Source organism: Spinacia oleracea, chromosome 4 (genome assembly GCF_020520425.1).
Source record: "Spinacia oleracea cultivar Varoflay chromosome 4, BTI_SOV_V1, whole genome shotgun sequence".
Lineage (NCBI taxonomy): Eukaryota > Viridiplantae > Streptophyta > Magnoliopsida > Caryophyllales > Amaranthaceae > Spinacia > Spinacia oleracea.
The window spans coordinates 17,471,963-17,544,051 of record NC_079490.1 but is presented as its reverse complement, the minus strand read 5'-3'; the positions used below and the strand labels follow the sequence as shown (position 1 = coordinate 17,544,051).

At 37.9% G+C, this 72,089-nt stretch overlaps 3 protein-coding genes, 1 long non-coding RNA gene and 1 other non-coding gene across 5 annotated transcripts; 3 read left to right on the top strand and 2 right to left on the bottom strand.

The window, feature by feature from the left end:
• The first annotated feature begins 34,130 nt into the window (after positions 1–34,130).
• LOC110799978 (60S ribosomal protein L19-3) lies at positions 34,131–38,506 on the top strand. Its single transcript, XM_022005263.2, has 5 exons — positions 34,131–34,329; positions 36,724–36,846; positions 37,229–37,542; positions 38,078–38,136; positions 38,226–38,506. Exons 1-5 carry the CDS (start codon positions 34,218–34,220, stop codon positions 38,248–38,250), a joined length of 633 nt encoding a protein of 210 aa, XP_021860955.1. The 5' UTR covers positions 34,131–34,217; the 3' UTR covers positions 38,251–38,506.
• A 2,135-nt stretch (positions 38,507–40,641) lies between these two features.
• Positions 40,642–42,706, bottom strand: LOC130459250 (uncharacterized). Its single transcript, XR_008918517.1, has 2 exons — positions 41,734–42,706; positions 40,642–41,215 (listed from the first exon to the last, which is right to left on the bottom strand). It is a non-coding gene; the product is annotated as an uncharacterized lncRNA (long non-coding RNA).
• A 1,043-nt stretch (positions 42,707–43,749) lies between these two features.
• LOC110780069 (uncharacterized) lies at positions 43,750–46,815 on the top strand. Its single transcript, XM_021984502.2, has 8 exons — positions 43,750–44,226; positions 44,561–44,627; positions 44,720–44,759; positions 45,063–45,195; positions 45,355–45,426; positions 46,114–46,194; positions 46,363–46,424; positions 46,511–46,815. Exons 1-8 carry the CDS (start codon positions 43,945–43,947, stop codon positions 46,587–46,589), a joined length of 816 nt encoding a protein of 271 aa, XP_021840194.2. The 5' UTR covers positions 43,750–43,944; the 3' UTR covers positions 46,590–46,815.
• A 305-nt stretch (positions 46,816–47,120) lies between these two features.
• On the bottom strand, positions 47,121–47,276 carry LOC130460419 (U4 spliceosomal RNA). The gene has a single exon (XR_008920291.1). It is a non-coding gene; the product is annotated as a U4 spliceosomal RNA (small nuclear RNA).
• Positions 47,277–54,573: 7,297 nt separating this feature from the next.
• LOC110799975 (phospholipase D zeta 1) lies at positions 54,574–71,034 on the top strand. The gene is made up of 20 exons (XM_056826482.1): positions 54,574–54,952; positions 56,165–56,266; positions 56,483–56,598; positions 56,698–56,839; positions 57,424–57,588; positions 57,668–57,832; positions 58,710–58,949; positions 59,019–59,135; positions 59,747–59,886; positions 60,025–60,174; positions 60,545–60,701; positions 60,790–61,212; positions 62,338–62,448; positions 63,005–63,151; positions 63,240–63,437; positions 69,559–69,660; positions 69,781–69,912; positions 70,034–70,099; positions 70,326–70,387; positions 70,478–71,034. The coding sequence occupies exons 1-20, from the start codon at positions 54,707–54,709 to the stop codon at positions 70,725–70,727; spliced, it is 3,231 nt and encodes a 1,076-aa protein (XP_056682460.1). The 5' UTR covers positions 54,574–54,706; the 3' UTR covers positions 70,728–71,034.
• The last annotated feature ends 1,055 nt before the right edge of the window (positions 71,035–72,089 follow it).

Sequence of the window (72,089 nt, the reverse complement as noted above, 5' to 3'; positions counted from 1 at the left end):
AACTATTACTAGATTGATGTAAAGGATATCCAAGCAAGTGTATATTTTGGCATGGCACCTTTTAACTCAATTTTTAAGTTTGGAACTTAAGGCTCTTACTATGTTGGTTAGATTTTAAGTGAACTAAAATCCTTAATCATGCAACATAATCAAGCTTTTGATCTCATGCATTTTAAGACATATTTAAAGCAATAAATAACTTAAAACATGCATAAGATATTTGTGATCTAGTATGGCCCGACTTCATCTTGAAGCTTTGACTTCAAAGTCCGTCTTGAAAATCTCCGTGGGAGGCACCATTTTCTTCAAATAGGATAAGTTATAACTAATTACAACTATTTGATGGTACGCAGACCATATTTGAATTGAAAAACAACTTTGGTACTTTAGACCAATTACATTCAAATTAATGGTACGCAGACCATATTTTCTATCCTATTTGGGCCATACTAGTCACTTCATAACCTGCAAAACAGTACATATACAATATATACCATTCACCCATTCATTATCATGAATGGCCCACATAGCTGGTTAGTTAAACACATTATGCATCACGTAAACATTTGCAGCAATTAATCAAGGGCACCAATAATCTACCAATTATTCAGTCCTTATTAATTCTAATCGAGTTGTTTTAACCTTAAGGATTTGTAGACCTAATCAAGAGTTTATGACTAAAAGCACTCCCACTCAAACCAATAAATTCATATGCTTTACTAATTTTAAACATAAAATTGTATTTCTAGTCTAACCGGAAACATACAAATTTAATTAAAATTTAAAGCTCATATAAATTTATAATTGAATCCAAAAATTTAATTTTAATTTCAGTCACATTTAAATTAATTTATGATTTTAATTTTAGTAAAATAATTAGAATAAATGCCATTTATTATAATTATAATATTCAAAATTAAAATCCAAGAAATTAATTCAAATTATTAATTTTAAAATCAATTAAAATTACGTGAACTGAAATTTTCAAATTAAACATTCAAAACGATCTAATCGTAACGCAAACACCCTACGCGTTGCATGCCCATGGGCCGTACGCACACAGCCATTGCTGGCCATGTGCGCGCAGCCCATGCGCTCGTTGCATAGCTGCTGCTGTCCCATACGCAAGCCTCCGCACAGCGCCCACCGTACGCGAGCTATCGCTCGCAGCGCGCGCGCGTTACCGCGCTCGCTGGTGCGCGAGATCGCTCGCTGGTGCGCGCGAGCCATCGCTCGCTGGGGCGCTGCATCGCTCGCTGGCGCGCGAGATCGCGCGCTGGCGCGCGAGATCGCTCGCTGGTGCGCGCGAGCCATCGCTCGCTGGGGCGCTGCATCGCTCGCTGGCGCGCGAGATCGCGCGCTGGCGCGCGAGATCGCTCGCTGGTGCGCGCGAGTGATGCTGGGCGCAGCGCTCGTGGCACGCGAGCTTGCGCTCGCTGCGCACGAGGCTGCGCGCTGTTGTGCGAGGCAGCGCGCGCTGTGGCGCAGCTCGCTTGCTGCCCACACGCGACTGCCTTGGCTCGCCCCTCGCCCATGCCCATACGTTCATTGCTCGTGGCACACGACACAAGGCAGGGCTGCTGCCTTGTGCTCGTGCACTACGGCCTTGCTCATTGCATTCGTGCCGCACGGGCGACGAGCTCCCTTGCTCGTCGTCGCATGCCCGCATTATACAACACCCCTTAAGGGTAACACGAAGCGTCCATTGCTTCGTGCGTGCAAGTTATTTGAACGAATCGCATAAAATTTAAAATTTATATTTAAAATTAATGACAAATTAATAAATAATATTAATTTCATAATTTTAGGGCGAAAAAATCGAAAATTTATTATCCAATTGATTTCCGATTGATATGGATTCAAGTCTAGGTCATAAAAATTTAAAATTTATCGTAAATTTACAATTTTTATGGTGGTTTTTAATCATAGGTTTCTAATTAAATTACAATTAATTATGAAAATCAAATTAATTCTAAATTATTCTAATTTTCAACAAATTAATCATAATTACAAATTAGATTGCATAATTAACAAGACTAGGCATTCAAACTTGTTAAACATATGCAATAGGTCAATCAAAAATTCAAGATTTATCAACAAGAATCGCAAATATTTAATTTACGGATTTTTCATGAAATACCCCTGAATTTTGGCGAAATTCACCAAATGCCCCTCGACTTTCAGAAATTCATAAAATACCCCTGTTCCAAAACATAATACACCAAGTACCCTTATGACGTCATCAATCCTAATTAACCCATTTAACTCACCCATTAACCCATTTTTTCCCAATTAATCAACTAAACTCCTAATTAACCCATATTTTTCTTTTCTCTCTCCCCCACCTTTTCTTCCTGTTTCTTCCATGGATCTCCCACCTCTAACAGGATGGTCGACTTTCCAGCCGCCACCATCGCCGCCAAGCAACAATAACAACATCAGTAGCGACGGTGGAAGCAGGCCGGCGACTGATTTTCTTTGGTATTCGGCTGCACCACCAACTCATTTTCTCTCCTTCTGTTGCGACAAGTCCAACTCCATCAACCCCATGGTGAAATCTCGTTACAGAGAATGATGGAGTTGCCGAAGAAGATTGAAGGCGGCCATTGTTGACTACTTGCCGCACAAGCCACGACATTGTAAGTGGTTCAAATTCTACAACAAACACCAAAACAAAGTTCGTTTGATCGGGAAAACAACAAACACCAAAACACAGTTAGGGAAATCAAAGCAAAATTTTGTAAATCTGGAAAAAAATCGATCAAACAACCTTGTTCGTTTGATGTTCTTTGTTCTTCAATTTTCCTGTCAATTTTCTTGTCAATTTTCGTTCTTCAATACAAGAGAGGCTCAATTTGGGGGAGAATTTCAAGGGAGAAATAACCTTGTTCTGTTTGATATTCTTCGTTCTTCAATTTTCTCTGAATCTCTTCGAATTTCTCTTCAAATTTCTGTTTCAATTCTTCGAATTTTCTTCAAAATTCTTCAAATTTATCTTCGAATTTATCTTCGAATCTCTGGGCTTTGTTAAATTGATGAAATTTGTTAAATTCATTCAATTGATTTGACTTTTTTGTGTGATTAAATATGATGGAATTTGGTTTGGGTTCAATGAAAAAAAAGTAGTCATGATTTGCTGGTGAGATGATGGAAGGAGGAAGGAGGAAGGAGAGAGAGAAAAGAAAAGAAAAATGGGTGGGTTAGTGGGTTAATGGGTGGGTTAATTAGGTTTGTTAATGGGTGGGTTGATTATGGGTGTTAATTAGGGATTAGTTGAGTTAATTAGGCGTTAATTGGTGGATTATAGGTATGATGACGTCATTAAAGGTATTTGTTGTATTAAGTTTTGAAATAAGGGTATTTGGTACATTAAGTATTGAAATAGGGGTATTTTATGAATTTCTGAAAGTCGAGGGGCATTTGGTGAATTTCGCCAAAACTCGGGGGTATTTCATGAAAAATCCGTTTAATTTAACATCTTAAATTTACGAAATTTTGCATTCGAAAAACTAAAACCTTCGAAAAGTCATAGTTAGGCTTCGAATTTGAGAATTCTGGGTTCGGCAGAAAAATACTATTTTTGTCAAAATTTTAGAATGCCTTTTACATGCGGAATTGACACAAAAATCACTCAATTCGGATGAGTAATGAAGAAACTGCCGAAAAACTGCGTACGTATAATTAAATAAACGCAATTTGCAACTAATTAACAATTACGAAAATTAATCACCCCTTTTAATTCTTGCAAATTTGTAATATTTAACCATGTTCATGAAATTTAGATTATGAAAATAATAAGGGGCTCGTGATACCACTGTTAGGTTATGATACATATGACATTTACATAGATCATGCGGAAACAACCATTAACCCAGGAAACATATTATTTACACATAATCATATAGCATAATTAGATGCATACTCTTTGTTGCGTGCCTTCCCTAGCTGCGCCCGAACCGAACAAGAACAAGTCTTTTAGGACTCCAAGTGTCGTCCCTCCGTAGAAAGTCCACAGCACGTCCGGATCCGCCTTAAGATTGACCAACTAGAATCGCCCTTAAGGTACTCAGAAAATTCGGCACTTTTGGGGCAAGATGGGTGTTTGAATTTTCTCTCAAAAAACTCACTTTTGAATACTTTGAAACTTGTGTATAAATTATGACCCCTAGGCCTTTATTTATAGAGTTATGGAAAAGGAATCGTAATCCTAGTAGGATGCGAATTAATTGGAATTAGAATTCTACATGAATTCTACTTAATCAATTTATCCAATAGGAATAGACATTTAATCATACACTGACTCTTGCAGATTCAGGAATCTCGCATGAGCTCAAACTCACACACACACGGCAGCCACAAGGGCTGCCCACGCATGCGAGCAGCAGCCCACGCAGCGCGGCCCACGCATGCGTGGCCTTGTGCGCGCTGGGCTGTGGCGTGCGTGCTTGCTGGGCGATGGCCTGGCTTCGTGCTGGGCCTTCGTCCGGCAGGCCTCGTCCGATGCTAATTCGTACGATACGCTTCCGATTAAAATTCCATTTCCGGAATCTATTTCCGATACGAACAATATTCAATATTTCCGATTCCGGAATTAATTTCCGTTTCGAACAAATATTTAATATTTCCGTTTCCGGAATTATTTTCCGATTCCGGTAATATTTCTGATTCTGACAATATTTCCGTTTCCGGCAATATTTCCGATTCTGGTAATATTTCCATTTCCAACAATATTTTCCGATACGTACCATGTTTCCGTTTCCGGCAACATCTACGACTTGGATAATATTCATATTTCCGATACGATCCATATTTCCTTTTCCGGCAATATCATCGTTTCCGGAGTATTCATTTCTTGCCTGTGACGATCTTAGCTCCCACTGAAACCAAGATCCGTCGGTTCCGAATATTCATAGATGGAGTATTTAATGCCATTAAATACTTGATCCGTTTACGTACTATTTGTGTGACCCTACGGGTTCAGTCAAGAGTAAGCTGTGGATTAATATCATTAATTCCACTTGAACTGAAGCGGCCTCTAGCTAGGCATTCAGCTCACTTGATCTCACTGAATTATTAACTTGTTAATTAATACTGAACCGCATTTATTAGACTTAACATAGAATGCATACTTGGACCAAGGGCATTATTTCCTTCAGAAGACAAACCCAGACTGTGATCTGAAATCATATTTGTCAGTTTGGAAACTTGCGTCCGTATAGCCTTTAACAATTAATTCATCATCTCCACCATAAACCAGGAAGTCATCTTTGTGCCTTTTCAGGTACTTCAGAATATTCTTGGCAGCAGTCCAATGTGCCTCTCCTGGGTCTGACTGGTATCTGCTCGTAGCACTGAGTGCGTACGCAACATCCGGGCGTGTACATATCATAGCATACATTATTGAACCAATCAATGATGCATATGGAATCCCATTCATTCGTCTACGCTCATCAAGTGTTTTTGGGCACTGAGTCTTGCTTAAAGTCATTCCATGAGACATGGGTAGGTAGCCTTGCTTGGAGTCTGCCATCTTGAACCTATCAAGTACTTTATTCATATAAGTGCTTTGACTAAGTCCAATCATCTTTTTAGATCTATCTCTGTAGATCTTGATGCCCAATATGTATTGTGCTTCTCTTAGATCCTTCATCGAAAAACATTTCCCAAGCCAAATCTTGACAGAGTTCAGCATAGGAATATCATTTCCGATAAGTAATATGTCATCGACATATAATACTAGGAAAGCAATTTTGCTCCTACTGACCTTCTTGTATACACAAGATTCGTCTGCGTTCTTGATGAAACCAAAGTCACTGACTGCTTCATCAAAACGTATATTCCAGCTCCTGGATGCCTGCTTCAATCCTTAGATTGATTTCTTTAGCTTGCATACCTTTTTAGAATTCTTTGGATCCTCAAAACCCTCAGGCTGTGTCATAAACACAATTTCTGTTAAAACGCCGTTTAAGAAAGCGGTTTTGACATCCATCTGCCATATTTCGTAATCGTAATATGCAGTGATTGCTAACATTATCCGAATAGACTTTAGCATTGCAACTGGTGAAAAGGTTTCATCGTAATCCACACCGTGGACTTGCCTGTAACCTTTTGCAACCAATCTAGCTTTGAAAACTTCAAGTTTCCCATCCTTGTCCTTTTTCAGTTTGAAAACCCATTTGCTTCCAATGGCTTAGTAGCCATCCGGCAAATCGACCAAATCCCATACTTGGTTTTCTAACATGGAGTCTAATTCAGATTGCATGGCTTCTTGCCATTGCTTGGAGCTAGGGCTCGTCATAGCTTGTTTGTAAGTCGCAGGCTCATCACTTTCAAGTAATAGTGTTAGGTTATGATACATATGACAATACATAAATCATGCGGAAACAACCATTAAGCCAGGAATACATATTATTTACACATAATCATATAGCATAATTTAGATGCATACTCTTTGTTGCGTGCCTTCCCTAGCTGCGCCCGAACCGAACAAGAACAAGTCTTTAGGACTCCAAGTGTCGTCCCTCCGTAGATAGTCCACAGCACGTCCGGATCCGCCTTAAGATTGACCAACTAGAATCGCCCTTAAGGTACTAGAATTTTCGGCACTCTTAGGTAAGAAATATGGCTGAATTTTTCTCTCAAAACTCACTTTGAATACTTGAATTAATCTCTGAAAATATGTGACCCTAGGCACGTATTTATAGAGTTATGGAAAGGGAATTGGAATCCTAGTAGGACACGAATTAATTAAACTTAGAATCCTACAAGAACTCTAATTAATTAATTTATCCTTTTAGGAATAGGAATTTAATCATATACTAACTCTAATAGTTTTAGGAATCATGCATGAACACAAACTCACACACACGGCAGCCACGAGGGCCGCCCATGCGTGTGCGTGCGAGCAGCAGCCCACGCAGCGAGGCCATGGCCTTGGCGCGCGCTGGGCCTGCCTTGCGGTAGGCCTGGGCGCTACCTTGGCTGGGCGCGCGTTTGGCTTGCTGGGCGATGGCCCGACTTCGTGCTGGGCCTTCGTCCGGCAGGCCTCGTCCGATGCTAATTCGTACGATACGCTTCCGATTAAATTCCCGGTTCCGGAATTCATTTCCGATACGAACAATATTTAATATTTCCGATTCCGGAATCAATTTCCGTTTCGAACAAATATTTAATATTTCCGTTTCCGGAATTATTTTCCGATTCCGATAATACTTCCGATTCTGACAATATTTCCGTTTCCGGCAATATTTCCGATTCTGGCAATATTTCCATTTCCGATAATATTTTTCCGATACGTACCATGTTTCCGTTTCCGGCAACATCTACGACTTGGATAATATTTATATTTCCGATACGATCCATATTTCCGTTTCCGGCAATATCATCGTTTCCGGAGTATTCATTTCTTGCCTGTGACGATCTCAGCTCCCACCGAAACCAAGATCCGTCGATTCCGAATATCCATAGATGGAGTATCTAATGCCATTAAATACTTGATCCGTTTACGTACTATTTGTGTGACCCTACGGGTTCAGTCAAGAGTAAGCTGTGGATTAATATCATTAATTCCACTTGAACTGAAGCGGCCTCTAGCTAGGCATTCAGTTCACTTGATCTCACTGAATTATTAACTTGTTAATTAATACTGAACCGCATTTATTAGACTTAACATAGAATGCATACTTGGACCAAGGGCATTATTTCCTTCAGTCTCCCACTTGTCCTTAGGGACAAGTGTGCATTTCCTAATTCCTTTGTCGCTCGATGCTTGCTCTTGAACATAAGGTAAGAGTTGTCATCCTTATTATGTCCAGAGGTGTTCCTCGGTTTCAGAGTTCAACTGATCAAATAAACAGATAATCATAGCCTATGATTCATCCGAGCACGGCCATGCATTTCACAGTTTCTAGCTCTCCGAGTGGCCTTGTACAACTTTTAAGCATCTCATCCCGATTTATGGGAGGACAATCCCAATCTTGCGATCTTGAGATTAGACTTCGTTTGATAGGTGATTACCTGAGCGTTGCCTTTATAGCCTCCTTTTACGGTGCGACGGTTGGTCAACGTCAAAGCAACCAGTTCTCAAACAAGTAATCTCAAATCACTCAGGTATTGAGGATTTAGTGTCTAATAATTTAATGAAATTTACTTATGACAGATTTTCATCTCTTACAGTAAAGTTTCATAGGTCTTGTCCGATACTAGTCTTCCCAAAGTAAGTATCTATGCAAATGATTATGACATTGCCACGTCCACATAGTTCAAGAAACAGAACTACTAGTCATCTTGCATTCTAATCGTCTAACGTTTTCTATGCGTCCAATTTTATAGAAAACTCCGACTAGGGACCATTTTCAACCTTTGACATTCAAGTTCACTTGATAGACATTTCTTAGTCACAGGACTGGTCCTGACAGTCTATCTTGAATATATCGTCAAATTGAAGGGACTCATCATTTAATAAACCACAAATTAAATGGAAAAATGAATTCTTTTCATTTATTGTGAATGATTAACCAATAATGTTTTACAAAGATTTAAACTCTAAAACTTTAAAACATTAAATAGAGACATCAAAGTCATTCTCCAATATGCTTGATTCCCATAGCTGCAGTGTGCGAGTTGTGCTTCGCCTGCGGCAGAGGTTTAGTTATTGGATCTGATATGTTGTCATCAGTTCCAATTTTGCTTATCTCGACTTCTTTTCTTTCAACGAACTCTCGTAGAAGGTGAAATCTACGAAGTACATGCTTGACTCTCTGGTGGTGTCTAGGCTCTTTTGCCTGTGCAATAGCTCCGTTATTGTCACAATACAGGGCTATTGGTCCTTTAATGGAGGGGACTACACCAAGTTCACCTATGAACTTCCTTAGCCATATAGCTTCCTTTGCTGCTTCATGTGCAGCAATGTACTCCGCTTCAGTTGTAGAATCCGCAATGGTGCTTTGCTTAGCACTTTTCCAGCTTACTGCTCCTCCGTTGAGGCAGAAGACAAACCCAGACTGTGATCTGAAATCATCTTTGTCGGTTTGGAAACTTGCGTCCGTATAGCCTTTAACAATTAATTCATCATCTCCACCATAGACCAGGAAGTCATCTTTGTGCCTTTTCAGGTACTTCAGAATGTTCTTGGCAGCAGTCCAATGCGCCTCTCCTGGGTCTGACTGGTATCTGCTCGTAGCACTGAGTGCGTACGCAACATCCGGGCGTGTACATATCATAGCATACATTATTGAACCAATCAATGATGCATATGGAATCCCATTCATTCGTCTACGCTCATCAAGTGTTTTTGGGCACTGAGTCTTGCTTAGAGTCATTCCATGAGACATGGGTAGGTAGCCTCGCTTGGAGTCCGCCATCTTGAACCTATCAAGCACCTTATTGATATAAGTGCTTTGACTAAGTCCAATCATCCTTTTAGATCTATCTCTGTAAATCTTGATGCCCAATATGTATTGTGCTTCTCCTAGATCCTTCATCGAAAAACATTTCCCAAGCCAAATCTTGACAGAGTTCAACATAGGAATGTCATTTCCGATAAGTAATATGTCGTCGACATATAATACTAGGAAAGCAATTTTGCTCCCACTGACCTTCTTGTATACACAAGATTCGTCCGCGTTCTTGATGAAACCAAAGTCCTTGACTGCTTCATCAAAACGTATGTTCCAGCTCCTGGATGCCTGCTTCAATCCGTAGATTGATTTCTTTAGCTTGCATACCTTTTTAGCATTCTTTGGATCCTCAAAACCTTCAGGCTGTGTCATAAACACAGTTTCTGTTAAAACGCCGTTTAAGAAAGCAGTTTTGACATCCATCTGCCATATTTCGTAATCGTAATATGCAGCGATTGCTAACATTATCCGAATAGACTTTAGCATTGCAACTGGTGAAAAGGTTTCATCGTAATCCACACCGTGGACTTGCCTGTAACCTTTTGCAACCAATCTAGCTTTGAAAACTTCAAGTTTCCCATCCTTGTCCTTTTTCAGTTTGAAAACCCATTTGCTTCCAATGGCTTGGTAGCCATCTGGTAAATCGACCAAATCCCATACTTGGTTTTCAGACATGGAGTCTAATTCAGATTGCATGGCTTCTTGCCATTGCTTGGAGCTAGGGCTCGTCATAGCTTGTTTGTAAGTCGCAGGTTCATCACTTTCAAGTAATAGAACGTCATAGCTCTCGTTCGTCAAAATACCTAAGTACCTTTCCGGTTGAGATCTATATCTTTGCGATCTACGCGGGGTAACATTTCTAGATTGACCATGATTCTCACCAGATTCTTCTAAAGATCTCTGAGTTTCATCCTGAATGTCATCTTGAGCATTCTCTAGAGTTTGTTGTTCGACTCGAATTTCTTCGAGGTCTACTTTTCTCCCACTTGTCATTTTGGAAATGTGATCTTTCTCCAAAAAGACACCATCTCGAGCAACAAACACTTTGTTCTCAGATGTATTGTAGAAGTAATACCCCTTTGTTTCCTTTGGATAGCCCACAAGGATACATTTGTCAGATTTTGGATGAAGTTTGTCTGAAATTAATCGTTTGACGTATACTTCACATCCCCAAATCTTAAGAAAAGACACATTTGGAGGCTTTCCAAACCATAATTCGTATGGAGTCTTTTCGACAGCTTTAGACGGAGCTCTATTTATAGTGAGTGCAGCTGTATTTAGTGCATGTCCCCAAAATTCTAATGGAAGTTCGGCCTGACCCATCATTGACCTGACCATGTCTAGCAAGGTTCTGTTCCTCCGTTCCGACACACCGTTCCATTGTGGTGTTCCAGGAGGAGTCAATTCTGATAGAATTCCACATTCTTTCAGATGGTCATCAAATTCATAGCTCAGATATTCACCGCCTCTATCAAACCGCAGTGCCTTAATCTTCTTGCCTAATTGATTCTCTACTTCACTCTGAAATTCCTTGAATTTGTCAAAGGATTCAGACTTATGCTTCATTAGGTAGACATAACCATACCTACTGAAGTCATCAGTGAAAGTGATAAAGTAGCTGAAACCACCTCTAGCATTTGTACTCATTGGTCCACATACATCTGTATGGATTAATCCCAATAGTTCATTTGCTCTTTCTCCAACTTTAGAGAAAGGTTGCTTTGTCATTTTGCCAAGTAAACATGATTCGCATTTACCATAATCTTCTAAGTCAAATGGTTCTAGAATTCCTTCCTTTTGAAGTCTTTCTAAGCGTTTCAAGTTTATATGGCCTAATCGACAATGCCACAGATAGGTGAGATCTGAATCATCCTTTTTGGCCTTTTTGGTATTTATGTTATATACTTGTTTGTCGTGATCTAATAAATAAAGTCCATTGACTAATCTAGCAGATCCATAAAACATCTCTTTAAAATAAAACGAACAACTATTGTCTTTTATTAAAAAGGAAAATCCCTTAGCATCTAAGCAAGAAACTGAAATGATGTTTTTAGTAAGACTTGGAACATGGAAACATTCTTCCAGTTCCAAAACTAGCCCGGAGGGCAACGACAAATAGTAAGTTCCTACAGCTAATGCAGCAATCCGTGCTCCATTTCCCACTCGTAGGTCGACTTCACCCTTGCTTAACTTTCTACTTCTTCTTAGTCCCTGTGGATTGGAACATAAGTGTGAGCCACAACCTGTATCTAATACCCAAGAAGTTGAATTAGCAAGTATACAGTCTATAACGAAAATACCTGAAGATGGAACGACTGTTCCGTTCTTCTGATCTTCCTTTAGCTTCAAAATTTTAGAATGCCTTTTACATGCGGAATTGACACAAAAATCACTCGATTTGGATGAGTAACGAAGAAACTGCCGAAAAACTGCGTACGTATAATTAAATAAACGCAATTTGCAATTAATTAACAATTACGAAAATTAATCACCCCTTTTAATTCTTGCAAATTTGTAATATTTATGAAGGAAATAATGCCCTTGGTCCAAGTATGCATTCTATGTTAAGTCTAATAAATGCGGTTCAGTATTAATTGACAAGTTAATAATTCAGTGAGATCAAGTGAGCTGAATGCCTAGCTAGAGGCCGCTTCAGTTCAAGTGGAATTAATGATATTAATCCACAGCTTACTCTTGACTGAACCCGTAGGGTCACACAAATAGTACGTAAACGGATCAAGTATCTAATGGCATTAGATACTCTATCTATGAATATTCGGAACCGACGGATCTTGGTTTCAGTGTGAGCTAAGATCGTCACAGGCAAGAAGTGAATACTCCGGAAACGATGATATTGCCGGAAACGGAAATATGGATCGTATCGGAAATATAAATATTATCCAAGTCGTAGATGTTGCCGGAAACGGAAACATGGTACGTATCGGAAAATATTATCGGAAATGGAAATATTGCCAGAATCGGAAATATTGCCGGAAACGGAAATATTGTCAGAATCGGAAATATTACCGGAATCGGAAAATAATTCCGGAAACGGAAATATTAAATATTTGTTCGAAACGGAAATTGATTCCGGAATCGGAAATATTAAATATTGTTCGTATCGGAAATGAATTCCGGAATCGGAAATTTAGTCGGAAGCGCATCGTACGAATAAGCATCGGACGAGGCCTGCCGGACGAGGCCCAGCACGAAGCCAGGCCATCGCCCAGCAAGCCAAGCGCGCCGCACAAACAGCAAGGCCAGGCCCAGCAGGCTGCGCGCAGCGCGCAGCGCGCACAGCGCGCACAGCACGCGCAGCGCACAGCGCGCACAGCGCGCGCAGCGCGCAGCGCGCGCGGGCGCTGAGTGGGCTGCTGCTCGCGCGCACGCATGAGGCCCATCGTGGCTGTCGTGCGTGTGTGTGTGCAAGTGTTTGTGTTCGTGCACGTTTCCTAAAACATGCAGAGTTCGGTTAATGATTAAATTCCTAATTCTATTTGATAAATTAATTAAATTAGAGTTCTTGTAAGATTCTAGGTTTGATTAATTTGTATCTGAATAGGATTACGATTCCCTTTCCATACCGCTATAAATATGAGGCTAGGGCTCACAATTTATAACACAAGTTTCAAAGTATTCAAAGTGAGTTTTTGAGAGAAAAATTCAAACACACATCTTGCTCAAATTGCCGAAATTTTCTAGTACCTTAAGGGCGATTCTAGTTGGTCAATCTTAAGGCGGATCCGGACGTGCTGTGGACTATCTACGGAGGGACGACACTTGGAGTCCTAAAGACTTGTTCTTGTTCGGTTCGGGCGCAGCTAGGGAAGGCACGCAACAAAGAGTATGCATCTAATCTATGCTAAATGATTATGTGTAAATAATATGTTTTCCTGGGTTTATGGTTTTTTCCGCATGATTTATGAATTGTCATATGTATCATAACCTAACAGTGGTATCACGAGCCCCTTATTATTTTCATAATCTAAATTGCATGAACATGGTTAAATATTACAAATTTGCAAGAATTAAAAGGGGTGATTAATTTTCGTAATTGTTAATTAATTGCAAATTGCGTTTATTTAATTATACGTACGCAGTTTTTCGGCAGTTTCTTCGTTACTCATCCGAATTGAGTGATTTTTATGTCAATTCCGCATGTAAAAGGCATTCTAAAATTTTGACAAAAATAATATTTTTCTGCCGAACCCAGAATTCTCAAATTCGAAGCCTAACTATGACTTTTCGAAGGTTTTAGTTTTTCGAATGCAAAATTTCGTAAATTTAAGATGTTAAATTAAATATTTGCGATTCTTGTTGATAAATCTTGAATTTTTGATTGACCTACTGCATATGTTTAACAAGTTTGAATGCCTAGTCTTGTTAATTATGCAATCTAATTATTAATTATGATTAATTTGTTGAAAATTAGAATAATTTAGAATTAATTTGATTTTCATAATTAATTGTAATTTAATTAGAAACCTATGATTAAAAACCACCATAAAAATTGTAAATTTACGATAAATTTTAAATTTTTATGACCTAGACTTGAATCCATATCAATCGGAAATCAATTGGATAATAAATTTTCGATTTTTCGCCCTAAAATTATGAAATTAATATTATTTATTAATTTGTCATTAATTTTAAATATAAATTTTAAATTTTTTATGCGATTCGTTCATATAACTTGCACGCACGAAGCAATGGACGCTTCGTGTTACCCTTAAGGGGTGTTGTATAATGCGGGCATGCGACGACGAGCAAGGGAGCTCGTCGCCCGTGCGGCACGAATGCAATGAGCAAAGGCGTAGTGCACGAGCACAAGGCAGCAGCCCTGCCTTGTGTCGTATGCCACGAGCAATGAACGAATGGGCATAGGCGAAGGGCGAGCCAAGGCAGTCGCGTGTGGGCAGCAAGCGAGCTGCGCCACAACGCGCGCTGCCTCGCACAAGAGCGCGCAGCCTCGCGCGCAGCGAGCGCAAGCTCGCGTGCCACGAGCGCTGCGCCCAGCATTACTCGCGCGCACAGCGCGCGATGTCGCCCGCCCAGCGAGCGATGTCGCGCCCCAGCGAGCGATGGCTCGCGCGCACAGCGAGCGATGTCGCGCGCCCAGCGAGCGATGTCGCGCGCCCAGCGAGCGATGTCGCGCGCCCAGCGAGCGATGTCGCGCGCGCGCATAGCGAGCGATAGCTCGCGTGCGATGAGCGCTGGCGCGCGCAGCGAGCACCAATGCGTGCGGAGGCTTGCGATAGGGAAGCAGCAGCTATGCGACGAGCGCATGGGCTGCGCGCACATGGCCAGCAATGGCTGTGTGCGTACGGCCCATGGGCGTGCAACGCGTAGGGTGTTTGCGTTACGATTAGATCGTTTTGAATGTTTAATTTGAAAATTTCAGTTCACGTAATTTTATTTAATTTTAAAATTAATAATTTGAATTATTTTCTTGGATTTTAATTTTGAATATTATAATTATAATAAATGTTATTTATTCTAATTATTTTACTAAAATTAAAATCATGAGTTAATTTAAATACGACTGAAATTAAATTAAATTTTTGGATTCAATTATAAATTGATATGAGCTTTAAATTTTAATTAAATTTGTATGTTTCCGGTTAGACTAGAAATACATTTTTATGTTTAAAATTGGTAAAGCATATGAATTTATTGGTTTAAGTGGGAGCGCTTTTTAGTCATAAACTCTTGATTAGGTCTACAAATCCTTAAGGTTAAAACAACTTGATTAGAATTAATAAGGACTGAATAATTGGTAGATTATTGGTGCCCTTGATTAATTGCTGCAAATGTTTACGTGATGCATAATGTGTTTTACTAACCAGCTATGTGGGCCATTCATGATAATGAATGGGTGAATGGTATATATTGTATATGTACTGTTTTGCAGGTTATGAAGTGACTAGTATGGCCCAAATAGGATAGAAAATATGGTCTGCGTACCATTAATTTGAATGTAATTGGTCTAAAGTACCAAAGTTATTTTTCAATTCAAATATGGTCTGCGAACCATCAAATAGTTGTAATTAGTTATAGCTTATCCTATTTGAAGAAAATGGTGCCTCCCACGGAGATTTTCAAGACAGACTTTGAAGTCAAAGCTTCAAGATGAAGTCGGGCCATACTAGATCACAAATATCTTATGCATTGCTTTAAATATGTCTTAAAATGCATGAGATCAAAAGCTTGATTATGTTGCATGATTAAGGATTTTAGTTCACTTAAAATCTAACCAACATAGTAAGAGCCTTAAGTTCCAAACTAAAAAAAAAAAAATTGAGTTAAAAGGTGCCATGCCAAAATATACACTTGCTTGGATATCCTTTACATCAATCTAGTAATAGTTTTCGCTCAGCGAGGTGTTACTTATTGGTCCTAAAGGGGCAAGGTACACAAATAATTGTGAGTACATGTTAGTTTTGGTGAAACTCAACGATATAAGTAAGGAGTCCTTTTATGTCGTGGCAAATTCGATAGGTTTACCTAATAGGTTCTTAGACGTACCTATCAACCAAGAATAGTTTCTAGACTATTAGCAAAAGGCTTTTGCTTACCTAAGATGTTCTAGGATTAAGTCGACAAACTGTGCTTAGTTCTTCAATGATTTTAGGATCTTGGAATCATTTTATTCACACCTGCCGGAACACATAACTTGAATAAAATGCTTAATAAACATTGAATTATGCATGTATGCTAGAATTTAAGTTTATTAAGAGAAACTGTGAATGGTTATTTATTTGTTTATTCTTTTCAATTGTAGTTTTTAATATGGCAAACAACAATTCATTCAACATTCGATCAATTCTCGAAAAGGAGAAGTTGAACGGGAAAAACTTCCTTGACTGGCAAAGGAACTTGCAAATAGTTCTTATGCAGGAAGAAAAGGAGTATGTCCTAGATGAGGCGATGCCCGAAGCTCCAGGCGACGGGGTCACTCAGGCAGCCCTCAATCGTTGGATTGATGCCAACAAGGATGTGAAATGTCTAATGCTCGCCACCATGAGTGCGGATCTGCAGAAAACGTTCATCAACTCAGATGCTTTCACAATCATCAGTGAGTTGAAGAACACGTTCCAAGATCTGGCTCGAGTCGAAAGATTCGAGACTCATAGGCAAATTCTTGAGACCAAGCTTAAGAAAGGCGAGCCCGTAAGTCCACATGTTCTCAAAATGATTGGACTCATTGAGAATATGAGTCGGCTGGATCAGCAATTTTCTCAGGAAATGGCTATAGACACCATCCTCCATTCTCTTCATAGCGGGTATGATCAGTTCAAACTGAACTACAGTATGAATAGTCTGGACAAAACGCTCACTGAGCTTCACGGTATGCTGAAGACCGCTGAAAAGACGCTCAAAAGTGATAAGCAGGATGTGCTTATGGTGCGTGGGGGCAAGTTCAAGAAATCTGGAAAGAAGAGGAATGCTAAGAAAGGTGGCAACAAGGCCAGCCCAACTAAGCAAACTGGCACCAAATCTGCAAAGAGAAAGGTCAGTCAACCCACTTCTGAATCCGAATGCTTCTACTGCAAGAAGAAGGGGCATTGGAAGAGAGATTGCTTGAAGCTAAAGGAAGATCAGAAGAACGGAACAGTCGTTCCATCTTCAGGTATTTTCGTTATAGACTGTATACTTGCTAATTCAACTTCTTGGGTATTAGATACAGGTTGTGGCTCACACTTATGTTCCAATCCACAGGGACTAAGAAGAAGTAGAAAGTTAAGCAAGGGTGAAGTCGACCTACGAGTGGGAAAAGGAGCACGGATTGCTGCATTAGCTGTAGGAACTTACTATTTGTCGTTGCCCTCCGGGCTAGTTTTGGAACTGGAAGAATGTTTCCATGTTCCAAGTCTTACTAAAAACATCATTTCAGTTTCTTGCTTAGATGCTAAGGGATTTTCCTTTATAATAAAAGACAATAGTTGTTCGTTTTATTTTAAAGAGATGTTTTATGGATCTGCTAGATTAGTCAATGGACTTTATTTATTAGATCACGACAAACAAGTATATAACATAAATACCAAAAAGGCCAAAAAGGATGATTCAGATCTCACCTATCTGTGGCATTGTCGATTAGGCCATATAAACTTGAAACGCTTAGAAAGACTTCAAAGGGAAGGAATTCTAGAACCATTTGACTTAGAGGATTATGGTAAATGCGAATCATGTTTACTTGGCAAAATGACAAAGCAACCTTTCTCTAAAGTTGGAGAAAGAGCAAATGAACTATTGGGTTTAATCCATACAGATGTATGTGGACCAATGAGCACAAATGCTAGAGGTGGTTTCAGCTACTTTATCACTTTCACTGATGACTTCAGTAGGTATGGTTATGTCTACCTAATGAAGCATAAGTCTGAATCCTTTGACAAATTCAAGGAATTTCAGAGTGAAGTAGAGAATCAATTAGGCAAGAAGATCAAGGCACTACGGTCTGATAGAGGCGGTGAATATCTGAGCTATGAATTTGATGACCATCTGAAAGAATGTGGAATTCTATCAGAATTGACTCCTCCTGGAACACCACAATGGAACGGTGTGTCAGAACGGAGGAACAGAACCTTGCTAGACATGGTCAGGTCAATGATGGGTCAGGCCGAACTTCCATTAGAATTTTGGGGACATGCACTAAATACAGCTGCACTCACTATAAATAGAGCTCCGTCTAAAGCTGTCGAAAAGACTCCATACGAATTATGGTTTGGAAAGCCTCCAAATGTGTCTTTTCTTAAGATTTGGGGATGTGAAGTATACGTCAAACGATTAATTTCAGACAAACTTCATCCAAAATCTGACAAATGTATCCTTGTGGGCTATCCAAAGGAAACAAAGGGGTATTACTTCTACAATACATCTGAGAACAAAGTGTTTGTTGCTCGAGATGGTGTCATTTTGGAGAAGGATCACATTTCCAAAATGACAAGTGGGAGAAAAGTAGACCTCGAAGAAATTCGAGTCGAACAACAAACTCTAGAGAATGCTCAAGATGACATTCAGGATGAAACTCAGAGATCTTTAGAAGAATCTGGTGAGAATCATGGTCAATCTAGAAATGTTACCCCGCGTAGATCGCAAAGATATAGATCTCAACCGGAAAGATACTTAGGTATTTTGACGAACGAGAGCTATGACGTTCTATTACTTGAAAGTGATGAACCTGCGACTTACAAGCAAGCTATGACGATCCCTAGCTCCAAGCAATGGCAAGAAGCCATGCAATCTGAATTAGACTCCATGTCTGAAAACCAAGTATGGGATTTGGTCGATTTGCCAGATGGCTACCAAGCCATTGGAAGCAAATGGGTTTTCAAACTGAAAAAGGACAAGGATGGGAAACTTGAAGTTTTCAAAACTAGATTGGTTGCAAAAGGTTACAGGCAAGTCCACGGTGTGGATTACGATGAAACCTTTTCACCAGTTGCAATGCTAAAGTCTATTCGAATAATGTTAGCAATCGCTGCATATTACGATTACGAAATATGGCAGATGGATGTCAAAACTGCTTTCTTAAACGGCGTTTTAACAGAAACTGTGTTTATGACACAACCTGAAGGTTTTGAGGATCCAAAGAATGCTAAAAAGGTATGCAAGCTAAAGAAGTCAATCTACGGATTGAAGCAGGCATCCAGGAGCTGGAATATACGTTTTGATGAAGCAGTCAGTGACTTTGGTTTCATCAAGAACGCGGACGAATCTTGTGTATACAAGAGGGTCAGTGGGAGCAAAATTGCTTTCCTAGTATTATATGTCGACGACATATTGCTTATCGGAAATGACATTCCTATGTTGAACTCTGTCAAGATTTGGCTTGGGAAATGTTTTTCGATGAAGGATCTAGGAGAAGCACAATACATATTGGGCATCAAGATTTACAGAGATAGATCTAAAAGGATGATTGGACTTAGTCAAAGCACTTATATCAATAAGGTGCTTGATAGGTTCAAGATGGCGGACTCCAAGCGAGGCTACCTACCCATGTCTCATGGAATGACTCTAAGCAAGACTCAGTGCCCAAAAACACTTGATGAGCGTAGACGAATGAATGGGATTCCATATGCATCATTGATTGGTTCAATAATGTATGCTATGATATGTACACGCCCGGATGTTGCGTACGCACTCAGTGCTACGAGCAGATACCAGTCAGACCCAGGAGAGGCGCATTGGACTGCTGCCAAGAACATTCTGAAGTACCTGAAAAGGCACAAAGATGACTTCCTGGTCTATGGTGGAGATGATGAATTAATTGTTAAAGGCTATACGGACGCAAGTTTCCAAACCGACAAAGATGATTTCAGATCACAGTCTGGGTTTGTCTTCTGCCTCAACGGAGGAGCAGTAAGCTGGAAAAGTGCTAAGCAAAGCACCATTGCGGATTCTACAACTGAAGCGGAGTACATTGCTGCACATGAAGCAGCAAAGGAAGCTATATGGCTAAGGAAGTTCATAGGAGAACTTGGTGTAGTCCCCTCCATTAAAGGACCAATAGCCCTGTATTGTGATAATAACGGAGCTATTGCACAGGCAAAAGAGCCTAGACACCACCAGAGAGTCAAGCATGTACTTCGTAGATTTCACCTTCTACGAGAGTTCGTTGAAAGAAAAGAAGTCGAGATAAGCAAAATTGGAACTGATGACAACATATCAGATCCATTAACTAAACCTCTGCCGCAAGAGAAGCACAACTCGCACACTGCAGCTATGGGAATCAAGCATATTGGAGAATGGCTTTGATGTCTCTGTTTAATGTTTTAAAGTTTTAGAGTTTAAATCTTTGTAAAACATTATTGGTTAATCATTCACAATAAATGAAAAGAATTCATTTTTCCATTTAATTTGTGGTTTATTAAATGATGAGTCCCTTCAATTTGACAATATATATTCAAGATAGACTGTCAGGATCAGTCCTGTGACTAAGAAATGTCTATCAAGTGAACTTGAATGTCAAAGGTTGAAAATGGTCCCTAATCGGAGTTTTCTATAAAATTGGACGCATAGAAAACGTTAGACGATTAGAATGCAAGATGACTAGTAGTTCTGTTTCTTGAACTATGTGGACATGGCAATGTCATAATCATTTGCATAGATACTTACTTTGGGAAGACTAGTATCGGACAAGACCTATGAAACTTTACTGTAAGAGATGAAAGTCTGTCATAAGTAAATTTCATTAAATTATTAGACACTAAATCCTCAATACCTGAGTGATTTGAGATTACTTGTTTGAGAACTGGTTGCTTTGACGTTGACCAACCTTCGCACCGTAAAAGGAGGCTATAAAGGCAACGCTCAGGTAATCACCTATCAAACGAAGTCTAATCTCAAGATCGCAAGATTGGGATTGTCCTCCCATAAATCGGGATGAGATGCTTAAAAGTTGTACAAGGCCACTCGGAGAGCTAGAAACTGTGAAATGCATGGCCGTGCTCGGATGAATCATAGGCTATGATTATCTGTTTATTTGATCAGTTGAACTCTGAAACCGAGGAACACCTCTGGACATAATAAGGATGACAACTCTTACCTTATGTTCAAGAGCAAGCATCGAGAGACAAAGGAATTAGGAAATGCACACTTGTCCCTAAGGACAAGTGGGAGACTGAAGGAAATAATGCCCTTGGTCCAAGTATGCATTCTATGTTAAGTCTAATAAATGCGGTTCAGTATTAATTGACAAGTTAATAATTCAGTGAGATCAAGTGAGCTGAATGCCTAGCTAGAGGCCGCTTCAGTTCAAGTGGAATTAATGATATTAATCCACAGCTTACTCTTGACTGAACCCGTAGGGTCACACAAATAGTACGTAAACGGATCAAGTATCTAATGGCATTAGATACTCTATCTATGAATATTCGGAACCGACGGATCTTGGTTTCAGTGGGAGCTAAGATCGTCACAGGCAAGAAGTGAATACTCCGGAAACGATGATATTGCCGGAAACGGAAATATGGATCGTATCGGAAATATAAATATTATCCAAGTCGTAGATGTTGCCGGAAACGGAAACATGGTACGTATCGGAAAATATTATCGGAAATGGAAATATTGCCAGAATCGGAAATATTGCCGGAAACGGAAATATTGTCAGAATCGGAAATATTACCGGAATCGGAAAATAATTCCGGAAACGGAAATATTAAATATTTGTTCGAAACGGAAATTAATTCCGGAATCGGAAATATTAAATATTGTTCGTATCGGAAATGAATTCCGGAATCGGAAATTTAGTCGGAAGCGCATCGTACGAATAAGCATCGGACGAGGCCTGCCGGACGAGGCCCAGCACGAAGCCAGGCCATCGCCCAGCAAGCCAAGCGCGCCGCACAAACAGCAAGGCCAGGCCCAGCAGGCTGCGCGCAGCGCGCAGCGCGCACAGCGCGCACAGCACGCGCAGCGCACAGCGCGCACAGCGCGCGGGCGCTGAGTGGGCTGCTGCTCGCGCGCACGCATGAGGCCCATCGTGGCTGTCGTGCGTGTGTGTGTGCAAGTGTTTGTGTTCGTGCACGTTTCCTAAAACATGCAGAGTTCGGTTAATGATTAAATTCCTAATTCTATTTGATAAATTAATTAAATTAGAGTTCTTGTAAGATTCTAGGTTTGATTAATTTGTATCTGAATAGGATTACGATTCCCTTTCCATACCGCTATAAATATGAGGCTAGGGCTCACAATTTATAACACAAGTTTCAAAGTATTCAAAGTGAGTTTTTGAGAGAAAAATTCAAACACACATCTTGCTCAAATTGCCGAAATTTTCTAGTACCTTAAGGGCGATTCTAGTTGGTCAATCTTAAGGCGGATCCGGACGTGCTGTGGACTATCTACGGAGGGACGACACTTGGAGTCCTAAAGACTTGTTCTTGTTCGGTTCGGGCGCAGCTAGGGAAGGCACGCAACAAAGAGTATGCATCTAATCTATGCTAAATGATTATGTGTAAATAATATGTTTTCCTGGGTTTATGGTTTTTTCCGCATGATTTATGAATTGTCATATGTATCATAACCTAACAATTTAACCATGTTCATGCAATTTAGATTATGAAAATAATAAGGGGCTCGTGATACCACTGTTAGGTTATGATACATATGACAATACATAAATCATGCGGAAACAACCATTAAGCCAGGAATACATATTATTTACACATAATCATATAGCATAATTTAGATGCATACTCTTTGTTGCGTGCCTTCCCTAGCTGCGCCCGAACCGAACAAGAACAAGTCTTTAGGACTCCAAGTGTCGTCCCTCCGTAGATAGTCCACAGCACGTCCGGATCCGCCTTAAGATTGACCAACTAGAATCGCCCTTAAGGTACTAGAATTTTCGGCACTCTTAGGTAAGAAATATGGCTGAATTTTTCTCTCAAAACTCACTTTGAATACTTGAATTAATCTCTGAAAATATGTGACCCTAGGCACGTATTTATAGAGTTATGGAAAGGGAATTGGAATCCTAGTAGGACACGAATTAATTAAACTTAGAATCCTACAAGAACTCTAATTAATTAATTTATCCTTTTAGGAATAGGAATTTAATCATATACTAACTCTAATAGTTTTAGGAATCATGCATGAACACAAACTCACACATACACGACAGCCACGAGGGCCGCCCATGCGTGTGCGTGCGAGCAGCAGCCCACGCAGCGAGGCCATGGCCTTGGCGCGCGCTGGGCCTGCCTTGCGGTGGGCCTGGGCGCTGCCTTGGCTGGGCGCGCGTTTGGCTTGCTGAGCGATGGCCCGACTTCGTGCTGGGCCTTCGTCCGGCAGGCCTCGTCCGATGCTAATTCGTACGATACGCTTCCGATTAAATTCCCGGTTCCGGAATTCATTTCCGATACGAACAATATTTAATATTTCCGATTCCGGAATCAATTTCCGTTTCGAACAAATATTTAATATTTCCGTTTCCGGAATTATTTTCCGATTCCGATAATACTTCCGATTCTGACAATATTTCCGTTTCCGGCAATATTTCCATTTCCGATAATATTTTTCCGATACGTACCATGTTTCCGTTTCCGGCAACATCTACGACTTGGATAATATTTATATTTCTGATACGATCCATATTTCCGTTTCCGGCAATATCATCGTTTCCGGAGTATTCATTTCTTGCCTGTGACGATCTCAGCTCCCACTGAAACCAAGATCCGTCGATTCCGAATATCCATAGATGGAGTATCTAATGCCATTAAATACTTGATCCGTTTACGTACTATTTGTGTGACCCTACGGGTTCAGTCAAGAGTAAGTTGTGGATTAATATCATTAATTCCACTTGAACTGAAGCGGCCTCTAGCTAGGCATTCAGTTCACTTGATCTCACTGAATTATTAACTTGTTAATTAATACTGAACCGCATTTATTAGACTTAACATAGAATGCATACTTGGACCAAGGGCATTATTTCCTTCAAATAGAACGTCATAGCTCTCGTTCGTCAAGATACCTAAGTACCTTTCCGGTTGAGATCTATATCTCTGCGATCTACGCGGGGTTACATCTCTAGATTGACCATGATTCTCACTAGATACTTCTAAGGATCTCTGAGTTTCATCTTGAATGTCATCTTGAGCATTCTCTAGAGTTTGTTGTTCGACTCGAATTTCTTCGAGGTCTACTTTTCTCACACTTGTCATTTTGGAAATGTTATTCTTTTCCAAAAAGATACCATCTCGAGCAACAAACACTTTGTTCTCAGATGTATTGTAGAAGTAATACCCCCTTTGTTTCCTTTGGATATCCCACAAGGATACATTTGTCAGATTTTGGATGAAGTTTCTCTGAAATTAATCGTTTGACGTATACTTCACATCCCCAAATCTTAAGAAAAGACACATTTGGAGGCTTTCGAAACCATAACTCATATGGAGTCTTTTCAACAGCTTTAGACGGAGCTCTATTTATAGTGAGTGCAACTGTATTTAGTGCATGTCCCCAAAATTCTATTGGAAGTTCGGCCTGACCCATCATTGACCTAACCATGTCTAGCAAGGTTCTGTTCCTCCGTTCCGACACACCGTTCCATTGTGGTGTTCCAGGAGGAGTCAATTCTGATAGAATTCCACATTCTTTCAGATGGTCATCAAATTCATAGCTCAGATATTCACCGCCTCTATCAGACCGCAGTGCTTTAATCTTCTTGCCTAATTGATTCTCTACTTCACTCTGAAATTCCTTGAATTTGTCAAAGGATTCAGACTTATGCTTCATTAGGTAGACATAACCATATCTACTGAAGTAATCAGTGAAAGTGATAAAGTAGCTGAAACCACCCCTAGCATTTGTACTCATTGGTCCACATACATCTGTATGGATTAATCCCAATAGTTCAGTTGCTCTTTCTCCAACTTTAGAGAAAGGTAGCTTTGTCATTTTGCCAAGTAAACATGATTCGCACTTACCATAATCCTCTAAGTCAAATGGTTCTAGAATTCCTTCCTTTTGAAGTCTTTCCATGCGTTTCAAGTTAATATGGCCTAATCGACAATGCCACAGATAGGTGAGATCTGAATCATCCTTTTTGGCCTTTTTGGTATTTATGTTATAAACTTGTTTGTCGTGATCTAATAAATAAAGTCCATTGACTAATCTAGCAGATCCATAAAACATCTCTTTAAAATAAAACGAACAACTATTGTCTTTTATTAAAAAGGAAAATCCCTTAGCATCTAAGCAAGAAACAGAAATGATGTTTTTAGTAAGACTTGGAACATGGAAACACTCTTCCAGTTCCAAAACTAGCACAGAGGGCAACGACAAATAATAAGTTCCTACAGCTAATGTAGCAATCCGTGCTCCATTTCCCACTCGTAGGTCGACTTCACCCTTGATTAACTTTCTACTTCTTCTTAGTCCCTGTGGATTGGAACATAAGTGTGAGCCACAACCTGTATCTAATACCCAAGAAGTTGAATTAGCAAGTATACAGTCTATAACAAAAATACCTGAAGATGGAACGACTGTTCCGTTCTTCTGATCTTCCTTTAGCTTTGGACACTCTCTTTTGTAATGGCTTATTCCATCACAATAAAGACAGCTTGATGTGGACTTGTCCTGCTTTGATTTAGCATTGCCCTTGGACTTTCCACTTTTCTTGAACGGTCTCCCTTTAGCCTTGAGTAAATCTTTGGCTTCACTGTCCAATATTATCTCAGCCTTTCTGACAAGGTGAACAAATTCTGCAACTGTTTCTTCTCTTGGTTCACTTAGGTATAGTTGCTTGAAGCGACCAAACCCACTGTGCAGTGAATTGAACAAGATAGAGACTGCCATCCTTTCGCTTATTGGTGTTCCTAGCAGACTTAGGCGATCGAAATATGAAAGCATAAGATCCACATGGAACCTCAGTGGGACGCCTACCCTTTGTTTAGTGCGAAGGAGCTGAACATGTGTTTCTTGGACTTCCATCCTATAACACCTGTTGGGAGAACTAACCTTTAGATCAGGCATTGATTCAATCAAATCATGGACGTTCAGGTCCCTGTCCTCCGTGCTTCCACGACAGATATCCCTCGGATTCTTGATGAGCGTAAAAGGTTCATAAGCTACAAACCTTCTAGCCCATTCATCAGGGATATTGTTCAGCATGAGACTCATAACCTTTTTGAGATCCGCATCCCAGGTGGAAAATCTTTCAGGGGTCATGTCTCTGGCATAGTAGCTTGGCATGGGATGTAACAGTACATACTCAAGTCCATTGAGTCTGACTATTTCAACTAGCTTAACTTCCCATTCAAGAAAATTTGTTAGGTTCAGCTTGACCATAAGCTCAGAACCCATGATGATGTTTTGATAGTTGTTTGCCATAGTTAAAACTACAATTGAAAAGAATAAACAAATAAATAACCATTCACAGTTTCTCTTAATAAACTTTAAATTCTAGCATACATGCATAATTCAATGTTCATTAAGCATTTTATTCAAGTTATGTGCTGGCAGGTGTGAATAAAATGATTCCAAGACCCTAAAATCCATTGAAGAATTAAGCACATTATGTATTTAGACTCAATTCTAAAATCTTTTAGGTAAGCAAAAGCCTTTTGCTAATAGTCTAGAAACTACTCTTGGTTGATAGGTACGTCTAAGAACTTATTAGGTAAACCTATCGATTTTGCCACGACATAAAAGGACTCCTTACTTATATCGTTGAGTTTCACCAAAACTAACATGTACTCACAATTATTTGTGTACCTTACCCCTTTAGGACCAATAAGTAACACCTCGCTGAGCGAATACTATTACTAGATTGATGTAAAGGATATCCAAGCAAGTGTTTATTTTGGCATGGCACCTTTTAACTCAATTTTTAAGTTTGGAACTTGGCTCTTACTATGTTGGTTAGATTTTAAGTGAACTAAAATCCTTAATCATGCAACATAATTAAGCCACAATCTCATGCATAATTAAGACATATTTAAAGCAATAAATAACTTAAAGCATGCATAAGATAAATGTGATCTAGTATGGCCCGACTTCATCTTGAAGTTTCAACTTCAAAGTCCGTCTCGAAAATGGTAACTTCGTCTTGAATTTCACCGTGGGAGGCGCCATTTTCTTCAAATAGGATAAGCTATAACTAAACTAATTACAACTATTTGATGGTACGCAGACCATATTTGAATTGAAAAACAAATTTGGTACTTTAGACCAATTACATTCAAATTAATGGTACGCAGACCATATTTTCTATCCTATTTGGGCCATACTAGTCACTCCATAACCTGCAAAACAGTACATATACAATATATACCATTCACCCATTCATTATCATGAATGGCCCACATAGTTGGTTAGTAAAACACGTTATGCATCACATAAATATTTGCAGCAATTAATTAAGGGCACCAATAATCTACCAATTATTCAGTCCTTATTAATTCTAATCAAGTTGTTTTAACCTTAAAGGATTTGTAGACCTAATCAAGAGTTTATGACTAAAAATGCTCCCACTTAAACCAATAAATTCATATGCTTTACTAATTTTAAACATAAAAATGTATTTCTAGTCTAACCGGAAACATACAAATTTAATTAAAATTTAAAGCTCATACAAATTTATAATCGAATCCATTAATTTAATTTATTTCAGTTGAATTAAACGAATTTAAATTAATTCAAGATTTAATTTTAGTAAAATAATTAGTATAAATAAAATTTATAATAATTATAATATTCAAAATTAAAATCCAAGAAAACAATTTAAATTACGAATTTTAAAATTAATTAAAATCGTTCCCGAACTGAAAATTAAAAATTAAATTCAAAGCGCATCAATCGGGTCAAGACGAGGTACTTGGGCTTGCGCCCAAGGCCCATCGAGCTACGAGGCCCATGCCCCGTGAGAATTGATCGTCGCACATCCCTAGCACAGCCACACACTCCCACGCACAAGGCCACGCACACACGCACCCCTTGCGGGCTACGCTGCGCGCAGCATTGCTGCGTCGTGGCTGCTGCTTGTCTTGGCGCGCATGGTGCGTTGTGGCGCAGCGTTCTGTTGCCCACACGCATCGTGCAGTGCCTTGTGTGCCTCGCCCTCGCCCACTGTGCTACGTGCATGCCTAGGCGTTGAGCCTAGCGTGCCGCACACATCGTTGCTCGTTGCATTCGTACCGCACGGGCGACGAGCTCCCTTGCTCGTCGTCACGTGCCCGCACTATACAACACCCCTTAAGGGTAACACGTAGCTTCCATTGCTTTGTGCGTGCAACATTAATGAGCGTTTTTTAAAAAAAATTAAAATTTTTAATTCAAAATTAATGACAAATTAATAAAACATATTATTTCATAATTTTAGGGCGAAAAATCGAAAATGTATTAATCAATTAATTTCCAATTAACATGGATTCAAATCTAGGTCATAAAAATTAAAAATTTAACATAAATTAACAATTTTTATGGTGGATTTTAATCATGAATGCCTAATTAAATTATTAATTAATTATGAAAATCAAATTAATTCTAAATTATTCGAATTTCAACAAATTAATCATAATTACAAATTAGGTTGTATAATTAACAAGGATAGGCATTCAAACTTGTTAAACATATACTGTAGGTCAATCAAAAATTCAAGATTTATCAACAAGAATCGCAAATATTTAATTTAACATCTTAAATTTACAAACTTTTGCGTTCGAAAAACTAAAACCTCCGAAAAGTCATAGTTAGGCTTCGAATTTGGGAATTCTGGGTTCGGCCTAAAAATACTAATTTTGTCAAAAATTTAGAATGCCTTTTACATGCGGAATTGACACAAAAATCACTCGATTTGGATGAGTAACAAAGAAACTGCCGAAAAACTGCGTACATATAATTAAATAAACGCAATTTGCAATTAATTAACAATTACGAAAATTAATCACCCCTTTTAATTCTTTGCAAATTTGTAAAATTTAACCATGTTTATGCAATTTAGATTATGAAAATAATAAGAGGCTCGTGATACCACTGTGAGGTTATGATTCATATGACAAAACATAAATCATGCGGAAAAACCATAAAGCCAGGAAAGCATATTATTTACACATAATCATTTAGCATAGTTTAGATGCATACACTTTGTTGCGTGCCCTCCCTAGTTGCGCCCGAACCGAACAAGAACAAGTCTTTAGGACTCCAAGTGTCGTCCCTCCGTAGATAGTCCACAGCACGTCCGGATCCGCCTCAAGCTTAACCAACTAGAATCGCCCTTAAGGTAGCTTAGGAATTTCGGCTATTAGGTGCAAGTGTATGGCTGATTTTTCTTCAAAATCTTACCTTTAGAATACTTCAATTGTATCTATAAATTATGACCCTAGGTTCCTATTTATAGAGGTATGGAAAAGGAATTATAATCCTACTAGGATTTGGATTTATTAATTAGAATCCAACTTGAACTCTAAATAATAAATATAATCTTATTAGGATTAGGATTTAATCAATACACGAATTCCGATAGGATTAGGATTCGTTACGAACATGAGCATCGTAAGGCCACGAGCATCGCACCACCCGCGCAGGCCTTGCGGCCCACACGAGCAGCCGTTGCTCGCAGCCCAACAGCACGCCCAGCGTGCGCGCGCCAAGGCCTTGTTGGGCCTGGCCTTGCGCTGGGCCTGGCGAGGCGTGGCAGCTCCATGTTGGGCGCTCGGCTTGCTGGGCGCGGGCCTGGCTTCGTGCTGGGCCTTCATCTAGCAAGCCTTGTCCGATGCTAATTCGTACGATGCGCTTCCGATTAAATTCCCGGTTCCGGAATTCATTTCCGATACGAAGAATATTTAATATTTCCGATTCCGGAATTAATTTCCGTTTCGAACAAATACTTAATATTTCCGTTTCCGGAATTATTTTCCGATTCCGATAATATTTCCGATTCTGACAATATTTCCGTTTCCGGCAATATTTCCGATTCCGACAATATTTCCATTTCCGATAATATTTTCCGATACGTACCATGTTTCCGTTTCCGGCAACATCTACGACTTGGATAATATTTATATTTCCGATACGATCCATATTTCCGTTTCCGGCAATATCATCGTTTCCGGAGTATTCATTTCTTGCTTGTGACGATCTCAGCTCCCACTGAAACCAAGATCCGTCGATTCCGAATATCCATAGATAGAGTATTTAATGCCATTAAATACTTGATCCGTTTACGTACTATTTGTGTGACCCTACGGGTTCAGTCAAGAGTAAGCTGTGGATTAATATCATTAATTCCACTTGAACTGAAGCGGCCTCTAGCTAGGCATTCAGCTCACTTGATCTCACTGAATTATTAACTTGTTAATTAATACTGAACCGCATTTATTAGACTTAATATTATATGCATACTTGGACCAAGGGCATTATTTCCTTCAAAACAAGTCTAGCTTTGTGCCGTAGAAGTTCACCCTTATCATTTTCTTTATGAGAAAAAATCCACATACAATTCACAATATTCACCCCCGTAGGCCTAGGTACTAAGTCCCATGTCCTTATATTATTTAAAGCACTGTATTCATCTTGCATCGCCGCATTCCAATTTCGGTAAGTCAAGGCTAACTTGTGATTTTTAGGAATAGGTGAGCGAGTGAGAGTGGGGCCTACTGAATGCACGGTGAGGCCGTACTTAGGATTCGATTTAAAAATCCCGTGTTGACTTTGGGTGACTCGGGGTGATGGAGGCGGGGGACGAGTGGCCTGAAGTGGTGCAATACCACGCAAGGGGGGAAGGGTGTACCTTAATTGGGGTGATATTGGGCTATGAACTGACAGATGAAAGGGGATTGGTGTTATTCTTTGATGTTGGGCCACGTGAAAGGGAGGTGTTATATTTGGAATTTGGGCCTGGAATGGAGTGTGGGTTTGTGCAAGAGCTGGAGAGTGTGAGGGAATTGGATTAGAGTACGGAGCAGGTTGTACCGTAGAATCCCGCGGGTTGGGCGTGGCGGAGTGCTCAGGCCAACGGCCTAACCGCGGAGCAGACTGCCCATCAATTCGTGTTGCATAATTAATTGAACATGTTGTGGTGTTTTGCGGCCATAAAGGGTTAAGGAGTGGGATGGGCTCCGTGGACTGTACTGGGTGGGTTTGCAAAGGATTCTGCAGCTCGGGTTGGGTTGGAAGAGTATCACGGGTCCTATACTGTTGTAGTGGGCTCACAACTACACTGGAGTGCAAAGGAGGTATTGAGGTTTCCATAGGGGTTTGGTTTGGGACAGCTACACGGGGCCCGCTATATTGTTGCGGGCTCACAACCACACGAGTATTTTTCCTACATGTAGGAGGAGTGATGGGATCTAAAGATGAAGGTGCAATAGGTGGGCCTGGGACATGTGGATTGAGCCGCATAATACTATGCTTTAGGAGTGGTGAGTTATCATCATTTGTCAAAAAATTGTAACTTTTTAGACTATAATTACCTAAAGTACGGTATGTAAAATTAGTTTCGTCAAAAGTCACATGGCGAGAAATGATGAATTTATTAGTCGATAAGTCTAGGCACCTATAACCACAATGATTTGGAGGATAACCTAAAAATACACAAGGAGTGGATCTTGTGGCTAATTTATGAGGGGCCGTAGCCGCGAGATTAGGATAACAAAGACAACCTAAAACCCGAACATGATCATAGGAGGAGGTTTTATAAAAACAATGCCGGTGCAGGGGTTATGTGCTTAAGAGTTTTTGTAGGCAAAATATTTAGAAGATAAGTTGTAGTCTCTAAAGCATGATCCCAAGAAGATGGAGGAAGAGAGGCATGGAATAGTAATGTGAGTTTAATATTATTGATGGTGCAAATCATTCGTTCATCTTTACCATTTTGAGAAGATGTGTGTGGACAAGAGCACCTAAATATCATCCCATGTTTTGTTAGGTTATGATACATATGACAATACATAAATCATGCGGAAAAACCATAAAGCCAGGAAAGCATATTATTTACACATAATCATTTAGCATAATTTAGGAGCATACACTTTGTAGCGTGCCCTCCCTAGCTGCGCCCGAACCGAACAAGAACAAGTCTTTAGGACTCCAAGTGTCGTCCCTCCGTAGATAGTCCACAGTACGTCCGGATCCGCCTCAAGATTGACCAACTAGAATCGCCCTTAAGGTGCTAGGAATTTTCGGCTATTGTTATGCAAGTGTATGGCTGAATTTTCTTTCAAAAACTTACCCTTTGAATACTTCAATCGTACGTATAAATTATGACCCTAGGCCTTTATTTATAGAGGTTTGGAAAGGGAATTGGAATCCTAGTAGGATACGATTTAATTAAACTTAGAATCTTACAAGGACTCTAATTAAATAATCCTAACAGGAATAGGAATTTAATCACACACCAAATCCTAATAGATTTAGGAATTGTGCATGGACACAAGCACACACACGCACGGAGCCACGAGGGCGCCCGCACGCGTGCGCTCGGCCCACCCAGCCCACGCTGGGCAGTCTTGCCTTGGCGCGCTAGGCCTGCCTTGCGGTGGGCCTGGCGCTGCCTTGGGCTGGGCGTGCGCGCGTCCTTGCTTGCTGGGTGATGGCCTGGCTTTGTGCTGGGCCTTCGTCCGGCAGGCCTCGTCCGATGCTTATTCGTACGATACGCTTCCGATTAAATTCCCGGTTCCGGAATTCATTTCCGATACGAACAATATTTAATATTTCCGATTCCGGAATTACTTTCCGTTTCGAACAAATATTTAATATTTCCGTTTCCGGAATTATTTTCCGATTCCGATAATATTTCCGATTCTGACAATATTTCCGTTTCCGGTAATATTTCCGACTCCGACAATATTTCCATTTCCGATAATATTTTCCGATACGTACCATGTTTCCGTTTCCGGCAACATCTACGACTTGGATAATATTTATATTTCCGATACGATCCATATTTCCGTTTCCGGCAATATCATCGTTTCCGGAGTATTCATTTCTTGCTTGTGACGATCTCAGCTCCCACTAAAACCAAGATCCGTCGATTCCGAATATCCATAGATAGAGTATTTAATGCCATTAAATACTTGATCCGTTTACGTACTATTTGTGTGACCCTACGGGTTCAGTCAAGAGTAAGCTGTGGATTAATATTATTAATTCCACTTGAACTGAAGCGGCCTCTAGCTAGGCATTCAGCTCACTTGATCTCACTGAATTATTAACTTGTTAATTAATACTGAACCGTATTTATTAGACTTAACATTGACTGCATACTTGGACCAAGGGCATTATTTCCTTCATGTTTGACACAATTTAATTTAAACGGGTCATTATCAAACTCTCGATCGTGGACTTTGAAATGCTTTGTGGGTCGTTCGAATTGAGTGTGCGCATATGCTCTAAAATCAAACTACTCAGATAATAACATGTTTATATCAACAAAATCAATAAATATAGATTTGCCCCTTTATATATTCTTGTGAAATTTCACGTTGTGCGCATGTGAGACTGTGAGTGGTTTCATTAGAGTGAGATTTTGCCTTATCTCCTCCCTGCTCTCAAGCGTTGACTTACAAAGTTGGGTTGGTTGATCTAAGATAGATGCAAGTTAGTATTTTTCATCTTACCTTAAAAAAAAAAAAAGAACATTTGGGAGAAATATTTTTATCTCTTGATGTGAGAAATTCCTTCATATGTGTTTTTTTTTTTACTTTTTAATTGGTCTAGAAGTATTATACTATACGAGAATACCTAAGTTTGTTTGACCTTTTAATGGTATCTTACCTAAGAAATACATACACAGTAGTATATCTTACTAATGTGTTAAGTTTGTTTAAGTGTAAAAAAAAATCTATTTCTAGAAAGAGATCATTCTAAACTAAAAACACATAGTATTTTCATTTATACAAGCAACTAAATTCTTTGCATTAGCTTTGTTTTACAAAATTACAATATTCATAAGAAAAAAATTATTTTGTTGAAAATATTCATATAAACTATAACGTTGCATAAACACTAGTTGAAGTAAACCGAGCTCCTAAACACAACATTGTCTTCTACGTAGTACGTACATTGGACTCGTCCACCCGGATGCACCGTACCCGTAATAAATTGGAGGTCCATGTAGACTAAGGAGGAAGCTAGGGTGCCTAGATCCGTTTACATTCAGTATACTCCATATTTGAAACCCTTCATAATAAGTCCGAAAGCCCAGACTAAAAAACCGCAATGTAAAAAGGGCCCATTAATCCGACATCGACAATCCCTAGTTAGGGTTTCAGTGGGATTTGGCGTTAAAACATCAAAAACCTCCTCACTCTTAAAACTCTCAACCCTCGCCGCTTTCATCTCTTTTGCAGAAAGCTTCCGTCCGCAGTTGCAAAAATGGTGTCGCTCAAGCTGCAGAAGCGGCTCTCCGCTAGTGTCCTCAAATGTGGGAAGAAGAAGACTTGGCTTGACCCCAATGAAACCAATGAGATCTCCATGGCTAACTCGAGTAACTACCTTTTCCCTTTCTTCTCACTCTCTTCTTTCGATTCAAGCTTCTTTCATTTCTTCATGTTTTGGTTTACTGATTTATCGAGTAATTACAACATTTTAGAGATTTCTGTTAAATCCTAGAAATTTGTTAATCTATGTTGATAATGATGTTGAATGAGCATTTAGAGTGGATGCAATCGAATTAATTCGATTTAAGGTCGACCTAGTGAAATAATCTCACCTTTTTAGGGTTTCGAGGGTTTTATTTATTAATGGGAGTAGAATTAGGGTTTAACTATCGCACTTAGTTCTTCCTGGAATCAATGTTAGTGATTTCTAGGATTTTATCTGTGCGTAAATTGAATTTATCTGTCTTTATTTTACTGAGCATTTCTTTTTAGGATTTGCTCTTATTTTTGAAAGATAAGACATTCTGTATATTGCTTATGTTTTTCGCTGATTTGGTTGCTGAAGATGCATGTTTTCGGCATATTGTATTAGTTAGGAGAAGTTGATTTTTGTTTCTAATAATATAGGACCTGAAATTGGCTAAAACACTACTGGAAATTGTAAAGCCTTTCCTTTATTCTTAAATAAAGTTGTAAGATCAGCATTTTTATGATGCTGTAAGTTGATTGTATGTTTTGAAAACCCCTTATACATTAAGCTTAAATATATGTTATCTGTTACCAAAATACTCGTAATGTGCTAATACAAAACCTGCCTTTCCTTATTTTATTGAGATGCATGTTATTGAGTATTATTTTCTCGCACTTAAATATTCTTGAAATTGTTTTGAAAGTATGATTTCTGAGATATTGTTAGTGCATATAAGCTATCCTCTCTGCTTGAGCTATCTCTTTGGGCAATGGGGATTTGCTCCAATGATATTGGATTACATTGTATTATTGAATTCTAGGGAACCCATCTTTGCCTGCCCTTTATTATTTCTCCATTTATATTTTTGGTGACTGCCTCAATTCGCATTGGAGTGTCTGTTGGGGTTCCTTATAGTTTATCATATATATAGAATATAGTGAATATACAAAACCTGCTTGTTCTTCGTTTATTGAGATGCATGCTATTACATTCTCGCACTTAAATATTCTTGAAATTGTTTTGAAAGTATGATTTCTGAGATTTTTTTAGTGCATATAAGCTATCCTCTCTGCTTGAGTTATCTCTTTGGGCAATGGGGATTTGCTCCAATGATATTGGATTACATTTTTATTATTAAATATCAGGATAACCTTCTCTGCTTGCTTGCCCCTTTATGTTCTTCCCCATTCACATTTTTGAACTGCCTCAATTTGCAATGAAGTTTTAACTTTTTAATTCTTCTTGTCGTTTTGAAATCGTTGTTTTTGTGATGTTATAATATTTATCTATGTATTGTACTATAATCATGTCTTTTTTGGATGGGGGGAGGTGTCTTAGGTATCTTTTGTTATGTTTGCTATTATCTTCTCTGCACTTAGTTATTCTTGGAATCTTCTTAAAATCATGATTTCTGAGATGTTTTTGTGCATACAAAGATATCCTTTCTGCTTGAGCCTTCTCTTTGGGTAATGGATATGTGCTCCAATGTAATAGGATGACATTGTTTGTTTGTGAACGTTATGAGAAAATTCTTCTTTTGCCAGCCTTTCATTCGTCCCTTCAGTTCTATTGCTGGTTATTGCCTAAATCGCCAAAGGAGGATCTGTTGCCAGATATAGATTTTATTAGTTACCTCTTTCAGATGTTTGCAATCATCTTCTCTGCACTTAGTTATTCTTGGAATTGTCTTGAAATTATGATTTCTGAGATGTTTTAGTGCATATAGTGATTTATCCTTTCTGCTTGAGCCATCTCTTTGGGCAATGGATATGTGCTCCAATGTAAATGGATGACATTTTGCTCGGTAAGTCATGAGAATTGTCTTCTCTTGCCAGCCTTTTGTTTGTGCTGTCATTAATGCCTTAATCTTCTATGGAAGGTCTGTTGAGTGTCTTAAGTATGCTGGTATTGGTTGTATATAGCTATTATGCAGATGTATAGGATTGAATTTTGTCTGCTCGAGCATTCTCTACTCTTTTGGAAGTTATCCTTTTATATGTTGTCTTTTTAAAGATTAGTTTGTTTAATAGGCCTTTCTTGTGTCTTTCCCGGTTCAAGTTTCCTGTCAAACTTTGAAGTTATAAGCTATTGATGTACCCTTTATCACTGTAAGGTGAATATTAATGGTTGGATGGGACATTTTTAATATCTAATGTGTACTCTAGAGGTAATTTACATGACATTTGTGACTCTTACTAGGTATAATGTATTTGTATTTGTTTAAAGGTAGTTTTTCCAATGGAAAGTATTTTTGTCATATAGTTGTTGGTTGCTCAAAACTGATGACTAACTTGTATCTGATTCTTTTCAGGACAAAACATTAGAAAGCTTATCAAAGATGGATTTATCATTAAGAAGCCATCAAACATCCATTCCCGTTCCCGTGCTCGCCGCATGAATGAAGCAAAGAGAAAGGGGCGTCACTCTGGCTATGGTATGTGTTGATACAGTAGTTGTCATCTTCAAGACTATCATTGTGGTCCTTATCCTGATGCATATTTTCCAAAGATTTTATGCAAAATGCTTTTCATAAATAAGTATAATAAATTGATCGGTTGAGGTTTTACTGATATGAGTAGGTGATACTTCTGGCATGATGGTTAATAATTTAGTGCTTAATGCTACAATTTTACTTAAAAAGACAGAACTTCCGGCCTTTTCAGACTGTTAGATGGTTCTTGCCAATTAAATGTTTTATTTTTTGAAAAGTTGTATAAACCAGCCTGATCAAAATAGAATGTTGCACTAGTTTTCTGTCCTAGTTATATGCATAGGTTTTCTTTGACAATTATGTTATTCTTTGAAATTGATCACAGGTAAACGTAAGGGTACCAGGGAGGCTAGGTTGCCTACAAAAGTTCTCTGGATGAGGAGAATGCGTGTACTAAGGCGCTTGCTCCGTAAGTATAGGGAGTCCAAGAAAATTGACAAGCACATGTATCACGATATGTACATGAAGGTTAAGGGTAATGTCTTCAAGAACAAACGTGTTCTGATGGAGAACATCCACAAGTCAAAGGCTGAGAAGGCAAGAGAGAAGACCCTCTCTGATCAGTTTGAGGCTAGGCGTGCCAAGAACAAGGCTAGCAGGGAGAGAAAGATTGCAAGGAGGGATGAACGTCTTGCTCTGGTGAGACCTTCTTTGTCATAAACTAACTTGATTCCCCCTATCTTAAAAATGATCTCTTACATTATTGTCTGTATTCAATAGTATGTTCTGAATTTAAGGATTGCTTAGTGAAAATCATGTTAGTTCCTTATTTTTGAAGGGGGTGAGATCATTTGATGATTGTCTCTTAGATTTAGCTGAGTAAAATTTTTTGGGCTACAGTTTGTGGTAGCTGTAACGTAATTGATAATTTGTCATGTTGCCCACACACCAAAATACAAAGATACTGCAAGCAATCAAAATAACAAACATTGATATCCATGTGAAGATTTAACTTGTAAATTCCAGAAAACATGATGGGGCATTAAGTCACGTTTTATATCTGCCTGTTTGAAAAGGCGAATGGTTATCTAACAAGATGTTGCGGGAGGTATGAGTCAGTAGCAGTCCAACAACTTATTTAAATGGCTTTCAGAACTGTGTATTAATTCCTCCCTCGTAATGTATTTCTTGAAAATTTTCATTTCCTAAAATTGACATTTACTTCTTTATGCAGGGACCAGTAGAGAAAGCACCAGCTCCAGCACCAGTAGCAGCAGCTCCAAAGCCCGCAGAGTACGTAAACCTCAAACCTATTTTTGTCTTGCCGTCTGATATATAATTCAGTCTGTCTTATAAATTTCTGTAAATGATCAATCTTGCAGGCCAACTAAGAAATCCAAGAAGTGAAGCAGTGTTATTGAGTAGCTTTTAAGATTCTGTTTTCATTGGAGCAACTCTGTTAAGACTTGGTAAACTAGATTTGCAAATTTTTGTCTCTGAAGAAAGTTTTTTTTCCATTTTATTTGATTGCAAGACGAACCAATTCCGTTTGCCATGTTTGACTGCACAGTTTCGGTAAATTTGGTAATCTTTAGGAATTTACTTCAGGAAAATTTGTGTCTTACACTTATTGGTTATATATGAGTTTTAATGCTTAATGCCAGTATTGCATTTTCTAGTTGTCTGGTAACGGTAATGTGCCTGGTTGATCAAGCTGATTATTTCAGACAGTTAATTGATACCTGGTTGGTGCAAGTTAGCTGTTATGGCGCTATTCTGGTGCCAGTAAATTCTTGGAAAGTTAAACATCCATACTCCCTAGTCGTTTGCATTGTAGTTATCTTGGATAAGTTTTGTAGAGATTATAGTAATACATGTTCATTATATGAATATTCTGTCAAAATTTAGAACGTGTTTATGTGTTTCTGAATGTGCTAAATGAACTTGGGAGAAGATTAATTACAGTTGTTAAATATGCGAATGAAGAGCTTGTCCAATAGTACAACGTAAAACAAGAGATGATACCAAGTGAAGTAGCTTATTCTGTAAAACAAATGTGATAATACACAAGCACCGCCTCGCAGGATCTTTCATAGGATCATAGCTTATTTATCCATGATGATAATTCAGCTGCTTCAACTCCAAAGCTTGACCTGCATCAAACTTGTTATTATAGGGAAACTCATGACTTGAGCCAACCCCGATTCTTTTAAAGTGTTAGGGGTAAACTATCTGGACTCCTACATTCGGAAATTGGAATACTTTCCATTAAACTATCACAGTAACACGATAATACTTTGTATATACTATCTCTGTTTCAAAATAATATGGATATTTTGACTTTTGACATTATTCACAAATTTCAAGTTGTTTTGAAATAATAGGGACACTTTGACTTTTGATATTATTCTCAAATTTCAAGTTGACTATCATTTGTGATTTATGGGCAATGAAAAATATAGTTGTGGGGTTTTGGAATATTAATTTTTTTATAACTTCTATGAATATAGAATTAGAATTATTAATGTCCAAACATTTACATTGGCAAGCGTGAAAAGGTAAACTGTCTCCATTATTTCGAAACGGATAGAGTATATAATGTTATCATAATCTTTTCTAATTTTATCTAAATGTTGCAGCGATTGACACCTTGATTGTATTCAGTGGCGGTGCAGAAAATATGTGTTAAGGGTTCGAAAAATTAAAACATAAGTCATTTTTTGTGCAAACGTATGTTGGCAGATTTTATTGACTTTTATGTGCAAATAATAGGTTTTATACATACTGTAGTACATAAGATAAATATTTTTTAAAAAAAGTTTCAAAGAAAAGAATAAAACAAAATCTTTTTTTCTCTAGAGCATTAGATAATTTCAAAATTTGAAAGAAATTTAGTAATAGGAATATATAAAAATTTGTATTTATTAAAAGTTTTAAACTATTGCTACTTTGTGTAAGAAACAAAATATTAGTCCAACTAAAACAAGAAAGAAAAATATATCAAAGGTCCAAAATGCCTCTTGCTTGGACTCGAACCCGCGACGTGTAAGCAACAAAATGGAATTAGAGACCTCCCGCTTCGACCAATGTTCCAACCTACATATCTTGTCTAGTTGCAGCGCTGAAACGTATATAACTATTTAATAGTCTCAGAAACTATTTAACGCTTTTTTCCCAGGCCAGTACGGGTTCAGCTGAACCCGGTGAACCCGTACTGGTACCGCCACTGATTGTATTGGTCTACAACAATACAAATATTTATTTAAAGGCGGTGTACAATATATATTGTATACCGGAGTAAAACTTAAGATATAATGTTTGAAAGTTATCTCGTATACCGTAAAAATTATTGGTTTATTAGTGATGTACAATATTGTACTTCCTCCGTCTTTTAATACTCGCAACGTTTGGAATTTTGCCACTATTCATATAATCTACTTTGACTATTCTTAGTGCTTTTTATATAAGATAAAACATAGTCATGTGAGATCTTGTTAGATTCGTCTCAACGTGTATTTTCAAAATATTAACTTTTTATAATTTTTGCATAAAGAGAATTTAAGATATAAATGATCAAAGTTGTGCATTGGCATGCGTGAAACTAACAAACGTTGCGAGTATTAAAAGACGGAGGAAGTATATTAGAGTAAAATTTAAGTTTAAATGTTTAAAAGTTATCTCGGTATACAGTAAAAATTATGCATTTATTAGTGATTATTTTTTACGTTTTAAAAAAAAATGTCACATCAAATCACTAATAATGTGTACAATTAACTATATAACCCTTTAAAATGTGTGTCCATTAAAAGAAATTTATAATATAAAAATTCATCAAAACATGTTAAAAGTTACCGAATTGTGCGTAAAAATTATCCGATATGCAATAAATTTATAGTACACCTCGTACATGCAAGGAGGAAGTATTTACACATATCAGATATGTGTAACCCAACGCATATCAGACCCAAAAGAAAAGATAAATTAAAAAATAAAGTGATTTTGGGGGGAAAATGAAATTGAATAGTGAAAGACAAATGACATTTCTGCCAAGTTGGACCATGTGACGTGGAAAGAAGGTAGCTTCACCCCAAAACAAAATCTGCCTCCTTTCCCCCAAATCGTCTTCTTCTTCCCCAATTCACTTGTTCTTCTTCTTCCCCAATTCACCTTATCTGCATCAATTCTAACCTATTGATGAACAAAAACAAACAAATTTAAACCACAATAAAATTCGCTTCCGAAAATCTGCCTCCTTTCCCCCAAATCGTCTTCTTCGTCCCCAATTCACCTGTTCTTCTTCTTCTCCAATTCACCTTATCTTGTAAAACTGGACGGAATAATATTTTTGCGATGAGTTCGAGAGAAATAGATGCTGAAATTGGACGATTATCATGTTAAATATAGTTGCATTCCACAATTTAGATAGTGCCATTCCAATTAAGAAAGTACCATTTATACTTTATAAAGTACCATTTCAATGTATAAAGTACCATTTCTTTTTAAAAAAACTACCATTCATATTTACAAATTCAACGTCATTTTACCTGTGAATTAATTAAAATAATCGAATTTAACCAAAAATAATGGATTTAACCTGAATTAATTAACAAATTAGCATGGTTTTCACCTTCATTAAATAACAAATCATCATAGAATTTAAATGAATCTTGGACTTTCAGATTATTTAATTCCGGATTCTTTGGAATAATCAAATCCAAGACATTACAACACCAGAAATTATTTTACAAATTTGAAAAAAATGAACCCCCAATTAAACTACTACTATATTGACAATTTTGGTTTCTAGAACTTGAGATCCAAATAACTTAAAATAAAACAATTACAAATTATAAAAACTAAATAAATTATACATCAAATTCAATGACATACCTCAATTAAGCAAGATCCAAGTAAAACATCCAAAAACGAATCGAAATCGAGCAAGAACAACGACAAATTTTCACCAGAAAAATAGGGGATGAGAGGGAGGAGAGAGAACGGCGGAGAACACAAGGAAGGAAGGTGAGAGTTTATGCCACGCTGGAACATGTGTTTCCCACAAACAACTCCTTCATGGATCCAACTTACCACATCAGCATTTTCAAAATGCGAATGAAATGACAATATTACCCTCTGATATGTTTTTGTAATGCATGTCGGACAGCCGCTACGCCACCCTCTACATGCAAGACCTTTTGCTAAAGGACACTTATCCGAACCAGGTTCGTACAAATATAAAAATGTTCAAAATTTACAGTCTCGATAGATTAATGATTTTTTATCCCTCTGGAGCGGTAGAAACAGAGAGGTATTTATAGCCTCGGAAACAGTTTTGATTTTAATTTGTGGTTTTCAAAAGTGTGGAATTCATTTGGACTTGCTATGTGGTTATGTCCAAATTTGAGGATTAAGGAAGCCAACGGACTGGTTTTAGATTATAGGAGTAGGGAGGTGATTAAAACTCGTGTCTCTTCCTCCTACAAAGAGTGGTTTTTAGATTTTGGAAGAGAAGATGCCTCGGTTGTCATCAAAGAGGACTCGTTATCCTTTGTTGGTGGTCTTGGCTCTAAGGGTATTTCAGGCTTTAGGACGAGGGGATGAGTATATGTGTAGAAGAAAGGTTTGGTATTCATGTGTCTTGGTTGGTAGTTGGTCATTGAGGTTAACTATTGTTAACTATCAATTTAGGTTAGTAATGAGTTTCATTCTCATTGCTTTAGTGTTGCTCCCCATTCAAGGTCTCATAGCATGCTATACGAGTCATCTTTTGGTGGCTCTTGTTGTTTGTGAGCAAATCACCTTGCTCACTTGGTATGTCCAACCAAGTTGTGAATTTTTTATTCTCCCGCTTCTTTCTTTGTTTTCCAAGTTTCACAGGTTTTCAAGTGACCCTCTTAGTATTAACTACTCCAACTTAAACTTCATCTTCTATAAGGAAATCACCGCCAACAGTGGAAACGGGACACTGGTAATATATCTTTTAGTACGCTAGCACCTATTTGGTGTTGTGAGCAAATTCTTGTCAGCACACAAGGACCAACAGAAGAAGAATTTACTACCTTTATTACCTTGTTTTTAAGTTGGTGTAATAAGTTTAGCTTGCTTTAGTTTGTTGGTGTAATAAGTGAACTTTGTTTAAAGTAATGCAAATTGAGCTTATGTGTGTGGGTGTGGGGGGAGGGGACCCTTATGATGGATTTTGGTTGATTTTAAAAATTAATTTTTTTTAACCTTTCCGTTTTTGTATTGAAATAACGTGTAAAAAGGGTTAAAGAGTAAAAAATGTAGGGGTGTACGAGGTCCGGGTTGGTGCGATAATGGAGATAATGTCTTGTTGTTGAAAATGCAATCATTCTGCTATTTTCAAATGCTTTAAAGCGCGAAAATACACTTGTGGGCTTTGTTCTAATGTGATTTATAGTCAACCATTTTTTTGAATGTCGCACAAACATATAAAACAGTCAAGTCATGGTCTTAGTAACGTCTATTTTATTGTTTTAATTGCAATACTACATGATGATGTTGAGATTATATGGCGTTTAGAGATAATATAACTAATATGAATACTTTCAAAAAACTTGTTAACCGTCTTTACAAATTTTGCCTTCAAAGATCTAATTTGAAATCGGTAAAAGTTACATAATCATGAATAAATAGGGTTAGATTTAGTGATTGAAAGCTCTACTTTTCCCCTGTAAGGCTGTAACACATGAGGGGTTCGATTCTCATCTCTTGCAAGATGAATCCTCATATTTTGCCCTCTCCTTACAAGAGAAGTTTTGTCTTACCTTACAAAAAGTGAACGAGTACTAAATTTATGACAACCAAAAAGGCAAAACCCCACGTTAGCTACTCTTGTTGGAATCTGATTTTCATCACTTTGTTGATTTCGGCACCCATTTTGTGCTCGAACTGTGGATGCGCTATGATCATTTCCGCTCTTGGTACATATTCACATGACTAATTACCCCTTAGATTCTTAGAGCCTTATGAGCCTCATCTTTCTAACCAAAATCCCAACCTATCTCTCTCTCTCTCACTTCCTCTGACCTCAAAAACTCAACAACAAAAACTTCAAAAATTGCACAAATTCAAACAAAAATGGGCATAAGCAACACTCTATATCCCACAATGACAACCCTTCCAACCTTCTCCCACACAACATCTTCATCCAATCCTCAATCACTACCATTTCCAGTCACACTCACTTCCAAGCCATTTATAAATAATCATTCACAACTTTCTCTCTCTTCAATCTCTCTCTCAAGAAGGATTTTCCTTCCTTCAGTTTCAGGCATTTGGGATGCTTTAACTGGTGGCTCCAACTACAATCCCCGTGAAGCTGCTCTTGCCATTCGCCGCGGTATGCAGCTTTTTAGACAGGTATGTTGCATATACAGGAGCACGCACAGTTGTCCCACATTGAAGAAAAATATCCATTCGTATATATTCATTTATTCAGTTAATTTTAGTGAACAGTGGGATGTTAGTAGAATGTTGATTGATACTCTCTCCATTCTATATTAATTACTTTACATTAGTCAAATCTCATGTATTAATTACTATAGCATGGAAAGAGTATTGTTCTGCTACATTTTGATTTTTTTTTTTTTTTTTCCTTTCTTTTTTGGTTATTAATGTTTTAAATTTTTATTTTTTTTTCTTTCTATTTTGGTTATTAATGTTTTAAATTTATTGGTTATGTTGATTTGTGAAGGGTGATATTATTGGGTCTGTTGCTGAATTTGACAAGGCAGTTGAGCTTGATCCACGTCAAAAGGCATGTATGTCGTTCAATTGGAATTTAACTAGTTTTCTATCTGTAATTATATAAAAGATTTCTATTAATAACTTTGTCAATGTGGGAATCATTTAGATCTTTGGCAAAGAGGACTGTCTCTATACTATCTAGACAGGTATTACCTGCTTAACATAAATCCTTATTTTGTATACAGAAACGTGTTCTTCTAATATCAATATGATAGCTAAATGATGATTATGAAAAAATTCTGTTAGCGGTAAGCTTTGCGCTTGTGGAATATATGCATTAGTGTAACACACTAACACCATATAGTCATGTTATTTTCTTACTTACACTTAAACTTTAGGGGGTAAATTATGGCAATATAAAGAAAGAAATGCAGAATTAAATATGTAATATTAGTGCATTTGGTGTACTCTTGGGGTGACTTTTGAGGTATATTAAATGCTTTTGGTAGGTTTGAAGAAGGAGCGGAGCAATTCAGGCTAGATGTTGCTCAGAATCCAAATGACACAGAGGAGTCTATTTGGTGTTTCCTTTGTGAAGCTCTGCTTTATGGGGTTGACGAAGCTAGGAAACGATTTCTTGTGGTTAGTCTATGAACACTGCTGTTTTAATTTCCTTGATCAATGTAATCGTGTGTTTTCTTGATGCAAAACAGAAAGCATCCCCAATTATGTTTACTGTGTCTGTTTCCTAGAAAAGAGTAACAGATTTCTTAAAAACCTTGCTTTCGGGCATTTTCTCAGGTTGGTAGAGATCCAAGACCGGTGATGCGTCAAGCCTACGAAATGTTCAGAGATGGTGGTGATCCTCAAAAGGTGCTAACTACAGTTTACTTAATGTAGCTATTTCATCTTGATGTTTGCCAATAGCTAAGATTGTCCTGGAACATTAACATTATTGTTACTTGTCATATCATTACTAAAATAAGATCACTTGCTTACCCTAATATTAGGCTGCATTATGTTTCCCCCATCAAGCTGTTTGTGTAATTTCTTCTTGGTAACTGGTTATGTGAACATCGTCAGAACGGCTTGCTTGATATTCCTGCATGTCATCAGTTCATCACTCCGTAGAGCTAGATCGAAGGTAACTTCAGAGCTTGGAATTTCAGAGGTACAGACTTTCAGGAGTTGTGTAAGATCAGAAATTTGAAGGGAGAGCAAAAAAAGAATTGGAATGTATTCCAGTTAAGAACTTAAGATTTTAAATTGGCGATGTATACACTACTCTTAGAAAAGAAACATGGAAACTGAACTCATAAGTACCTGCTAGGACAGTTCATTAAAAAATCAGGGTGGTGCATAACTACAAATCTTTGTTTAGTCCCGAAAGACATTTCTAAAGTCCTTCAAGTCTGGTGCAATTATTAGAGATTAACAACTTATTTTGTTACTGTCTTGGTAATACTCAGGGTGGTGCTTTATTCAGATTGGTGGAAGATAGATATGTGATCGGATTGTGTTCTTGTCTAATACACTAATTGTTGGTTTCTTTCTTTAAAGCTGGCTGATACATTCTCAAGCAGTCGAGATGGTGAATACTTCTATGCATTTCTGTATGCTGGCCTCTATCACGAAGCACTGGTATCAAAATCCCTTTATACTCTTGTCATTCCTTCACAAAAACTCAGGACATTTTCAACTTTACGACAGTGAAATGTCCATGTTTTCTGTACACGCATTTCATGTGTGATTGATTTCGATGCTTGTACCAGTCTCATAACTAACTCAGCTAAGTTTCTGATTGTGTAGGGTGAAGAAGAAGCTGCTAAGAATTATATTGTTGCTGCATGCCAATCCCCTTATGCACAAAGGTTTAGCACCAAAACCCTGAATTACTTATATATGGACTGCTTTCTTTATATGTCATGTAAGTTACTTAATAAAATCTTCATTTCAGGTCTGACGATTACATGGCTTCTTTAGCCAAGGTCCACTGTATCTGTAGAAACTGGAGCTTAAATCAAACATCAACATGAGAATACATTTGGCCCTCGGAGTTTATCATTATAAACCCTCTTCCGGATTTCAGTTTCGATAAACAAGATAATGTAATAGGTTTGAGTGACAATTGAGAAACATATAAAAAGATCATGTAATGATGAACAGTATAGAGTATTCTTCGTATTATTTTACCTGTAATTACTAAATATGTAAAGGAGTCGGTCATGAATTACCAAAATATTGGTATTCCAAGTTTTGCAATCCCTCCTACAGTCTTGCACAAATTGATTACATAATGCAGTTGGCTACAACACTACAACACTAAACCGTCATCTAACAGTTACAATTTGCCAGCAGTTATCTACCAATTTGTTTTGACGATCCATAAACATACAAAAACAATAACCTTGTTCCCAGTATAAAATGATCAAAAAGATACCTAGCAATACTACAAATTTTAGACAATTTACAAAAATCATCAATATAAGTGCTGTAGTTTAGCCACAATGAGGCAACCTGGCAACTTTAAGCATCGCCAGGTTAAAAATTTAGACTAGGAATTGTAGAGCTTTACCCTCTTGTGAGGGAGCCCTTCCAGAAATTCTCGACGGTCAAAGGTCAAACCCAGGCCGAAGAGGGGGTTTGGAAATAGTTTTCAACCAGCAATTGACGCGCCTCGGTTATTACCTCACTAGCTGCGTCATTGCCCCAAGCGCAAAGATACCTTCTACTCCATTCTAAGTTGGTTTTTATATCTCTCGTTTGCTTGTAGCCTATAGTTTACTTTCGATGTGGGAAAAATAAATTATTAAGAAAATATCATTCCTTCTCATGGTTCACCAGTATCACCACCCATCCAACCGATTGTTGTTTGCTTTTTGATGGAGATCTATAAAAATGCATTTATTTGTTGCTCATTTCAAAAAAAATAAAAAAAATTACCCTTGATAATCGGTGTTTTAAAATTTCGAGACCCAATTAGCTCAGGCCTCTTAAGGCCGACCGATTTAACATCCCAACACTTGTAGATATTGACTTACAATTAGAGCTGGCAAATGTGTTGTGTCAGGTCGTGTTCATGTTCGTGTCGAATATAAACGGGTTGGAAAAGCTCAACACTACCCCAATCCATTTAATGAACATGTCGTGACGTGTTGACCCGTTTAACTAATCGTGTCGGAAATTCTTAACACATGCCCGTTTTTTTCGTGTCCGATTCATGTCATGTTGTCGTGTTTGTTCGATAAAGGTAGTTTCATTATAAAGTTTATAACATATTACATTAAATTATTGGTTGTTTTTTCTTAAGCGGATAAAGTCGGGTCAGTTTCGTGGTGAGAATCTCAACACTAACCCAATTCATTTAATTAAACGTGTTGTGCTGACCTGTTTAATAAAACGGGGCATAAACCTTTACACTAACCCGTTTTTTTTGTTTCCGATTTGTGTCATGTTATCGTGTCGTGTCAGATTTTGCCAACTCTACCAACAATGTTATCACGCGCTCCTATAAGCATTGAATAGTGACATGACTACTCACCTTATTTTTTAGCTATTGAATCCTCACAAACATACTCGACTATCTCTATTGTATTCCCTATTTGCACAACATTTGACTTAAGTATGGTAAATACTTTTATCGATAACTCACATGGGATAGCTCATTTTGTTGATTTTGTAACTTGCGCGTCGTTGGTCGACCACTCGGATGAGCTCCCCGACCGCTCAATTCACTTCTAATAATTTCTTGGCATAATCACATCGTAAGAGCAAACTCAAATGATGGTCATTGGCTAGAACCAGATGAGAGAGGTTGGAGTATTTGATTAAAAAATAGCCCGTATTGGTCATGTAAATTATCAAAAGAAAGTTGTCGAGAAATGTAATGACAACACATGCACTACATTAATAATAATTTAATACTTCGTATATTTTTTTACTATTTCAAAGAAAAGTTGTACCATTTTGTGTTGCTCCTAACACATAATTGTTGCGTCTTCTTAGTAACATGCATGCAAGAATCAACTTTTTTCCATTTCAAAGATAAGAGAGAAAATGACGAGCAAAATAAGTTTGGGCAACCATTAGATGTCTTTGAACATTTTTTACTAGTCTTATAAATTTGTGTTATTACATTTAAACCTGAAATAACACGTAAAAATTACAATATTATTGCGATGCGTGCAAATATAAGAAACATATAGGTTAAATAAATTCTAACGCATATAAACATATTATTTAAAATGGTAAAAATTTATTTAATGGGCTAGATTGATTAAAATGCTTATTTGAGTTTTTCCTATTGGGTAGGTTGTCATTATATTCTATATTTATTAAGTCTGGATGGTATTTTAATAATCCAAAGGGGCACCAAAAGTGAATTTACTAAAATAACATCAGCTCTTCACTTATATAATAGAGATCCCGTGGGTTAGGCCCTGTTTAAGTTCACCTTATTCTAGGTTCTTGTTACTTATATAATATTTAATCAGATCATATCAGAAAAAATAAGTTCATGTGAGATCAGACCAGATCACATTATTATTATATCAAATTCTAACAAAGTCAATCAAATTACAAAAAAATAGTGGGGAGCAGAAATACAATTTGGGCACCCACTCCTCTAGCTATAGCAAAACCCATATTGGTGAAGATATGAGCAGCAACACGAACCCCAATGTCTTGCGTCTTAGAGAACTTCTGAACTCGCTTCAGTAACGCAACGTCATACTTATCCAACCCCCCCAAGAAGAAAATGAGAAAGGAAGAAACCCATAACCAATTTCCTGACACCTTAATTCATACTTGTCCCACTTTCGATTAGCCGCATCAGACACAACCCGTCCCGGAAAAAAGTCAGACATCCCAAATTGTGTCAAAGGAGAAGATCCTGTCAAGTTAACACACACATCACACCCCCGATCCCATGAGTAGAGTAACACATCTGCAGGTATGAGAGCTCCATCGTTCCCTCCAGGCAATCCAATGTCAGCCTCTTTCCGTGCTGAAATCCCAGACCGGTAACAAACATCAACAAGAGTGTCCCGAACAACATTATGCCGATGTTTAATACCCATAATTCTAGCACACGACACCGCATTATCTCCGACGATATCCCCCGCAAAAACCCTAGAGCAAGCAGAACATGGTGCCGAAACAGAGAACAAAGGAACACCCAACCGGTAACACAACACACAACGGTAAGGCTTGGCGTTCATCGTCTGCCCCAGTCCCGATATGGGGACCGCCCAAAGCCAAGCAGAGGTGTGATCTCCCTGCTGCGACTTCCGTAATGCCGATTGTCGAGTAGATAAATATAAGGTGGATTCTGCATATGACATATTTCTTTATGAGTTTTGGGGCATCGACCTCACTAGGATTACTCAAAATGTAAGAATCCACAGTTCTATTAAATAGACTCAATGCATCTTCAAAGACTCGACAATGACCAACAATCCTAGCATGTTGCAGAAGATGTGTCTGCAAACCAACAGACTGTAGCCGAGAAGCAAGGAAAGCATAATGACGAACATCACCTGCGGAATAAACACCAAGCCCTCCAAACGCAAAAGGTAAGGTGGCAAGTCTCCATTGCCAATCGCCGAACCCAGGCCCCGAAGTAGTAATAATACGCTCCAGGGAAGATCGAAGTGCCCCATCGAATGTGCGTTGAGCCGCCTAAAAAATACAAGGAGGGCAAGTACACAAAGCAAAGTAGAGTTTGGAAACTCTGGTACATGCCCTAAGTAATAACAACTCCCACTGAGGATCATCAAGCTTAGCAACCTTATCCATAAGCGCAATAGTCTTGGTCATCCTCTACATCACAAGCTCACCGCTAAAAACGGAACTGGAACTGGTGAGACCACCAAGAAACTCAACCCCATGCAAAGGTCGAGCAATATTAGGGGGAAAGACACCCACAAGCCTACTTCGAAGGTCTTCTGTAGGCCATAAAACTTCAGTTTTTTCCACGTTGAGACCCGAAACACGGTCCTTCCTCCATAATCAACTACAGAACTTTCTCCAACACCAAGGTGTCACTAATAATAGTCTCGTCATCCAAATACCACGCCTGAAGACATACATCAAAAGAGTTTATGATCTTACACACCAGGGGTTGTAAAACCAAAGCAAAAAGCAGAGGACCAAGGGATCACCCTGCTGCACCCATTGAGACGACCATACGGTGTGCTCCCCATAATAATAATAATAATAATAATAATAATAAATAATAATAATAATAATAATAATAAATAATAATAATAATAATAATAATAATAATTATTATTATTATTATTATTATTATTATATGTTTATATCATTGTTATTATTACTATTATTTTATTACTACTATTGCTTTAATAAAAAAGAATGTTGTTGTCGGTGCAATTAAAATCTATTATTTAAGGCATAAAAAATTATTAACAAAACATTCAAATTCATCATGTCCAAATTAAAACTATTAAGTCCAGATCATAAACGATATGATCAGATCATGTCCATAACAGAACTGATTTTTACATATCAGAACCTCTATATATCCAGACCAGAACCGGTATGGTTAGATAATATCCAGACCATAACTGATATGTACAGATCATGTCTAGATCATGTTCAGATCTGCAAAGATCTTGTCTAGATCATAACCGATCCTTACAAATCATGTCAGATCCTTACAGAACCAATATGTTCATATTAGAACCGATTTGTACAAATCATGTCTAGATTAGAATCGATATGTCCAGATTAGAACTGGTCTAGATATCGACTGTACAGATTATGTTTAGATCATAATTGATCGAGATCATGTCCATATCAAAATTGATTTGTACATATCATGTCCAGATCAGAACTAGTCTATACAGATCATGACCAGATCATAACTGATCTATACAGATCATGTCCAGATCAATTAGATCAGAATTGATATTTATAGATCATGTTCAAATCAATATCGATATACACAGATCATGTCTAGATCAGAACCCATACGTGTAGATCATAACCCATACGTACGTGTAGATCATAACCCATATATTCGAATCGATCTATCTAGACCATGTCTAAATCTATACTGATTTGTCAAGATCATGTCCATATCAAAACCCATATGCCTAGATCATGTCTGTATGTCCAGATCATGTCCAAATTTGAATCGACCTATTTCGATCAAAATGGATTTGTCCATATCATGTCCAAAATCAGAACTTGTCTGTACGGATCATGTCCAGATCAAAACTGTTATGTATAGGTCATGTCCAGATATATACTGATTATGTCCATATCAGAACCGGTCTGTCCAGATCATATATAGATCAGAACCAAATTTGTACATGCATATCATCCCCATATCATAACCGATATGTACAGATCATATCCAGATCAGACCTGATGTATGCAAATCATAATTGATCTATATAGATAATGTCCAGGTCTATCTAATATAATGAATAGTTAAACCATGAGCAAAGTCAAATAAATAATAACAATATTATAAATTTGTGTAACATTTATTTTACACGTAAGTCGTTTAATATTAATAAATGTAGATTTTTGTTAAAACTTAATTCTGAAAAATTAGATTAGATTAGATCAGACCATCATATCATACCAGACCAGGTCAGAAAAAATAAGTTCAGAACAGATCAGATCATAAAAAATAAGTTAAGATCAAATTAGATTAGATCAGATCAGATTAGGAGAAATAAGGTGAACTAAACGGGACCGAGAGAAATGATTGTTATTTGATGAACGAAGTGGATAACTTTGCTTTAATTTGTTATGGAGCATATAGCTTTGACATGGTAAATATGTGACAAAATTAATTATTCTCATGATGGTACTTCCATTACTAATGATGGATGAAGGCTACAACATGACTATATTCCCAAGTTTTAATAGGATGAGATTGTATTATTATTATAGAAAATTAAATTCGTATTATAGATTAGATGATGCAAGTGTTATATTATGAGGCCCTCAATCATAGGCCATATCAGCATATTCGTGGGTGATGAAGCATAACATATTTGGATATTCTTATCCTTGCCCCCAGCCGATGGTATATGCAAAAATGGCACCACAAGATCCTATAGTCCTATGAGACCTATTAATCTCAACTACACTTTATGGTCAAAATCATATACCAAAATACGAGTATGCATTTAAGTATTATCATACCAAAACACGATTTTGATCTCGTGTTCACTACAAAACTAATTTTGATAAGTATCCCACACTATTAATTCTTTATTTGTCTTTTAGTTTATCACAAAAAAGAAGTTCACTTATAGATACAAATAGAATCGTGCATACCAAAATTCATAATTCTTCTAAGATCATGTCCAAAGGATGTGTTATTGATAGAGTATAAAACTAATCTTGGGCCTTCAACCATCAGCTTAAACTTTTGGTTGAATTGATCCTTTGACATTGTATCAGAGCCAACGTGACGCAAAGGTCACGGGTTCGAATCTCATCTCCACCAATCCGTGGACTATGGACCGTGGTGCACATAGAGCATGGTGCACCAAAAGAACATATGTGCATAAGCAAAAGAACATGACACTACGGCAAAAGAACATGCGATATAATATTTCACTTTTTTGTTATAAAAATAATATATTATTTATTATTTATTAAAAACCTAAATAAAATAAAATTACTCATGTTCTTTTCTCGTAACCAGATGTTCTTTCAATTGTATACTAGTGTTCTTAAGGTGCACCATTCTCTATGTGCATCATGGTCCACCTTCTAAATTGCGAGTGACCCACCCCTCATTCAAAGTGGAATATTTCGCGCTAGGTATGAGAAGGCGTATGCTGCATCCACACACTTCAAGCCCAAAGGGCTGGGCTTTCATGTGAGGGGGCGTGATAGAGTATAAAACTAATCTTGGGCCTTCAACCATCAGCTTAAGCTTTTGGTTGAGTTGGTCCTTTGACAGTTATATTCAAATCAAGAATATTTGTGTTCTACTCACCTAATTTTCAATTATTTAAAATTAATTAATCACCATACTCATAGATTCATTTGGAAGATTATTTATCCGATGTTGTGAAGATTAGTCGGTAATAATCGCGATATAATACTCTATACTATCCTTTAAGATTTCTAGTGTGGGTTGACAGAGCCACAAATGATGTAAACAATATTTGGTGTCAAATTATAGATACGATCCCCTAATTTCAATAAGCGAAACTAGTTGCATTGACTTATGCTAGCACTTCTTCAAACCAACATCAAAAATCTTGCAAAAAGTCTTGCATGTACAAGGTGTACAATAAATTTATTATGCATCAACATAACTTTTACCCAGTTTTCTCTAACTTTTACTCAATTTTCTCTAACTTTTATATTATTTTAAAAAATTACTAGATAAACATTTAAAAGTATTAAAATGATTAATTTTATACATTATCAGTGATTTTGAAAAAATATTTTATTAAAGTGAAATTTTTTATTACTAAAAAGTAGATAACTTTTATCTATGTAGCTTTTAAGCCTTCACAAATTCTTATTTACATGGGTTGTACGATAAATATTGTACACCGAAGTAAAAGTTAACGTAAAATGCTTAAAAATTACACTTATATATGTAAAAGTTATCTACTTTTTAGTGATATATTTTTTCATTTTAATAAAAAATATTTCTCTAACATCACAAAAATGTATAAAATTAATCATTTAACCCTTTAAAAGGTTACCTATCAATTTTTTTTTTAAAAAAATACAAAAGTTACAAAAAACTAGGTAAAAGTTATAAAAAATGGGTAAAAATTATCTTAGTGTACAATAAATTTATTATAAATATTATGCGTGCAATACTTTTGTTAAGCCTTTGTGAAAATCTTGACAAACACCAACAAAATGAACAACTTGTATGAGACTGTTAGAGAATATTCCACACAAGTCATCCAAAAATCCGTTCCAAAAATTCCAAAATACTATTTCAAGATCCTAAAAAAAGCTAACAAACAAGCACACGTGGCACCCACCTTCAAGACCATGTCTATTTTCTCACACATTTGGCGCACAACAAAATCCTCCTGTCCTTTTTCTTCCCAACTCCTACTCATAGTATGTAAAATTTGTCATTTCTCACAAAATTATCAAAGAATTTGACGGTGGCTTCCAGTAATCGGCGATGTCTTCGGTGACGGAGCATTTGCTTAGCGGCGGTGATAAGCGGTTGTACAACAATCAAATGCCGCCGTTAACGGCGGCGAGGACGACATTGCTCCGTCAAGGCTCCGACGTCACGTCGATGAACACTCCAATGTTCGAAGAACTTCCAAAGGCGACGATATTGTCTGTTTCAAGGCCTGATGTTAGCGATATTACTAACCTGCTTCTTTCGTACACCTACACCATTGAAGTCCACTACAAGCAGGTCATTTTTCTCTCTCCTCTTATCTTGCTTGGTTGTATTACTTATCTCTTGTTAAATATCGTTGTAGAATCGATGAATTTGGATTGATTTACAGAGTATTTTTGTTACGGAATTGTATGAGCTAGAATTGTTTTTCTATGATTATGAGATTGACGATTTGTGATTTTAAATTTTTAGGAAAATTTCAAAATTCTAGGTTTGATAATACTGTCAATCTGCCATTTGTCCTCGAATAATTAATTCAAACGTTCTTGTTTAGTACTCACGAAATAGTAATTAGTAATCTAGTATTTCATGCCTTGGTAATTGACTAATTGGTACAGTTTATGATGTGAAACTCTGAAAGTTTTGATGCCAACAAATCCACAATTAAAGGCGCGTAAATGGATTAAGGAGTATTTGGAATGCAAAAAGTTATTATATACTCCGTATGGCGCCAGACTGCGGAGTAGATACTAGATATTATTGTCTGAATCAATATTTTTGTGCACTAATTAACTCTCAGAATCTTCTATATAAGTAGAAAAATATGGTGGCATGGGAAATGTATATGAAATTTCGAGAGCAGAGACGAGTTTCTGCATTTTCCTATGTTGAATGTTACAGGACTTGTTATTCCGGCTCACAGATATGTTACACACACGCTTCATGTACATATCCCATCGCAATTTTTGGCCATTTTATGAAATTTTCATGTTTTGATCCAAAGCAAAGTACCTAGTACCCATAATACTCATGCTGGAGTACCAGTATCCGATATTCGTAATTGTGCTCGAGGTGATGAGTACAAAATTTACACCTTCAAGTTTCAGTTTTAGACAAGGATGATTTGGTGTGGTATGGAGAATTAGGACTCTACCGTTTGCCCAAAAGATGTGAAAATTCCCCGAATTGGATAGCCCAGCCTTCAGAAGCGGACCTGCAGTAGTGGTCAAACTCAGCTGACTTCATGTTGGATGAAGCATAAAAGATTTACCCCCCCCCCCCCCCCCCCCCATTTTTTCTTGCTAAAAGCATTAGTAGAATGGTAATTTTCCTGGATGCCTTACCAACAATGTCCGTGATTTGAATTGTGCTCATTTTTCTGAGCAAGCTATATATTGATCTATATGCATTTGATTTCCTTGAACGGCATTTTTCTGGTGTGCAATTTTCATTTAGTTTGTTCCAGTTCACTATGAAGTCAACATTTTCTGGTTACTTTTTTTACAGTTCAAGTGGATGTTACAAAAGAAAGCGACACAAGTTCTCTCCTTGCACATTTCTTTGAAGAAACGCGCAATCTTTGAGGAATTCCATGAGAAGCAAGAGCAGGTATATCTTTAATTCCTAAACTAAAGGTGACTTTCACTGTTGATTTATTACCAGGATCAAATTTTCCAACCTTTATATATGATATATTAGGAATACAAAGTTGTTCTGTTTGTTGTTATTGTGGTCTACTGTGTTTAATCCTGTAGAAACGTACATTACATTAATGACGGTATTCATGCTTATGTGACACATCTGATATATCTGCCTTTCTTAAAGGTGAAAGAATGGCTTCATAACCTAGGAATGTTAGATCATGCAGCAGTGATGCATGATGACGATGATTTCGATGATGATGTTGTTCGCCTTCACCAGGATGGTAGTTCACGTTATCAGTGAGTGGCTCTTAGTAGTATCCTGTTATTCTACAAAGCTTCAGATTTGAGGAATCTTGGAATCTATAACTTTTATTTCAACATGCGGTTCTCATGCAGCAACATTCCATCTAGAGCTGCTTTTCCCATCATTAGTCCATCAGTTGGAAGACAAGAGTTGGTTGCAGACAAAGCAAAGGATGCAATGCAAGGGTATTTGAATCATTTTTTAGGCAACCTGGAAATTGTAAACTCTCGGCAGGTGAGCTGAAGCCATAACGGCAACTTGTACAGCTGAGGATGTGAAAACATTTTCTTCTTTGAAACATAAGCATTCCCATTCTAATATCATTAATAATGGCATTATACCCTCAACATCTTTAGAGTCAATAGTTTTTTCATGCATATGGTTACATGTTTAGTATGCTTTGTAACATTTTATTTCACGTGTCCCCTTCTAATATAAAGTTATCTTCTTTTATTGTCTTTTGGTGTCTTCTTCAACCTCCCTTCTACGAACTTTGGCGTTTGTCTTGAAATATCTTCATAACTATATGCGCTATCTCTCTAACATTTGAGATGACCTTTTTTCCGTTGACTGGGAGCTACAAGTTTTTCCATGGTAACTACATATGATTTCCTTATAGAGTAATTGCTCCAAACACATGACTTGTATTGCATTTTGTTGATGTGGAAAGATAAAGTACTATTGTGCATCCCCTAGATCTAATTGCTTTTCTCTTTGTTCCTTTTTTTTTAATCATTGATATGTTGTTGTTTGTTATCATGATTACTACACCTCTATACTGTTCTCTTTCCGCATATCATTGGGTTTGTAAACTGCAGGTGTGCAAGTTTTTAGAGGTCTCCAAGCTATCATTTCTACAAGAGTATGGCCCAAAGTTGAAAGAGGATTATGTGTTGGTGAATCATCTTGCGAGAATGCCGAGGAAAAAAGGCGCCAGACAATGTTTTCCTTGTCGGTTGTTTGGTTGTTGCAGATGGCAAAAGGTGTTTTACGTTTTATATTTCTATAATTTTCTAGGTTGTCTTTTACAGCCAAATTGATCTCTATTTTACCTTCATGCAGGTGTGGGCTGTGCTAAAACCTGGCTTCTTGGCCTTCCTAGAAGATCCTCTCGATATGAAGCTATTGGACATAATCATTTTTGATTCATTACCATCCTCAAGTAATGAAAAAGTATATCTGGCTCATGAGATTAAGAGCCGCAAGCCTCTACGTTGTTCATTTAAGGTATGTTTCCAAATGTTAAACCTTATTGCAAATGAAGTTTTTAAGATTCTATCCTCATTTAAGTAATTAAGTGTGTACCTGGTTTGTCCACATACTTAAATCTTGATGTAATATTGTCATTGTAATTGCGTGGTGGTGAGTGGTGAGTGGTGAGTGGTGAGTGGTCTTGGTTAAAGATCACACTATTGTTATAATAAATTGAAAACTAACTGTACCACATTGGTGAATTTCTGAGAGAAAAGCATGAATATTAACTGCTGACAAAAGCCGAGCTTCATGTAAGAATTCATCTGTGGTTTAAGAATCTGTTCTTTTTGCCATACAAACATCTGTCACATATATCAGCATGAATTCATTGCATTCCTAATTAGGAAATTCAATGGAGTTCACCTAAGCTATTATTGGTGTGAACTTATAACCTTATTGGCGAGCTGGTGTTTCATTGTCTCATGCTCCTTTTTTTGTTCTGTTTGTCTTATTTGATTTTCCAGTCTTCTAGGATTAGTTTGCCGTTTAGTTTAGAGATCTCGGAAACTGTTAGGAACTATCAAGAAAAGAATTTAAGCCACAAGCTCCAAAAGGTCCGGAAGGGTTGTATTTAAATACTAATGTATGGATAAGTTTTCCGCTTTTGATCCTAAAATGTTAAGAGAAGAACTGTGGGCATTCAAGGAGTACTAATAATATTATTTGATATGGCGCTTCTTAATGATGAAATGTTGCTGTGCAGGCAAACTCTAGTTGTGTAGCATCTATGTGATTTGAACAGGTTATACCCTTTGATGCTTGCTAATATAGCAATGATGTGTTGCTAAACCTTCTAAACCCTTGCTAATTTTGTGATTTTTATTCTTTTGAAATGGTCACAACTCAAAAGATCTCATGTGGCAACTGGAACCTAAGGCTGAGAACTTCCAGCAGTAGCAAAGTCAAAGACTGGGTAGCTGCAATTAATGATGCTGTTCAAAAGCCACCTGAAGGTTGGTGTCATCCTCATCGTTTTGGTTCTTTTGCACCCCAAAGGAAGTGTGAGGATGGGAGTGAGGCTCAATGGTTCATAGATGGGGAATCAGGGTTTGATGCTATTGCTACAGCCATTGAGAATGCCAAAGCTGAGGTTGGTTCCTAACACAGCAACATCATTAGCTGTTAGTCTTTATAACCAATGCGCGGAACTTTTGCGCAGATATTTATTACTGGTTGGTGGCTTTGTCCAGAGCTATATCTGAGGCGTCCTTATTCAAGTCATGAGACTTCCCGTCTAGACATCTTACTTGAATCAAAGGCGAAGGAAGGGGTTCAGGTGCATATTACTTAATTCGTAGTACCCCCCCAAATATACTTTTTGAGCCTCTGTTTGGTTATTCTGATCAATTTCAAGTTTTCATGAAATTTTAGTGTACTTATTTGAAGCTTTTCACATGCAGTTTGTTCACTTGTATTATTGTATAATATGAGAGGTCAATGTCACTATGTTTGTATAGGAAGATTTGGAGGGAATGGGAGAGAAGGGAAATTGAGGGAGACATTTTTCCTTATTGGATAAGACATAAAGGAAGGGGAAGTGAGGGATACATTTTCCCTTATTTGGATATGACACAAGTGAACGGAAAGTGAAGGGTACATTTCCCCCTATTTGGATAAGACATAAGGGAAGGGAAGAGATCGGAAAAGGAGGGATCCATTTTCATTCCCCTTTTAATAAATCAAATCCCTCCGCTGTTGGAAAGTTTGGAAGGAAAATGGAAGCTTCCCCTTTCCCTTCATATATCCTAACCAAACAAAGTGTATGCTTAGATGTACAGGGTACATATAGCCCCTTGAATGCTTAAGAAATACTTTCAAGAAAGAACAGCTAACCATTTTAGTGGTTTTCATTTCATTTATTTGACTCGTACCATCATTGATGTGCAGATCTATATTCTTCTTTACAAGGAGGTTTCTATAGCTCTAAAAATTAACAGTCTTTATAGTAAAAGAAGACTTCTCAACATTCATGAGAACGTGAGAGTGTTGCGCTATCCTGACCATTTAGCAACTGGAATCTATTACTGGTATGTAGCCAAAAAGTACTTGTCAGTTAGACATTTCTCTAGAAATTACTGAATGGAATTTTGCGATTATGTTTGTATTTTCTTTCTAGTCTTATTATGCTCACTGTAAATCTTTCTTTTTTCCTTGCTTCTTGTCAGGTCACACCATGAAAAGATTGTTGTTGTTGATAACCAAATATGCTTTATTGGAGGCCTGGATTTGTGCTTTGGTCGTTATGACACGGTTAATCACACAGTGGGTGATCTTCCTTCCCAAATCTGGCCAGGAAAAGACTATTACAACCCCAGGTCAGTTTATATCCTTACTTTGCCAGGGGTAGTTCAGAAGAAAAATGTGAACTTGCAAAATGCAAAGTGAAGTTAGCTAAATATACTAGTTTCTGTATCATCTAGGCACTAATTATCAATTCCCGACCTAGTATCAATCTATATATGCTTTACAACCCTTTGTGTAAGCATTATTTAAGCAAAGGGAGTTGAAGTTTTTAACCTTATTTTTTGTTTTTATGTTAATATCTTCTTTTCCAGTTCGAGTTGAGTTTCACATATACATCTATTCAATAAGTTTCAAAATCTCCTTCCAAAATCTGCTTTAGTTATTTTTTTCTTTGTTTGTGTTTGTGTTTGTGTTTACTTTATGTACTATTTATTGTTTTAGAGAGTCAGAACCAAATTCTTGGGAAGACATGATGAAAGACGAATTGGACCGCCAAAGATATCCTCGTATGCCATGGCATGATGTGCATTGTGCTCTTTGGGGACCACCTTGTCGTGATGTTGCAAGGCATTTCGTTCAGCGGTGGAATTATGCTAAGGTAGATTATATAATTCGTTCATTAGTTTTTTCTGTGGCATGTAATTTCAAAAGCAAACTTATAATTTGATTCACCAATATCATGGCAGAAAAGTAAAGCTCCATATCAACGAACAATACCTCTACTCATTCCCCGTCATCACATGGTCCTTCCACACTATTTAAGAAGTACAGAGATTGACATCCCGAATAACAAGGAGCAACAAAGTAAAAACATTAACATACAGGATCTCTTTTCCCCCGAATCTCCAGAACTGGATGTTCCACTGCTTCTGCCACGAGATTCAGAAGCATTAGATGTATCAAGATACAATACTTCTGTTCAAAACAATCAGAGTAGTTTTGATTGGACAGAAAAAGAACATGGAAGTTCATCTTTCCAGGATGCTAAAGTTGAATCTCTACCCCAACATACACAAATCGACGGGTTAGTTGATCAAGCTCAACCTGAAAACATGTCCGATCAAAGGCTACCTTCACAAACTGGTCCCCGTACTTCATGTCATTGTCAGGTATCTTCAGTCTCAACTATAGTGGTGCAGCTGATGCTTTTCTGTAGGAGAATTGCATGATTTTGGTGGATGTTTGTGAGATCAGTGATGATTATTTGGCTGTTTCTAATATCACCAGAACTTTTAGTAATTTAACTAACCACCCTCAATGCCCAAGGGAGCTGTCTTTGCAGGGGATTATATGAATCAGCTGTTATACCAATCACGGTTTTATGTTCGTCATTCTTTGTCGATTCTTCCCTAACAAAATGAAAAGCAGCAAGCTCCGCAACAAAAGTTAATCAGAATAATACTGCAAATTCTTATTCTAGTACATGTGATGCCCTCTAAGTAACGCCATTTCAGGAGCATTTTCTTGAAAAGCCATCTTGGTTAAGGAAGCAACCTTAGAGAACTCAAATGTATTTTGGATGAGAAATCACTAAAAAGAATACCAAATTTTACAAAACAATCTCATCTAGAATAGGTTCGTAAAAAAAATAATTAAAGGTTGCTTCCTAAATTTTCATAGTAGCCTCCACTCTCTAGCTTTGAATCATTTGGCTCTATCGTATTGCTTTTGTTCACCACTTCTCTAACTACCTTGGCGTTTCCTTGTCTGACCTGAATCCTACATCTCTATCCAACATGAATACTTGGGTATAAATGTATGATCTTTTGAATGTAACAGAAACATATTTAAAATCTTTTTATATTCTTGTTGGATGTTTCTATAAAGGTCCAACACCTATGAAAAGTCTAGTATAGCTTGTTGCATGCCTTCCAGATTGCCGTACCTATCCACCTGTTTAAGCGTTTTTTACCAGTAGTTGCATCTTCTTCATAATAAGTAGGATTTAGAATTTTGTAGATGAACATCATTTATTGAGGCATGATGGTATTGCTTCAAGAATTTCTAGTGAAGGTAATTTTCATTGTACCATAAGAAATAGGAAGCTTATCTCGTACTTATTGAAAATGACACAGATATTCAATAATCAAAGATATATGTCAATTGTAAGGCGTTTGGGATTTCAAATCACTTTTGACCTTTTCGCCCTCATTACGTGCTGATCAGCTGATATATTAGACCTTTCATCAACTCTGAGATTAATGTTTACTTCACAATGAATTTAATATGTGTAGATTATTCGAAGCGTCAGCCAGTGGTCTGCTGGAACAGGCCAAGATGAAGACAGTATTCACAAAGCTTACTGTTCCCTAGTTGAGCAGGCGGAGCACTTTATTTATATCGAGGTAAACTAATTGAGCATGTACTTCTTCTACGGTCTATAGATAGATGATTGATCTTTCAGATTTTAGGTGGAACTACATTGGTAGTGTGGTCTAGGATGTTGAGTGGACTTCAATTTTGAATGTCGAGAAGCAATTTCGATATGCGCTTACTTGTACTACCATCATATGCTCTCGAGTTTTCTTGAAATAATATAATAAATTTTTTGAAATCTTGAAAAAATTCTGCGTGGTTTTTCTCTAAAAACTCGGAAGGTTCCGCCAAAAAGAGTCCTTTCCACAAATTTTAATTTAGGATAGTTGTGTTCAAGGTTCAACAATATACCTTTCCTAGTAAATTTAACATATTTTTGTGTAGTGCACCCTCTAGTGCCTCTCACAAATTCCTTCTGCCTACACCTGTTGTTCCTCTTTTCTTTGAATTAATATATGCTTACCCCTTAGTAGCATAAGGCTGTTAATAACTTTTAATGGGGAAATTACACAGGCATCCATTTCTATTAGATTCATGGTCTATATACTGTTTCCTTATTCATTTACCCCATATTTGCTGCTCCAGAATCAATTTTTCATATCAGGCCTTGAAGCCGATGACATTATACAGAATCGAGTCATGGAGGCGCTATATAGGCGTATACTTCTAGCACACAAACAGCAAAAATGCTTCAGAGTTATTATAGTCATACCATTGCTACCTGGATTTCAGGTAATAATTAAGAAAATCATCCTGGAATTTAAAGAAACTAGAAATTGCAGGCCCATTCTTACCTCTGGCTTTAATCTGTCCAAAATAGGGTGGTATGGATGATGCTGGTGCAGCTACTGTGAGAGCCCTGATGCATTGGCAATACCGAACCATTTGTAGAGGAGAAAACTCAATACTCTGTAAACTCAGGGCTGAACTTGGTCCAAAGACAGATGATTACATTTCATTTTATGGCCTTAGAACATATGGCAGCCTTTATGAAGGTGGACCTCTCGTCACCAGCCAGGTAATTCTCTTGATTCATGTCCTGTACTTCAGTTCACACTGCGGTCTATTTTTGTGGTTCCAAACTGTTAACCTTGGATGAAGCTTTTGAAGGGTTTGGTTTCTTATATATCTGGGAAATAATAGTCACTATCCCTTGAGATACTGATAATAAAGGAACAATTTTCCTCAAATTAGCACTTGGTAATTGCTTGCCATGTGTTTTTCTTGCTGCATTGAAGGACTCAAACTACCCTTGGGTCTTTGCTTGTTAGATGTAGTCATTGAGCAGTGAATGCTACTAGGGTCTGTGCATGGATCTCTAATGAATTTTATTCTGCAGTTTGGTGCATGATATTAGCTTTATGCTTAGTTTGGTTTGGTGTAAAACGTTTTCAATTTAAAATGATTTTCCAAGAAAAAACACAATTCCAAACTGGTTTTCCTTTGTTTGGTTCCTTAAAAGAAAATGGGAGAAGATGGTGAAGATTGAGGGGGAGAAGGGAGAGGGAGGTAAGGAGGGAAGGAGGAAAAGTGGAAAAGTGGTTTCTGAAGAAATAGAGAATAGGGTAGAATTGCTTGATTATTATTCCTGTAATCTTGTCAATATATACAGCCATTTACATAGCAATTACATAAAATATTGCGTGACATACTCCTAGTATCAAGGAGTTAGTTGACTCTAATGATTCTGATTTGCTACAATTAGGATTCTAAATTGCTACAATTAAGCTAGGTATATTTGGTAATTATTGACTAAATGTAATCTAGAATATTACCTATTCTAAGAGTCAATATTAATATCCTAACACCCCCCTCAAGTTGGAGCATGAGGGTCAAAAATGCCCAACTTGTGGAGAAGAAACTCAAATTGCTTCTTACCCAAAGGTTTGGTGAAGATGTCAGCCAACTGAACCGTAGTTGGAACATAGGAAGGGAGAATAGTACCATCTTGTATAGCATCACGTACAAAATGACAATCGGCTTCTATGTGTTTTGTTCGTTCATGAAAGACGGGATTTTGAGCAATATGTATAGCTGATTGACTATCACAATACAATCCAATAGCACGGGGATGTTGAATACCCAAACTTAGTAGAAGTCCTTTCAACCATTTTAACTCACAAGTAATAGAAGCCATAGAACGGTACTCGGCCTCAGCTGAAGACCGGGCTACAGTATGTTGTTTCTTGGTCTTCCAAGAAATAGGGGAATGCCCAAGAAACACTAGCCAACCTGTGAGGGAACGCCGAGTGATGGGACAAGCCGCCCAGTCAGAGTCACACCATCCAGTAAGACAGAGGGTACTATCGGCCCGAAGCAGGATACCCTGTCCAGGGGATCCCTTTAAATAGCGAACCACACGTATAGCAGCCTCCCAATGTTCTTGTCGTGGTTGTTGCATGAATTGTGATAAAACATGAACAGAGTATGCCAAGTCGGGGCGTGTGACAGACAAGTAGATAAGACGACCTATTAGCCGCCTATAAGACTCGGGATCAGACAACAAATCTCCAGAAGCATGAGCTAGACGATGGTTTTGTTCCATAGGAAAAGTGGCTGGTTTAGCACCCAAGAGACCTGTCTCAGTTATAATATCAAGAGAATACTTCCGTTGACAAAGAAATATTCCTAACGGACTACGGGCCACCTCAATGCCCAAAAAATATTTAAGGGCTCCAAGATCTTTCATACGGAAACAAGCACTCAAATAAGCCTTAAATGCCTTCAAAGCAGCGGAATTATTTCCAGCAATAATGAGGTCATCAACATACACCAACACATTAATTTGTACCGCATCCTTAGAGAAAGTGAAGAGTGAATAGTCAGCATAAGATTGTAGGAAACCATATTCCCTCAAGGCGGTAACAAGTTTGGCAAACCAACATCTAGGTGCCTGTTTCAAACCATACAAAGACTTATGAAGGCGACATACCATATGAGGATCAGATGACTGAAATCCAGGAGGAAGTTTCATGTAGATCTCCTCATCGAGATCTCCATGTAAAAATGCATTGTGAACGTCCATCTGATGCAGCTCCCAATTTTTAGATGCTGCAATGGCTAAGAAAGCACGAACCGTCACCATCTTTGCAACAGGTGCAAATGTCTCGTAGTAATCTAAGCCTTCAACTTGATGATTGCCAAAAACAACCAATCGAGCTTTGAGTCTCACAATATTACCATCTTCGTCATATTTATTTACATAAATCCATTGATTGCCAAGAGCACGTTTACCAGGTGGTAACTTTTCCATAGTCCATGTACCATTATCCTCTAAAGCTCGTATTTCATCTTGCATAGCGCTACGCCAACCTTCATCCGTCATAGCTTCTTTAAATGATTTCGGTACACAACCTGTTAGTATGGCTGCAAGAAATTTTCGATGTCTCACAGAAAATCTATCGCAATTAATATAATGTGTTATAGGAAATGGTGTACCTGAGGAAGAAGATGGCACAGGTGAAGATGAAGAGGTAGACGATGGACTTTCTGTGCGAACAGTGCTAGTAACATAGTCACGGAGCAATACTGAAGGGAACTTATTTCGAAACCCACGACCCATTTGAGTATCATTAAGAGAAATAGACTCTGTTTGCCCCCCTGTAGTAATGTCTTGGGTTGCAATGGAGGGTTGGTCCAACCCATTATTTGTAGATTGAGATGATTCCAAAATTGGGTTATGAGGGATAATAGGAGAAGGTTCAGTAGTGGGCTCAGGGGGTATATTTTGAAGGGAGTCAGGTTGGGTAGTAATATGGGTATCATTTGTTGGATCATTAATGGGCTCATGTTGGGTAGTAGGTGTAGAATCAGGTGGGGTATTTTGTGTGGGCTCAAGGGAAATGGGATTTGTGGGTTCTTGTGGAGAAGTATTAGGATGTTGGTGGTTAGGAATTTGAGTTGTCAACGTGTCTTGATTATCCATAGCAAAATCATCATCACCCAAATTCATATTTCCAATAGTAATATCAGGAGCGATCGTATCAACATGCTCATTAAATGGGAAATGATTTTCAAAGAATTGGACATCTCTAGAAACAAAAAAAGTCTTAGTTTCTAGATCATAAAGCCTCCACCCTTTTTTTCCATACGGGTATCCAACAAACACACATTTTCGACTGCGACTTGCAAATTTGTCACTCTTTGCTCGTTGATTATGGGCATAAGCTAAGGATCCAATCACACGTAATTCATTAAAGTTGGGTAAGGTATGAAATAACATTTCATATGGAGTTTTATTCTCTAGAACACTAGAGGGTGTCCTATTGATTAAATGACTTGCCGCCAAAATACATTCACCCCAAAAAGAAAGAGGAAGGTGACCTTGAAAACGTAAGGCTCTTGCCACAGATAAAATGTGACGGTGTTTACGCTCTACCCTCCCATTTTGTTGTGGGGTTCCTACACATGAGGTTTGAAATAATATCCCATTTGCAAGGAAATAATCTTTTAAACAATTAAACTCTGTTCCATTGTCACTCCTAACTACCTTAACTTTTTGACCAAATTGTCTATCAACCATAGCAAAGAATGACATAAACATTTGGAAAACCTCCAATTTATCAATCAACAAAAATACCCAAACGGCACGAGAAAAGTCATCCACAATAGTCAAAAAATATCGAGCCCCGCAAGAAGAAACAGTATGGCAAGGCCCCCACAAATCACAATGAATTAACTCAAAAATACGAGAAGCCTTATTATCACTAATAGGAAATGAGTCCCTAGTTTGTTTTGCACGAGGGCAAATATCACATGGCTTATGTAGTTTATCACTAGAATTACGGAAAAAAGATAATGACTTTACTACTTTCTCCGAAGGATGACCAAGTCGTCGATGCCAAAGCTCCACCGAAGAAGAAGAACAAGAACCATCCACTGTAATAGCATGCATTGTTGACGGTTGCTTGAAAAAGTAAAGTCCATCTCTCCTTTCACCCGTTCCAATCTGCTTCCTCGTTTGATGGTCCTGTATAACACATGTATTAGAAGCAAATTGAACAAAGCATTTCATGTCATCAATAAGTTGTGTAACGGAAATCAAATTGCAATGCAATTTAGGAACATAAAGGACATTTTTTAAGCAAAATCCTTCAGCAAGCATTACACTGCCCTCCTTGGTAGCAACAATTTGTTGTCCATCAGGAAGTCCGACGGGGCATGCAACAATATTGTGAACGTCGAAAAAATATGAATCATCTCCCGTTACATGATTAGAAGCACCTGTGTCAATTATCCAAGAGGATGTAGAGAAAAACTCACCATGTAACCGATCAGTAGAAGAAGATTTGAGATTACAAAACATGGCAGCTATGGACTGCCACTGTTCTGTAGTCATGGTAGGAAGAGGAACTGGAGATGGCGTAGATGGTTGTACTATAGAGTTGCTTGCATCTACATTCACGGCCCGTACAGTTTCGCCTCTACCACGGCCAACCACAAGAGACTCCGTAGCACGACTATTTCCACCTCTACCACGAGCAGTACCTTGAGTGCGAGGCCGATCCCCCCACCACTCAGGATATCCAAGAAGCTGAAAACAGTTGACAATGTCATGCCCGGTGCGATGACAATGTGAGCACAACAACCCAGATTTATCTACCTTCTCTTGTCTCCCCCTTCCACGACCTTCTGGTCGGATAGCAAAGCCCACCACTTCTGGTGGAGATTCTTTAGCCCGGGTAATCCCACGTATACGTTCTTCTTGAGTTACTTGTTGATAAGCACGATCAAGACTTGGTAAAGGTTCTTGAGACAACAAAGCAGAACGTAATTGGGTATAATATTCAGAGTTTAAACCCATCAAAAATTGATGGAGACGTTCATCATTTCTCCTTTGTTCATGCACCTTACCCAAATTACATTCACATTTACCACATTTACACGTAATGATAGGTTCATGGTTAGCTAATTCATCCCACAAAACCTTAATCTTCCCAAAATATGTAGAAATAGACATAGTTTTAGGTTGCTCACATTTAACAATATCAGATTTTAATTGTTGGATTCTTGGGCCATTAATAACAGAAAAACGTGTTTTTAATTCATCCCACAAAAGCTTTGCATCATCAGTAAAGGAGATAGTAGACTTAACCTCTGGGTCGATAGTGTGCATTATCCAAGAAACAAGCATCGAATGAATAGTTTGCCAATCCTCCGTGGTGAAGGGGGCTTTAGGTTCTAGAATAGTGCCATCAACGAAGCCGAATTTACGGCGAGACAGAAGCGCAAGACGCACAGATCTTGCCCATTCATCATAGTTGTTGTTTCGAAGTCGAACCGGAGTTATCAGATCACCGGGTCTGTCTTGTGAGCCAAGAAAAAAAGGTGAGTTATGGTCATTTCGAGAAGGTGGAGGTGCATCCTCTCCACCGGCCATGATGGTGATAGGTAGTGTACGTATCTTAGCCGCGTGGCTCTGATACCATGAAGAAATAGAGAATAGGGTAGAATTGCTTGATTATTATTCCTGTAATCTTGTCAATATATACAGCCATTTACATAGCAATTACATAAAATATTGCGTGACATACTCCTAGTATCAAGGAGTTAGTTGACTCTAATGATTCTGATTTGCTACAGTTAGGATTCTAAATTGCTACAATTAAGCTAGGTATATTTGGTAATTATTGACTAAATGTAATCTAGAATATTACCTATTCTAAGAGTCAATATTAATATCCTTAATATCCTAACAGTTTCCCTCCCTTTCAAATGGAAAAGGTTGTTCCACCTTTGAGAGAGTTATGGAAATTTGTTTTCCATTCCTTGCCAAACCAAACAACGTAAATGATTGAAAAAAGGAAAATCGTTTTCCATGAAAACGTTTTATACCCTACCAAACAGAGCCTTAGTGCATTCGAGGAAGAATCGAACAAAATAACTTTGGCTGTCTGCAAAGGAAATAAGCAGTTTAACCATTCCATTGTTTTTCATGTATGTATAAAACATTTTAGCTTTGACAGGAAGGCATTGTTCACGACAATTAATATCCAATTAGCAGATTAAATAGAGCAACAGAAACTAACTGGACCAAGATAGACTATTGGGCGTGTTAGCTTATGCTTTTTACTGCATGTTTTAAGTGGAACCTTTTTTAGACTTTTGGTTTCTGACTTGCAGTAAAATGGTTGTTGCAGGTATATGTACATAGCAAGCTGATGATAATTGATGACCGTATTTCTTTGGTTGGGTCATCCAACATAAATGACAGGAGCTTGCTTGGATCAAGAGACTCTGAGGTACTTCTCTAACATTTGAAGCCTTTTTTTCCTCTCTTTCAGGGTGAAAGTGTGAAAAAGCCTTTTGATTACTTATATAGGCATCAGACACAAATATCTAATTTTATCACATTTGTGTAGCTTGGAGTAGTTATTGAGGATAAAGATTTTATGGAGTCATCTATGAATGGACAATCTTGGATGGCTGGGAAATTTAGCTCAAGTCTGCGGCTTTCCCTATGGGCTGAGCATCTTGGCCTTTCTGCCGGAGAGGTAAGATCTCTTTCACCACCGTACTCTAAGGCTCTAAGCCATTAATCTAGCACGCAAGCGATGATAACTTTTCAACTATGTAGTGATGGAGGAATTCTAATTTTTGGTTTCACTCATTCAGATGAATCAGATCCAAGATCCTGTGGCTGACAGGACATACAAACATTTATGGATGGAAACTGCTGAGGTTTGTGAAACAAGATTATTTAGTAAAGTGTTTTCTGCTAGTTTTCCGTGGTATATATGGAAGGAAAAAGCATTGCAGGAAAGAGTGGCGTAATCAGGATTCATTCCTCAATCTAACATGCTCGAACCAATAGTTGAACATGCAGTTTCCTTGGCCTTTTCACTGTTATGTTCCTTAATTGTTACTGTACTTATTTCTCTTCAATCATATCTGTTTTTTTTTTCAGGCGAATGCCAGAATATATGACGCCGTCTTTGGATGCACGCCTAATGATCGTATACACTCCAAGTACGCATGCTTGTTCTTCAACTTATGAACTTGTACTTGCTAAACAAAAAACAACTGTTGTGATGTTCACATTTTTCTTCTTTTATGCAGGAATGCTTTTAGACAAGAAATGTCACAATTGACTGAGAGTATTGGGTATACAACCATAGATTTGGGTGTAGCACCTCGAGTGGTGAAGTTGAATGAAGATGGGCTGCCTAAGACATCAAAGCCTCTAGAGATGTTAAAATCGGTCAAAGGTAACATCGTTTCCTTTCCCTTGGAGTTCATGAAGGACGAAGATTTGAGACCTATGTTCCACGAAGGCGAGTTTTATACGTCTCCTGAAGTATTTCACTAGAATGCTCTTTCTTTTTTTATGGTAAAGCATAGATATATTGGTTAGTTTTGAGTTGTGATACGGTTCAGTTGTGGATAGATTATAGTCATTATAATCAGGATTCATTGTGTAGGAATTCCAGGAGCGGAGAGTAGAAAACTCAATTTTTTTGTACAAAAATTCTCTATTTACTTTGTTTATATTTGTATAGCTTAAGTATCCTTTGTATAGGATATAGGAAAGATTTCAGATGTCTATGGTTTCAGCAAATGTAAATAGCCACGATTCGTTCTTGTTACGGTGTATAATTAATTGTAATAACCAACAAGCTATGGACTTGTAGACTTGTTGTCATAGCACTAATTCATTCATATGGAGTATTCCGTAGTCCGTATGATTTGAATTTATTTTCTTACAAGTTACAAGCCAGCGGGCTTGGGACATATTTCAGCAACACTGCGAGTTCCTCTCTTGGGTTTACTAGGAGTCTAGGACTCAGATCCCCCAACTGTGCGTCTAGGAGACCAAGGAGGTACTTACTGCACCACACCCCTTGATAAGCTAAACTTTAGGCACCTGCATTTCAGCAATTCACAGTTGATGGAGCTCGACCTCGTGACTTCTTTCACTGAATTGATAATGTAAAGAATATTTCAAGGTACCCTTCAACTACGTTACAGTATCTCAGCATATTGACATGTCAACCGTTGAAAAATGACGCTCTAATACAAGTATCAACCATGTTGCGTTATGTGACATTGGCACATGTCGCATCAATTCGTACTCAGCCAAGACCACATATATCAGTAAACAATTTTTGGATCTTGTGTGTATTGATGTTGGAGTCTTATGTAATTATGTAAATGCTTAACTTTTTTTTAACTCACTAACTCTTCAGCACTAACCAAGCTATCTCCTATAGAACATACTGGAGTAAAAGAGTAGAAGGCCGTATGGGCGGTATGGCCCGTATATTGGCAATTTGGCATGTCGCTGGAAAATTCTCAAATTGGACTCAGTTCAATACACGGATTTAATGTGTGATTTTAAAGGTAATTTAAGATGAAGTGTTTTACTAGGTCGGAACCCTGCATGGGTCAACCCGTTCGGGTTAGCATGCTAGACACTTTGAGAGTGGAGGGGATGGTAAAGGGAACCCTTTCTCAAAGTGTCCCTAGTGGGGATTAAACCACCAATTTTTTGATTGGAAGGTGAAATTATTTCCACTATACCAACGCATTGTTTAGTACACCATGTGATTGATGTAGTCAATAACTAAGCCATGAAAGCAACTTACCATTTTTATTTTTATTTTTATTTTGGACAAATGAGCCACAAGGGCACAAACTACAAGTGAGGTGTGGGGGGTAGGGGGTTCGAGCT

Bases quoted from the DNA above. Each gene is read 5' to 3' on its own strand.
- LOC110799978 (XM_022005263.2), top strand. From the start codon at position 34,218: ATGGTGTCGCTCAAGCTGCAGAAGCGGCTCTCCGCTAGTGTCCTCAAA. The intron at 37,543-38,077 runs GTGAGACCTTCT...TTCTTTATGCAG, and splicing joins GGGATGAACGTCTTGCTCTG to GGACCAGTAGAGAAAGCACC. The intron at 38,137-38,225 runs GTACGTAAACCT...TCAATCTTGCAG, and splicing joins GCAGCTCCAAAGCCCGCAGA to GCCAACTAAGAAATCCAAGA.
- LOC110780069 (XM_021984502.2), top strand. From the start codon at position 43,945: ATGGGCATAAGCAACACTCTATATCCCACAATGACAACCCTTCCAACC. The intron at 44,628-44,719 runs GTATGTCGTTCA...GGAATCATTTAG, and splicing joins TGATCCACGTCAAAAGGCAT to ATCTTTGGCAAAGAGGACTG. The intron at 45,196-45,354 runs GTTAGTCTATGA...GCATTTTCTCAG, and splicing joins CTAGGAAACGATTTCTTGTG to GTTGGTAGAGATCCAAGACC.
- LOC110799975 (XM_056826482.1), top strand. From the start codon at position 54,707: ATGTCTTCGGTGACGGAGCATTTGCTTAGCGGCGGTGATAAGCGGTTG. The intron at 59,136-59,746 runs GTGCATATTACT...ATTGATGTGCAG, and splicing joins AGGCGAAGGAAGGGGTTCAG to ATCTATATTCTTCTTTACAA. The intron at 63,438-69,558 runs GTAATTCTCTTG...TGGTTGTTGCAG, and splicing joins GACCTCTCGTCACCAGCCAG to GTATATGTACATAGCAAGCT.